The sequence below is a fragment of the Peromyscus californicus genome, unplaced genomic scaffold (assembly GCF_007827085.1).
Source record: "Peromyscus californicus insignis strain IS unplaced genomic scaffold, ASM782708v3 Scaffold_4__1_contigs__length_199733344, whole genome shotgun sequence".
NCBI lineage: Eukaryota > Metazoa > Chordata > Mammalia > Rodentia > Cricetidae > Peromyscus > Peromyscus californicus.
The window spans coordinates 49,075,150-49,147,238 of record NW_026294562.1 but is presented as its reverse complement, the minus strand read 5'-3'; the positions used below and the strand labels follow the sequence as shown (position 1 = coordinate 49,147,238).

The 72,089-nt window shown below is 37.7% G+C and overlaps 5 protein-coding genes across 5 annotated transcripts; 3 read left to right on the top strand and 2 right to left on the bottom strand.

Annotated features, from left to right (window-relative positions):
• The first annotated feature begins 1,536 nt into the window (after positions 1 to 1,536).
• Positions 1,537 to 2,481, top strand: LOC128093992 (olfactory receptor 5B12-like). Its single transcript, XM_052711976.1, has one exon. The coding sequence runs from the start codon at positions 1,537 to 1,539 to the stop codon at positions 2,479 to 2,481; it is 945 nt and encodes a 314-aa protein (XP_052567936.1).
• A 19,025-nt stretch (positions 2,482 to 21,506) lies between these two features.
• On the bottom strand, positions 21,507 to 22,430 carry LOC128123767 (olfactory receptor 5B2-like). Its single transcript, XM_052760077.1, has one exon. The coding sequence runs from the start codon at positions 22,428 to 22,430 to the stop codon at positions 21,507 to 21,509; it is 924 nt and encodes a 307-aa protein (XP_052616037.1).
• A 9,803-nt stretch (positions 22,431 to 32,233) lies between these two features.
• Positions 32,234 to 33,178, bottom strand: LOC128093963 (olfactory receptor 5B12-like). Its single transcript, XM_052711918.1, has one exon. The coding sequence runs from the start codon at positions 33,176 to 33,178 to the stop codon at positions 32,234 to 32,236; it is 945 nt and encodes a 314-aa protein (XP_052567878.1).
• A 14,097-nt stretch (positions 33,179 to 47,275) lies between these two features.
• Positions 47,276 to 48,223, top strand: LOC128094002 (olfactory receptor 5B2-like). The gene has a single exon (XM_052712005.1). It carries the CDS (start codon positions 47,276 to 47,278, stop codon positions 48,221 to 48,223), a length of 948 nt encoding a protein of 315 aa, XP_052567965.1.
• Positions 48,224 to 57,007: 8,784 nt separating this feature from the next.
• Positions 57,008 to 57,988, top strand: LOC128094100 (olfactory receptor 5B2-like). The gene has a single exon (XM_052712199.1). It carries the CDS (start codon positions 57,008 to 57,010, stop codon positions 57,986 to 57,988), a length of 981 nt encoding a protein of 326 aa, XP_052568159.1.
• Positions 57,989 to 72,089: the final 14,101 nt, after the last annotated feature.

Genomic DNA, 72,089 nt, shown 5'->3' with positions numbered 1-72,089 from the left:
GTTGAGCAGGCTTACATCCAATTAGAGAGCTGTTTGTTACATGGCTGGTATTTTGTTGTTGTTGTTACATAGTCTATGGTTCTTGGGAGAGGCACAAGTGGAGTAATTTCATTTAAACTTTACACCTATATGTAGATATATAGTTTATATGTATTTTATGTAATTTAGGTAAATAAATAATAATAATATAATTTCATATGGCTTTTACAGACATTCTTAGTGTTATTTTACCATCCTACCTCCCCCCTGTCCAAGTTGAAGTCCCTTCTTATTTTACTCATTTCTCCATTCAAATCATGTGTATTCTTCTAATCCCCCATTTTTTACAAAAGACTAAAATACTTTATTTTTATTGAGATATTTGTTTCAACTTGATTTCACATGTAGTAAATAAAGTTGGTAAAATATTTTGAGATAATTTCCAATATTTTGTTCAAAAATTGAAAAATATCTATCTGCAGTATTCATTCAAGTGAGTAATATTTAAGGAACAAAGAATATCTTAATCATCTGCTCTGGATAAATTTGCTCCAGATTAAAGACATCTGTATGTAAAAGCTAAAACCTCTGTTAATGCAGTAAAAGTTAAATACCGTTATTTTCTAGATGCCTTTACTCCTTATATGTGATTTTTCTCCCACATTTTCCTATTGTGATGAACTGCACATTGTGTGGACTAAATGAAACCAATATCATTTTAGGCAAATTATGCTGTAGTTAAGCATCTTTATTTATCATATGACAGTTCTTGACACAATGGGAATGCTAAAAAAGCTAGAATTAAAATTAATTAGTTTCACCTCATTTCTATGTAGTGCTATGGCCTGATTGATTCCATCACTAAACTCATATGTTGGATTCATTATGTCCAAACTGAGATTCAGGATGTGGAGTCTTAGAGAGGTGGTTATTACACAAGGAAAGAATTCTTATGAATGAAAGTAATGTCTAACGAAAGAAAGGCTGGAGAGATGGTAGCCTCTTTTACCTTGAACAGACGGCCAGACGATGTAATTTGTGAACTGGGAAACGCCATCAGCAGACAATAGATTGTCAATGCCTTTGTTCTTGGACTTTCTAGCTGTCCGAACAGTAGTACATGATGAATTTCTTTTACTTATACTATGTCAAATTTATTGTATTTTGTTACAACATACAGACGGCATCATGACGTTAGGCTATTCTGGTGTAGAATAAGGGATGCCTTTGTTTTACAAAGATAGAAGGATTTTGATATTTTCCAGTGAGTAATTTATCTGATAATTTCACGCCAGACTTTTTCTGGCCTCAATTCAGTCATCTGTAGAATTACTAGATTGAAATACATCATCTCTTCCAGAAAACATTATGATCTACCATTAATTTAAACTTAAATGTTGCTGCCATGACTTGCTTATTTCAGAATGCTGGAAAGGAACATTTATTTGCACAGTGAGAGAAGGCGTGTAGAGGCAAGCAGGGTGGATCACCAGTCTCCCCTCCATCTCTCATTCTGATCTCCTTTCTCTTTGCTGCAGGGAAGCCACATAATCCCCAATGGAGAACAGTACAGAGGTGACTGAGTTCGTTCTTGCAGGGTTAACAGATGACCCAAAGCTCCAGATCCCACTCTTCACTGTCTTCTTTCTCATCTATCTCAGCACTGTGCTTGGGAACCTGGGAATGATAGGGTTGATTCTGATGGACTCACGCCTCCACACTCCCATGTACCTTTTCCTCAGTCACCTATCTCTGGTGGACTTTGGTTATTCTTCAGCTGTCACACCCAAAGTAATGGCAGGTCTCCTTTCAACAGATAAACTCATATCCCACAATGCTTGTGGCACCCAGTTCTTCTTCTTTGTGGGCTTTATAACTACAGAAAGTTTCCTCCTGGCTGCCATGGCTTATGACCGCTATGCAGCAGTGTGCAAACCCCTGCATTACACCACCACCATGACTACAAACACATGTGCTTGTCTGACCATAAGCTCCTATGTCTGTGGCTTCCTGAATTCCTCCATCCACACTGGAAACATTTTCAGGCTCTCCTTCTGCAAGTCCAATGTGATAGATCACTTCTTCTGTGATGCCCCTCCTCTCCTGGCCCTCTCATGCTCAGACACCTCTGTCAGTGAGATGGTGATTTTCTTTGTGGTGGGCTTCAATGATCTCTCCTCTATTATAGTCATCTTGATCTCCTATCTGTTTATATTCATCACTATTCTGAGGATGCACTCATCTGAAGGACGCCAGAAGGCCTTTTCCACCTGTGCTTCCCACCTCACTGCAGTCTCCATCTTCTATGGGTCAGGCATCTTCATGTACCTACAGCCCAGCTCTAGTCACACTATGAACACTGACAAGGTGGCATCAGTGTTCTACACCATGGTCATCCCTATGCTGAACCCTCTGGTCTACAGCCTGAGGAACAAAGAGGTCAAGAGTGCACTACAAAAGGCGGTGGAGAAAGCAAAATTTTCTTTAGCACTCACATTTTAATTATATAAAATCTGCACAAAGACATTTTTTCTACCTATAGGTTAATCTTTGCTTACTTCAAGAAATGGCTTTACTTAGGTGCAATCTCTACTAACTACTTTTAAACCTGTGTTAGATTTCACTATTTTATCTTATTTTATCCTGGGAATAATGGTGATTGAATCTAGTGCCTGGCACATGAGAAGCAAGTTCCTTTCCACTGACCTAGACCAGATGCCCATATTTGGGCATTTTAATTAATAATATTTTCTGTGCTCTGGAAATACTGTCTTTCCTCCTAAACAGTTAATTGTTGCTGTTGGTGTCATTTAATGAGTTCCTGGGTTATTTATTTTGTATTCCTTATTGTGAGTAGCTAGCATTTTTTTTATTTTCTGAAATTATAATATAATTATATAATTTCTCTCTTTCCTTTCCTCCCTCCAAACCTACTATATACCTCTCTTTGCCTTTTCATTTTCATAGCCTCTTTTTTCATTAATTGTTGACACCCCCCATATATATATAACACACACACACACACACACACACACACACACACACACACACACATCCTGATTTGTCTGTGTTATGCTACTTACATGTATATTTTCAGACCTAATGGTTTGTTATTGGACAACCAGTTGGTGTTCCCTGTGGTGATATTTTGTTTGTGCTCTAACAAATAAAACTTGCCTGGAGAGCAGAAGGCAGGACCAGCCACTAGTTAACCACAGAGGCCAGGCAGTGGTGACACACACCTTTAATCCCAGCACTTGGGAGGAGGAAACAGGAAGGGATATGACTGGGCAGAGAGAGGAAGTGATAAGGCAGAGTGGAGACAGGAGCTCATAATCCCCCCGCCCCCCCCCCCCCCCCACCTTTTCAGGTTGAGGAGTTGGCTAGGTAGGAGATGACTGTGCCTTGCTCCTTTCTCTCTCTGATTTTTCAGCATTTATCCTGATATCAGGATCCAGGCTTTTGTTATTAAGACTAATTAAGATGCACGCCACATCTGGCATCCAACTTTTGGGACTCAAATTCATGAAAAAGCTGCTTGCCTGTGGTTTTGCAGCCACTGGCACAGACCGGAGTCACTACTCCACCGGCTAAGGCTTTTCTTTCTTTTCCTCAAGCATCTGAGCAAGTTGGGGCTTTTCCGTTGCAGCCTATCTGCAGCAAACTCCATAGGTTTTGGGCTCCTAAAACTGCAGGAGGTAGCTAGCCACTTTTGCACATTCCCCAGTGGGATGTGGGCTCTCCCTGGCCCCTCTCCTTGGGCTGCTGCCACACTAGGTAGCTGCCTTGAAAACTGCTTGGGCTTCTACTGTTCTACATAGAGCAGTGCGCTCCATACTTCACTGTCATCTGAATCGTCATTGTTGGCAGATTTGGTGAGACAATTGGGAATTCTTAAAGGGAGGAATTAGTTAAAAGAGAGAGTTTTTCCCACATTAAAAAGTGGCTGTGGACCCTGCATGAGACTGGACTAGGCCCTCTGCATGGAGATACAATTGCCTAGCTTGATTGCTTGGGGGGGGGCCCTGGGGGGAAGTATCAGAATCCATCCGTGGTGCATGAGGGGGCTTTTTGGAGCCTACTACCTATGGTGGGACACCTCCATGAAGCCTTGAGGCAGGGGGAAGGGCTTGGACTTGCCTCTACTGGATGTGCCCCCCCATGGGAATTCTTGCCTTTTTGTGGGAGGGAGTGGAGGGTGGTTTAGGGGGAGGCTAGAGGGGCAGGAGGAGGGAAGAGGGGAATCTTTGACTGGTGTGTAAAATGAATGAAAAAATTCTCTTAATAAAAAAATTAAAAAGAGGGAAACACTAGTATAATGGAGGGAGTTAGGTTTCTGTATGATAATATACTGGTTGGTTTGAAATGGGACAATTAAATGAGAGACTAATTAATATAGATGGGATTTATGTAATGTTAATTATAAATATTATCTGTTTGATCATTTTTGTTTTATCATTTAAAAAGTTGGTTAATATGAGTGCCAAAATAAAATTTTTAGAAAAACTTGTTAAAACAGATCATAGAGATACTCAGACCCAGACAGAGGAATTTAAAGGAGAACCAATCTCAGCATTGCATTATAAGGTTAGAGAGGAACAGCCTAAGGTTTTCAACAGCCAACCTTAATCTATCCAGTAACCTCATAGGAACTGCCAAATGATACATATCCCCAAGGCTGTGTAAGAGCTGAATGGACTTCTGTACAAATGTTAGATTTAGGAGACTCAAGGAAGTGATAGTCTCATATGGCATGCATTCACCTTTTGTGAAGCAGATGCTAAACTTGTCAACTTGTAATAGAATTATCCCTCAAGACTGGAGAGACTTGGTTACAACAGTCTTAGAGCCTGGTCCTCAATTACAGTGGAGGACCTGGTGGAAAGATGAGACTAAGACCATTGAACAATGAAGTAGGGCTAGAGGTAAATAGCCCATAAATCTCCCAAGACCAACTTCTTGGAGAGGGAGATTATGCTAATGTAGAAAGTCAATCTTTATATGATGACTGTATCCTGGTTTTATGCCGAATGGACAGCCTTGAATGCTTGGGACAAAACTGAAGAAGTAGGAAGAAAACTGAGTCATTTTCTAAAGTTATAGAGGGCCCAAAAGAAACCTTCACTGATTTCTTACAAAAATTGAATTCAGCATTAAATAGAATGATACCAAATTCAGAAACTAGACAGATAATAATTGAATCTTTGGCTTTTGAAAATGTGAATACACAATGCAAAAGGGTAATTAGGCCATTAAAGACAAGATCAGCAACTTTAGAGGAATGGATCTGAGATATTGAATCTCATAACTATGCTGATGCTTGGATAGGAGAGGTGATTTCCAGAGGTTTGAAGAAAAATCAAAATGTCAGGTGTTTCAATAGTGATAAACAAGGTCATGTAAAAAGGAGTTGTAAACAGGTCATTTCTAGAAACAATGCTTTTTCTAAGAATAATCCCAACAGAACATCCTTCCCTTCTGGAGTATGCAGAAGGTGTGGCAAAGGTGGATATTGGACTAATGAATATAGATCAATAAGGACAGTCAAGGTAATCCTTTGCCATCAGGAAATGCCTTGGGGGTCCTTTTGTGGGCCCCTATATCAAATTCGGTTCAGTTGTTTCCTGTCATCATGGAGGAAAGTCCTTCTTAGAGCAATTAAAGAACCTAATGCCTATCGTAAAAACCATACTGCTCTGGATGATAGAACAGCTATAGAAGAGAGAACAAAATTTTCAAGATAAGCCATAAATCAAAATTGATAATGATTATATTTTAACAAGAGAGACCTATTTATTAGAAGAGGTGATAGCTCATCAAACAGCATGACCATTCAAACTAAACTAACCTATAAAACTAACAAATGCTTTTCATTTGATCAAACATAATTTTCTATAAGGGAGCTTCCCCAAAATTAGGGTTGGGGAAGAGTTTTGTTTTTGTCTTTTCAGGAGAATGAAGGAATCCAGCTAAGGAATCTGAAGACCACTGGACAAAAGAAACATGTGAAGAAAAAGGACAAATTATCAAAAAAAGTCCCAAGAAAAAGAATAATTTGGCCTATTGATATATCATGTTTTCAACAGGATAAAATTTCATAAATCTTCCCAAATGTTTGTTTCTGCTGTTCTTTACAGACATATAATGCAAATAGTATTTTTGTAGTCCTAGTTCAATTAAAACTTCAAGTTGGCTTTGAAGTTGGAGGTGGCTTTCTCCTCTAAACCCAAGCATATTGTTAAAGTAAAATGGAAAATCTTTTTCTCATGTCAGAAGAGCCACCTGATATGGGACAGAAGAAAAAGCAAAATTAGGGACTATTTTGTTTCCACTAATTTCATGATCCTTTGGTTTTATTTTGACTCTTTAAAACTTTTCTTAAGGTATAAATTTTATCTAAAAATTTATAGGATTTATATATATATGTAAATATGTTAAACTTTTTGTCATGATATTAATGGTCGTATAGAGTACTAACTAATTTTAGAAAAAGCCTTCATCTAGCCTCCTGTACATGATTTCAGGTTTGAGTCTCTATCAGGTAACTAGGAATAAAGTTTTTGTACTCTGGATGTACATAAAAATTTTGATCCTTTAATTTCTTTGAGGTCATCTGCATATGACATTTAAAATGTTTAATTTTTCTGTAATGAACCATGACTATGCCTAACAGTGATCTCTGAAGTCTCCAAAAGGATAATGGGGACCCACAATAATGATTCCACCAGGACTATGAGAATACTAAGCTAAAAACTACCTAAAGATCAGATTTGGACTACAAACTGCTCAGAAAAATTTTGAGGTGGCTAGCTGAGATGATCCAGCCTCACAGACTTCTCTAGCCAGGACTTGAGACAAGCCCTGCACTTTCCCATTATGAAGAGAATGGACAACAAATGATACAGCTACCTCTCCCAGGACTTGACAATTAACTCAAATTTTTCTTTTCATGATCCCTTAAAGATACCATCACCCCCAGACAGCAGGAAGCAAACTTAAGAACACAACACCCACGTTCTCAAGAGGTGTGGTGGGTGGTTTTTGTCTTTTAATGGGTTATGGATATTTGTCATTGTTTAGGGTGGTTGGTTACAAGTTGTTATTGGTAACGGTCAGGAAAAAAACCTGAACATAGGAGATTAGATTAATGTTCTTGTTTGGAAAAGAGAAAAGGGGGATATAAAAATGATAGGATAAAAGGGTAGATTATTGGATCTACTCTGAAAAGTAAAAAGGGGGATATAGATATGATAGAATAAAGGGGTATATTATTGAATCTACTTTTACAAAGCAACTACTAGTTTTAAATATTTTACATTGGCTTTGATTTTGTATATTGGTACAAATTTGAGATCATTTTTGCTAGAACATACTCTATATACATTTCTCCTCTTGTTCAAGGTATTGTACCTATGTAACTCATTTAACAATGTAATGCAAATTTCTAGTCCTTGGAAGTTATTATTATAAACTATTTAGGATAATAAAGAAATACAGGTTAGTAGTCACCTATTACAATCGAATTTATAGTCATGTTAGGTATATTTTCAAGGTCAAACAGAGATATATTTTAGATAGACAAGTCATTTCATTTCAGAGATCTACAGAATACGGCATTTAAAATGTTTTAATAACATAGGTTTTTTTTTTTTTATGACAATGGGACATAGCTGCTCCTGGCAGCACCAATCTACTTCAAAGAAGATGGGTATCTAAGAAACTCAATATGGAGCTTACTTCTTTTGTGGCAAAAGTTAGCCATGGGTAAGAAAATGACCTTGCCTCAATGGCTGACAATATGCTGTCCAAATGGTTACAAGCAGGACACAAAAGAAAGGATTGCTGAACTTTGTCAAGACAAGGTAGGACAGCTCTTCAGAGAATCCTACTTCACAGAAAAGTCTGTCAGACATGCTATGCCTGTAGGCTGAAGATGGATGCCCCCAAATTTCAGAGGAACCTTGGGTGACTGTCCAGGCAGACAGCTGTTTCTGTCATTTCTCACATTTTTTAGAAGTCGCTTGTAATATTATTTCCTTCTCAGGTCTATGATGGAGTTGAAGACTTTATAGTTACAGTTATCATTATAGTTTTCCTTGTTACCAGATTCAGAAAAGAAATTCACTGAAGAGGTGTAAAGTGTTTAAGATTGAGAGACATTAAAAGACAGTTTTGGTAAATGCAAGTTAGAATAGAAAATGAATTAGGTCCAACCTATTGGACTCACCAGGATAGGACAGATATGGAGTATTTTCTCTGAATTGTCATTTGTTAATGGACTAGACATTGTTGATATATTTATTGTCTGTATATATTGTATATAGTTATTGTAGTTATTGTATATAGTTTTTCTTATATTAGTTACAACCATTTTTATTCTAGACAAAAAGGGGAAAATGTGATGATCTTTTGTTTGTGCTCTAACAAATAAAGCTTGCCTGGAGATCAAAGGGCGGAGTCAGCTACCAGTTAACCATAGAGGCCAGTGGTGGCATACCCTTTTAATCCCAGCACTTAAGAGGAGGAAACAGGCAGTGATATGACTGGGTAGAGATAGGAAATGATAAGGCAGGGTAGAGACAGGAGCTCACCCCCTTTTCAGGCTGAGGAGTTGGTGAGATAAGAGGTGGCTGTGGCTTACTCCTTTGTCTCTCTTATCTTTCAGCATTTACCCTGATATCTGGCTCCAGATTTTTATTATTAAGACCAACTAGTTTGTTTATATGGTGTATTACATTGACAGACTTTCATATGTTGAACCACCCTTGCATCCCTGGGATGAAGCCTACTTGATCATGGTGGATAACTGTTTTGATGTGTTTTTGGAGTCTGTTTGCCAATATTTTATTGAGTATTTTTGCATCAATGTTCATGAGGGAGATTGGTCTGTAGTTCTCTTTCTTTGTTGCATCTTTGTTTGGCTTGGGAATCACGGTAATTGTTGCTTCATAAAAGGAGTAGTGGAAACACATAAACTGTAAACCAATAGCTGAGGTGCCCCCATGGAACTGGACCAGGCCCTCTGGATAAGTGAGAGTTGATTAGCTTGAACTGTTTGGGAGGCCCCCAGGCAGTGGGACCAGGACCTGTCCTTGGTGTATGAGCTGGCTTTTTGGAATCTAGGGCCTATGCTGGGACACTTTGCTCAGCCTTGGTGTAGGGAGGAGGAGACTGGACCTGCCTCAATTGAATATACCAGGCTGGGCTGACTCCTCAGGGGAGACCTTGCATTGGAGGAGGTGGGAAAGAGGGTGGGTTTGTGGGGGGGAAGGCTGGGGGGTGGGAGGAGGGAGGACAGGGAAATCCTTGGCTGATATATAAAATTAAATTAATTATAAAATAAAAATATTAAAAAAAAGACTGATTAGGACTCATGCTACAGTTCCCTCTCTTAGGGAAGATTATTTCTTTCACTCTCAGCACTTCTTGGCTCTTTAAAAAATATTTCTTTTATTTTTTGATATTATAATATATAATACATCATTTATACTTCCATTTTCTTTCTTCATACCCTCATGTAGACTTTCTTGCTCTTTTTCAAATTCATTCTCTCTCTTTTGTTTATTATTATTCCATCTATCATCTATCTATCTGTCTGTCCATCTGTCTATCCACCCATCTACCTATCTAATCTATTATTATCTCATAGGATTTCTCATATCCACATTATATAAAATGTTTAAATTAATAATTTTCTCAATTTTTTTCTGTATGTATGTGTTTGCGTATCTTCAATGTGTCAGTGGTTTAAGGTCATCATTTTTATTTACAGCTGTATTTAGCCCCAATGTGGGCCTAAAATGACAGATGAAGATGTGTATGGTATTGGTGCATACCTGTAATTCTATCAATTGAGTGGTAGAGGAGGGAGGGTATAGAGCTAAAAGTCAACCTCAGCTACTTTGAGAGCTCAATGAGACATTGTCTAAAAAAAGGTTAAGTTCTTCCCAGACTTTCTGTAGACACACAAGCCTTGGACATATGTAGAATTTTCATGATCCAGGGCATGGTATGGAGATTTTTCAATTTTGCCATAAATTCCTTTAGAGTTTGGCTAGGGCACACAATCTCAACTTTAGATGTTCTGATTAAAGAACAATTCTGTTCATGTAGAGTCTGGTGTCTGCTTTCTTTAATTTCTAAATCACCTCTATCAATCCCAAACTAACATTTGGTGCCAAAACTTGGAAGATTTTTAGGTCATGTCCCCAAGCCTCTCTGGTAAATTTTTCCTAGCTCTCCTTAACTATTTCCTTTCTTTTTCAGATAACAATTCCCTCAAGAGTGTGTGTGGTTGCTTTCTGAGCTTAACGAAGGCTGAAGGGCTGCCGACTGTGCCCTGAAAGGCTCTAGCTTTTTGCAGCTTTTGTCTACATTAGCAGTGCAAGCCGCCTTCTTAGGTTTTATTGGTGTGTCATGTAAACTGAGTTTGGGTCTGTTTCCTCATCTCCTTTCTCTCTTGCTCCCTCACTATCTCACAGTCTCCAGAACAGAGGCCTTTCACTGTTCAACCACAGTACATTAAACACACAAACCAAGGTAAGAGCTGAGTTCAATCCACAGACGTCCTAGATTGACACCATTGTCCAGACACCAGGAGTCATCCATCTTTCTGACTTTGACTTTCAGCATTGAGCTTTACCTGAAGCCAAGTCACTAGAATTTGGACCTTAGGGGCTTATTCCAGCATCCAGATACTGGCTTTGCTTGGCAGGTCACTGGAATTGGGGATGTCCATTCTAGACTTTAGTCACTGGTTCTCAGCCATTTTACAGTTGTAGGTGATAAGTTATTACCAGAAACTAGCCCCATCCTTACTCTGCCTAAAATGGGGTTTACACACCATTAGTACACACTTTTGGATTGCCCTAAAACAAACCTCTAGGCATTAATTTTCCTGTTGATTAGGGTCCTAATTCCCCACAAACTTTCTCTCTCAGCTGTTAATCTGGCTAATAAGCCCCTCACTCTCTAAATTGAGCATATTAAGTTACATTAGCAAATTATCTTATACTGTTTCAGCCCATGAGATGTTATAAGATGGGATTTGGCTTTCTCATTCTAGATTCAAGCATCTTTATCTCAAAATATCCTCCAAACCACTGTCTTGGGTCAGACTGGCCCCTTGACTCTGTGACCGAGAAAAAGAGAACCAAACAGCCCATTCATTCCCATGTCTTGAAACAGGGCTGGTAACTTTCTTAGGAAACTCTCCAGAGCACCTTTATCTCTTGCTTCTCATCTTTTTCCCAACTCTGAGAGAAACTGAGTGCCATGATTTTAGCTATTCTAATAGCCACCTACAGACTCAGCTTCCATGAACTGAGAACATGAAATACCTTTCTGTGTTTTATTATTTTTCTATTTTGTGTCTACCTGCCTAGGCCAAAAGTATCTTTTCTTCCTATATCCATACCAACTCATCTAACAAAAATTTCTTTTTTTTTAAAGAGTGTAGTAATTCACATTTAATCCAAGAAATGGTGTATCCCTTAGGGACTCATGCCCAACTGGGACTGGGTTCACTTTCCCATGTGACTGAGTTCACCTTGAAACTATGTAGTTTGCTGCTGTCTTCTCTGGTGGCCACATTGAAATGGAACCAACAATGTAACTTGACTTCTACATTTATTAATAATGTCATAAAGAAGGCAAATGTCATGTGACCTCACCACCATCTTGGTTAATGTCACCACATGTCACAAGCAAGAATGCTGGTGTCCATAAAACTTTATGGTTCCACTGAGTCCTCTGGGGATCACTGCATCATTTTTGTATTGGACCAAGGAGAAAACACCAGACCTCCAAAGTGCTTACTTTGTAATTTTAATTTTTAATTTTGATACAGTTTTTATATGATACATTTACCTCCAACATTGATATACTAACAAAGGGAGCTAATATTTTGAGATCCATATGTCCCAAAAGAGACTCAAAAGATGAATTGTCAAGTGCTAGACAAATTGCTGCCAGTGAGGAGCTGTTACCACAGGCTCTGACAGATCTTAATTCCTACTATTTCTCCTTGGCATCTCCAGGCCCATTTTCCTCTAACTGGGGATAAAATGTTATCTCTCCTCAATACTCCTTTGTTCCACATATGTTTGCTTTGTTTCTGTCCAGTCTAACAATATATTTGCTAAAATATCTATCCTCAGGCTCTGAACGCAGGGTTAATGACCTAAACACCTTCGGTGGGCTGAGAAACTTCTGACAGGAAGAGTAACTTGACAGATAACACCTGTGGGCTGACAGGATCCCAGACACTTCTGATAAGGGTATCAACATACCATCTCCCCACTGCTATCTACCACTCTGAGACTGCAATTTCTGTCTTATGAAATCCCCAAGCACACTGTACCATGTGCCCACAGTTTCCACCACACCCTTTGGGGAGGTTGGGGTGGGGTGTAACACAGACTACCGGTGTCCTTCAGTTGTTCTGATTAAAGAATAATTCTCATGTTAAAAACAAAAAGTTTAGCTAGACTGTTATTTGTCCCTACTGATATTTATGCTTTAGAAAGCTGCAATGTTAAATAGTGCTGCTCTTTGAACATGTGCTCTAAGTACAAAGTTTTTCCTCACTCAGTTAACTGTGTTTAATGAAATAAAACCATAAACTGTAAATGGGCCCCTTCTAGGGAATTCTTAGAGGAATAGTGTAGCTAGAGTTTTCCTGCCTGGCCCACAGTCAGGACAAATCTCTCTCACCTGCCAGTCCCACAGCTGCTCAGACCCGACCAAGTAAACACAGAGACTTATACTGGTTACAAACTGTATGGCTGTGGCAGGCTTCTTGCTAACTGTTCTTACAGCTTAAATTAATCCATTTCTATACATCTATACCTTGCCATGTAGCTCGTGGCTTACCGGCATCTTCACATGCTGTTTCTCATCGAGGCGGCTGGCAGTGTCTCTCTCTGCTTTCCTCTTCTTTCTTTTCTCTCTGTTAGTCCTGCCTATACTTCCTGCCTAGCCACTGGCCAATTAGTGTTTTATTTATTGATCAATCAGAGCAACACATTTGCCATACAGAACATCCCACAGCACTCCCCCCCCCTTTTTTTTCCCAAAAGGAAGGTTTTAACCTTAACAAAGTAAAATTACATATAATTTGGGAAATTGGGCGTAGCTTCTCTTACTACTTCCTGCTGGAGGGGGGCACTGTATCTTATGGGGACACAAAGAAAATTTTAGGATTATGGAATAGTTCATGAGGCTGTATTGTCTGAGCCAGTTGCCTTCAAACCATTCTGGATGTTGGATCATCTGGGCCATGGTGTCATCGAGACCTTTCAGGGGGTCTTGGCTGGTCACACCTGATGTATCTTAATCTGGAACAAATCCATAGCCTTTGGCTTTCGGCATCTTCACATGCTGTTTGTCATCGTGGTGGCTGGCAGTGTCTCTCTCTGCCTTCCTGTTCTTTCTTTTCTCCTCTCTGTTAGTCCCACCTATACTTCCTGCCTAGCCACTGGCCAATCAGTGTTTTATTTATTGACCAATCAGAGCAACACATTTGCCATACAGAACATCCCACAGCAGAATAGTTGTATTTCTTTGGAAATGGCTCCTTTTATCATTGCAGTGGTTGTTAGGCTAGCATTTTCCTGAGCTATTACGGTTTTCACTCTAGTACCTTTCAAAGCACCTACAGAGCTAGGTTAAATGGCAAATTTAGCTATGTACAATAAGATGATGGTTAAGTCTAACCATGTTAGAATATCTCCCTATAAACATGTTAATCTGAATAGGTTTCAGAAAAAGATTTTCAGGAATGCTAAAAAATAAACAGGTTAAAAAAAACCTATGCCTTGTGTGGTGATATTTTATTTGTGCTGAAATGTGGTGATATTTTATTTGTATGTTAATAAATAAAGTTTGCCTGGAGATCAGAGGAAATAGCAAGCCATTAACACAAAAGTCAGGCAGTGGTAGCACATGCGGGTCTCTGTGTGTTCAACGCCACACTAGGGAACAGAGCCAAGCATGGTGACACATGCCTTTCATCCCAGTACCAACCATAGAGACCTGGAGGTCTGTACAGACAGGCAGTGACAAGGAAATGAGGAAGCTGGGTTAAGAGCCAATGAGAGGGCAGAACAGCAAGGCATAAAGGCATGGGTAGACAGGAAGTGACTCACTTTTGGGAGCTGCAGAGCCGGTGAGATAAGGTTTGTTTGTGGCTCTCACTATTCCTCTGATCTCTAAGGCTTTCACCCTTATATTTTTTTATTTAATATTTTTTATTTAATAAGACCATTTAGAAATTCATCTACAGCCCTGTTTTAAAATAACAACAACATGTAAGACACTATTTTCTCAGGAAAGAGAAATAATGGAGGCAAAGTCTTAGTCTTAAAATTAGTATTGGGATCACCACAGTAAAATTCATTGTTATACATAGTCTCATAGCCTCTGTTCCCATGTCAATCACAGTGAACCAACACACTGGATCACATTACCTAGGGAGTAGATGGATATCTTCAATCCCACTGCCCTAATATCAGCACTACATTTACCAAAACTTTATTTGCTGGACAATAAGATGGAGAAGTAGGCAAATGTTACCTTGAAAATTAGAGAAAGATTTGTGCTAATCTAATATTGAGTGAATATTGATGGTTCCAATGCCCAGAATACTGACAGTTCATGAACTGGCCACTAAATTCATTGTGCTATGAAGCTGGTGGCAGAATATGACTTGGCCCAAGTCAGACAGCCTTTTTTTTTTCTGGTCAGCATCATTTGTGTTTTGTAGAAAAACTATTAGGGAGAATCCTCTATCCATGCTGTCCAGGGAAGCAGGAAGGCTAACTGCAGATCTTTATCATCTCTCCCATCTCTTCTTCAAATACAACCCCCCAGTCTTACCACCAACTCTGTAGCAGACCACCTGGGGCCTCCCCCTCCTCTCTGCCACCATCTCCAACAGATCACACAACACTTCTCCTCCAGGCTTCCTTCCCATTCATCCTGTTATTCCAACCCCAAACTCCAAAAGCATTCCCCAGGAACCCACCAGCCAAGCCTGCCAGCAAAGCAGATAGGTGAGCTAAAGATCTTCATTCTGCCTCCTCTTCTCCACATCAGATTTCTCAGTCTCATTCCCAGTTCTGTAGCAGACAACCTGTTATGGCTTCTTCTCACCTTCTGTCCCAATTTCTAGTAGACTAAGCAGATCCTGGTGGAACACCCTGCCTTCCTTCCTCCAGTGGGCCCCTTAGCCCTCCCTCCTAGCCCATCCGCATACCTAAGTGTCAGATTCTAATACATAGTAACCACGTTTTATCCAGAACCTCCAGTGGCTACACCTGGGCAGGATCCTAGAAGAAGATCTACCAGGTACCACAAGATCCCTACCCGACAACACCCTCCCAAGAAGCAGAGAGGGCAACAGAAACCAATGAACAACACACACCCAACAAAGACAAGATCAGATATCAGCATCTAAAATTACAGTCATCCCCAACTCAGATGCCTAGATGCCAGCCATAAAAAATTCAATATGTCTTCACCAAAGCCTAGCAACCTACCACAATAGGCTCAATATAACATAGATTAAGGACAAGACAAAGACCTTGAAATAGCATTTATGACTATGATAGAAATCCTTAAAGAGTAATCAATAAATCCCTTAAAGAAACCTATAAAAACACACAGTAGCAGGAAATAAAAAAAATAGTTAAAGACCTGAAAGTGGAAATGGAATCAATAAAGCAAACAAAAACTGAAGGAAATCTGGAAATGAAAACTTTAGGAACTTAAACAAGAACCTCAGAGGCAAGCCTCATCACAATACAAGAGAAGGAAGAGAAAAATCTCAGGCACTGAAGATACATTAGAAGAACTGAGTACGTTGATCAAAGAAAATGTCAATTCTAAAAAACTCCTGGCACAAAACATTCAGGAAATCTGAGACACTATGGAAAGACCAAATCTACAAATAATAGGAATAGAGGAAGGAGATGAAATCTAGGTCAAAGGCCCAGAAAATATTTTCAACAAAATCATAGAAGAAAATTTCCCTATCCTAGAGAAGGAGATACTCACCAAGGTATAAGAAGCATACGAAACACCAAATAGACTGGATCAGAAAAGAAATTCTGTCAACACATAATAATCATAACATTAAATGTACAGAACACAAAAAGAATATCAAAAGCTGCAGGGGAAAAGATCAAATATCATATTAAGGCAGAATCATTAGAATAACATCTAACTTCTTCTTTTTTTTTTTGGTTTTTCGAGACAGGGTTTCTTTGTGTAGCTTTGTGCCTTTCCTGGAACTTGCTTTGTAGACCAGGCTGGCCTCGAACTCACAGAGATCCACCTGCCTCTGCCTCCCGAGTGCTGGGATTAAAGGCGTGCGCCACCACCGCCCGGCAACATCTAACTTCTAAATGGAGACTCTAAAGGTCAGAAAGACCTGGACAGATGTTCTGCAGACACTAAGATATCACAGATACAAACCCAGATTACTATAGCTAGCAAAACTTTAATTCACAATAGATGGAGAAAATAAGAGCTACATATTCATCCAGACCTACAGAAGGCACTAGAAGGAAAACTTTAATCTAAGGAGGTTAACACACCCCCAAAACAAAAGGAATTGATAATCTTGGATCAGCAAATAAAAAGAGGGGAAACATACACACACACACACACACACACACACACCACCACCATCACCACCACCACCACCACCACCACCACCACCACTACCACCACCACCAAAACAATGCTTACTGATAATTTTCAACAACAATGATCTCAATTCCCCAATAAAAAGACTAACAGAATGAGTTGAAAAAAGAATCCATCTTTCTGCTACATCCATGAAACACATCTTAACATCAAGGATAGACATCACCTCAGGCTAATAGAATGGAAAAAGATATTCTAATAATGAACCTAAGAGCAATCTGGTATGGCCATTTAGCATTTGAAAATATAAACTTCAAACCAAAACTAATCAGCATAGGCAGGGAAGGATACTCATCAAAGGAAAAATCTACCAAGAGGACATTTCCGTTCTTAACATCTATGCCCCAAACACAAGGGCACTCATGTCTGTAAAAGAAAGACTTCTACAGCTTAAATTACATATTAACCCTCACACACAGATAGTGATAGACTCTAATACTCCATTCTCATCAATGGACAGGTCATCCAGACAAAAACTAAACAGAGAAATACTGGAGCTAACAGATGTTATAAACCAAATAGATGATACCAGGGTCTGACATCATTGAAAGATACACACACACACACACACACACACACACACACACACACACACACACACACACTATATATATATATATATATCTTGGCTGTGGCTAGAGTGTCTGTGAGTACCTGAATGCATGGATAAACACTGCAAAACACTTCTCTGGGTAGCTTTGTGTAGCAGGGTGTAATGAGAGCCTCAATGGTCTATATATACCAATTTATTAAGGGGTTCTATGGGGAAAGCACACTCACTGATACAGGATAAGATAAATCCAGTTTCAGAGTTCTTGGAAAGATGGGGACCAATCACGTGCTGCTTCACACTGCCTGATCTGGTCTTCACCACCCAAGAGAGCTTGATCCCTTTTCTCCTCCTTTTTAAGAGGTCATGTAGTAGAAGCACTGCCTCTATCAAGCCAGATAGCCCAAGGTCATGGGCAGAGCAAACTCCCACTATAGCAGAGTGCTTCATGATGTCTTGTTAAATTTTAACTGCACTTACACCTTTATATCCTTGATCCTGTAGTAGATGATGACATGTAAATTACTGAGACACTCTAAAGACATCTTTCCTATTGTTCCAGGCCAGAACATCTAATCTAACTTGGTGTGTGTGTGTGTGTGTGTGTGTGTGTGTGTGTGTGTGTGTGTGTGTGTGTGTGTGTGATATGTTTGCCTGTGTGGAAGACTGATGATAACCTTGGGTGTTAGTATTCACTTTCCACCTTGTTTGTGACAGTGTCTCTTGTCTGCCATGCTATACACCAGGATACCTGGCCAGTGGCCTTCTAAGGATTTTCCTGTCTCCAAGTCCTATTTTGCTGTAGGAGTGATGGGATTACAGATACTTTGCAGTGGTTCTGGGAACCCCAATTCATGTCTCCATGCTTGTGCAGCAAGTATTTTACTGACGAAACTAGCTCCCTGGCCCCCAAATTCTACTTAATGGTACTAAATCTCTTCTTTTACTGCACTGTACTTGGGGCTAACTTTCCACACTCTTCTGGTCATATGAGAAGTTTTTCAAATCTTTCTGTTTTGCTTCTAGTTCTTACTGCAAATATGGTTTTTAAAAAAAGTAGCTGGTAATACCCATCTACATACTAAATGCTTCCCTGCTCTGAAATTTCCTCACCCAGGTTTATTAGTCTGTCACCTTTAAATTCAGCCTTACACTAAGTCTCAGAAGATGAACAAAATGTAGATTCACTCTTTGTCAGAGTATAACATAAATAATGACAAATCCAGTTCCAGATAGAGTCCTCTTTTCCACCTGAAACCTCATGATCACTGCCTTTATTGTTTGTGGTTCTATTGATGCTTTTATCTCAGCTCCCACTATAATTGTCCATTATGCTCTGTAACATTCTCAGGCACCTCTAGCTTTCCTCTCTAAGCCTTTCTAAACTATTCCTATAAATTAGTTGTTAATATTTCTGAACTACATTGTCAGAAATAGTCATAGCAATGATTCCCTTTTCTAATGTTTCTTGTGCTTGTCTCAAAACAACAGGAGGAAAAAACTACTAAGGCAGAGGAAATATTTCTTAGGCTTATGATCAGTGCTATAGTCCACACTATTTGTAATTCATTGCTTCTGTGGGTGTGGTGAGGCTGAATATCACACTGAAGGGAGTAATGGAGTAAAGGTGCTCACTCATGGTCATCCAGAAGCAACATCAGGCTTTGGAAATTATAGAGCTCTTTGAAGACAAAAAAATAAAAGCATGCACACTGTACTTTATATCAATATATTGAGTGCAACTTTTAGAATCACTTCAGTTAATTGTGCCATTTGTGGTTTTGTTATAATTTCTAAAGAACAACTGAATATGAATCCTTTAAATAATTTCATATTTAGCATTTCCTTACAAATTATAAGCTATCACTTATATTGGATCCATTCCTTGCCACTTAATGGTCTGTTGCTTCCTAGTAGAGTTATGGGGAGATTTGAAATGAACTACTTTATAATGTAATACCAGAAAATTACTTTAAAAGCGAGGAGAGTGAGAAGAGAGTGACAGCATAGGAAATGTGTTTCTGTATAGCAGAAATTTAGCAGTGTCTCTTTAAATGTACTAAATATCACATTATTCATAAATCAACATCACAACCAATGACCCAAATGTTTATCAAGTTGGACTAACTAAACTAAAGATCAATTATTTTATTCTTTCAATTTAAAATTATTTTTTGAGAATCTAAGAAATCTATTTCAAGTATGATAATCAAGTGAAAAACAGTTACATTTCTGCTCTTGTGAATTTTATATTCTATTTGGAAAGATAAATTAAAAACAAGAATAAAACAAGAAGCAAGAGAGTGATACAGGAGAATGGGACAGTGTAGGTAGCCTTTGGAGAATAGTTGGCTCATAAAAAGTGTCAAAGAGGATCTATGCGAGAGCAGCAAGTGAAGCAAAGATTTGGATGAAATGAGAACACTCCTTACAAAATGTAAAGGAAATGAACAAGATTGATTGATGTAAGAAAGAAGAAAATCAAAGAGGAAAAAGATTGGGAGAATGACAAAAGAACTTACTTAAAAACAAGTGGCCATCATGAAAGTTTTCAAAGCACTTTCTTAAAGAAAATTGTACCTCATAATTTCTCAGCTTGATTCAAATGCCATTTGCCAATGCCTAACAATATATGAATACATTACAATATTTCAATTGGCCCTTCATTTTCTTGTGCTTTTATTTTACCTTTTGAAATTTCAGGTTTAAATGTGCCATGGTTATAAAAAAAAATGACATAATCCAGCAGAAATGTTAATTCATAGGAAATTTCAGAATTCTTCATCTGTGAATGTTAAAGAAAATACATGTAATATCATTTAATTTTGATTATGTTTTTAACTCAAGACTCTATGCCAACATAGAGAGAAACAAATATTATTCAAATGTTACATTTTTATAAATCAATTGAGAGATTTGATTATAAACACTGTATTAGTTACTTTTCTATGATGTGATAAAATACAAATCAGCAAAATCAGCTTATGGAACAAAAAGTTTATTTGGGATTGTGGCTTCAGAGGGATAAGAGTCCATCATGACAGTGGGCATGCAACAAGAGGCAGGCATGGTGGAAGGAGCTGGGGGGGTGAAAGATCATATCTTCAATCACAAACATTAAGTAGAGAGAAAATTGGAAATGGGGCAAGGGTACGAACACTCAAGTTGCCAAGTCATGTACTTCATCTAGCAAGACTCTACTACCTAAACTTCCTCAAGCATGGACACCAACTGGGGACCAAGTGTTCAAATAGGTGAGTCCTTATGAGACATTTCTCATTCAGAACATCATACTTACTAAATGTCCTTGTAGTTTCCAGAGTTCTCCTGAGTCAATTGGATATAATATACATGAACAAATAAGAGGATATTTATTGTGACTATTGACTCATGTGATTTGGAGGTTAGGATGTATCTTGATATCATGTCTTCAAGTTTGAGAAGAATAGAAGCCGGTGATTAATGCAATCTTAGTTCAGAAGCCTGAGAAAAAGGGTACAACATGTGGCTGGTGTAAGTCTTGAAGGTCAAAGTCTAAACAGTCAGGACCAGATCATCAATTTTGATGTCTAAGTGTGAGAAGATATGAATTCTCAGTGCAAACGGGGAGCAGGGCAAGGACAGAGAAGAAGAAAGAGAGAGAAAGGCATAAAGGAAGAGGGAGAGAGAGGGGTTTATGTACTTCTTTGAGCTCTAAGACATGAGATCATGCCTAGCTACATAGATGAGAGGCTGTCTTGGTTTCTAAATTAACTGCTACTAACGCTAGAGTCTTGAACTCTTGGAAATATGATCACAGATACACCATTAATCCAGGCAGGTAAACACATAAAATTAAGCACCACAAATAGTCACATTATGTATATAATTCCATAAAATTTACCACATTCATGTGCATATCATGAACACTTTCATGTACTTCTTCTGTCTATAGTATTTATCTTTAAATTGCTTTATATGTTTTTGCAATGAGCTGTAGTAGGAAAAATACAAGTATTTAAGTGATATAACAGTATTATTAATGAGATTTTTGCAAATCTTAAGCTATCTTATATCATTCAAGTATACAATTTTGTTTAAACTACTTTTAAGAGTTTTGAAGAAGTAAGGATATTATTTCATCTACTTGAATTTGATGTAGACATCAACTCTAATTCCATACATGAAGGATATCTGAGAAGAATGAAGCTGGGAATTGTGTAATTCACAAAGTTAAATTAAAATCCTAAAATTTTTTCCCTTCAGCTAATGAATGAATTCTTCACCTTTATGAATATAGTATTGACTTTAAGAATGCATTCTTGACCTCCTTGTTCCTCAGGCTGTAGACCAGAGGGTTCAGCATAGGAATGACCATGGTGTAGAACACAGATGTAACTTTGTCTGTGTCCATGGTATGACTGGAGCTGGGCTGTAAATACATGAAGATGACAGTCCCATAGAAAATAGACACTGCAGTGAAGTGGGAGGCACAGGTGGATATAGCCTTTCGATGTCCTACAGCTGAGTGCATCTTTAAGATGGTGACAAAAATTAACATGTAAGATGTCCAGATAACTATGAGAGCAAAAAAGATATTGAAACTCTCAATGTAAAGAAGAACCAGTTCCCTAAATTGATTATCAAAACAAGTGAGAGCCATGACTGCTGGAACATCACAGAAAAAATGGTGGATCACATTGGACTTACAAAAGGAAAGAGTGAATATGTCCACAATATGGATGGAGGCATTCATGAAACTGATGACATAAGAGCCAATAATCAGCCATGTATACACATCTTTAGTCATGGTGCTAGCATAGTGTAGGGGCTTACATACTGCTGCATAGCGATCATAGGCCATTGAAGCCAACAGGTAATTCTCCACAGTAGCAAAGCCTGCAAAGAAGAACATCTGAGCAGCACAGTCATTGTAGGAAATGACTTTGTCTCCTACAAGAAGTTCAGTCATGACAGTGGGGGTGACAGCTGAAGAGTAACAAAAATCCACCAGAGAAAGATTACCAAGGAAAATATACATGGGCATGTGAAGCCGAGAGTCCAAGAGAATCAGTAGGATCATCCCCAGGTTCCCCAACAGGGTGATGGTGTAGATGAGGAGGAAGGTGATAAACAGGGGAAGCTGCAGGCCTGGGACATCAGTGAGTCCCAATAGGAGGAACTCTGTCACTTCGGTCCTGTTCTCCATCATTGTTGTCTTATAATCATTAGGTTCTCTGTAGCAGTGGGAAAAGAGGGTCATGATGATTTGAAGATTCCATTGAACTTGAAAAATGCAAACTATATTTAAAAAAGTTTAATATAGATTTTTACTCAATATATTTTGATCATATTCTTTCCCCTTGTCTCAGCTCCTACCAGATCCTTCCCACCCCTCTACCTACCCCAATTTGTACTTCTACATTCTATGAAACTAGCATAGACTTTAAAACTAGCTTGAGTGAATTAATTATACACATGTCATATTGAAGGACTCTTAATGGAATACAAAATTTAAAATTTTTATATATTTGTTGAGATGCAAATTAATAAATTCATGAGTATGAATTTTATGGATAATTCTGTCAGCTAATCCACTTTCCCTTATTTTAGCAAAACCTAACATTTCCTTGTCACTCACCTGTCAAGAACTACTATTGACTCTTTGAATATGTCACTTCTCTATTTTCTCTCAATAATATGTTTTATTTTGTTCTTCAAGTCATGATAATTATGAAATTAAATATGCTGACTAATTTATATTTATACAAACATTGAGTAGGACTCTCAGTTATAGACCATTCCAAGTTTTAACCCTTTGCTTCTGAGGATTTAGCTCTGAATTTTCTTAGGCAAAATTGAATTTAGCTCACCTCATTGACTTCTTTTGCTAAAACACAGCAAAATTTTTGAGTTTCACAATGAACTACAAGTTATTGACTACACAGTAATTTCATCTCATTTGCCACGTATTTCCTCATCTTTGGAGGTAAAATAAGAAAACAAACAAAATCTGGAAAATGAAATCATTCCCTTTTCAATATTAACAATGTCCAAAAAGAATCAACAAGTTCTGAACTGCCTTTTAATTTTTCCTCATAGCTTCATGCTTGTTTACATTTAGCACATATATATGCTAATGAAAAAATATATATTTCCATGAATATTATGAAAACCCTAAACATTCCAGAGGGTTGAAGATGGGTTTATGTGATACACCATAGTATATATACTCTGGGTAGCCAATGTAATGGTAAGTAGAGTGGGAGGATGCTCAGCCTGCATAGGCAGTTCTGAACAATATTACGCCATCAAATTTATCAGACTTAGAGATGAGGTTCCTGGGAGAGATAAAGACCTATCGTATCTGGTCCTAGCCTAACTTCCATGAACATCTTATTTAGTTCAACTTGAAGACAACAATGATGGCTACTTTCAGGTACTATTGGGAGAAATAAATATACATCAAAGACAATAAATTATGGCTGTTAACCACAGTCTATCAAGTAATAACTATCTTGTTATTGTCAGTGTGAGATGATGGTCTTTAAGTTTGATTAATGAAGGTGTATGCCACATTTAGGATTCTAACCACAAGAATTCTGTAAGCTTCACTCTCTTAACTTTCCTTTTGTTCAATACTGGGTCCACCAAGATGATCTTGGTTCTCCTGTGCTCCTTAGAGCATCCTTATTCTTTACCTACAACTGTCATCATATACCCAGTAATTCCAGGTCATTTTTCATTTCTAATTAAAAAAATTTATACTATTGTATTTATTTTAGTTTTTCTACAACAGCATGTCAAAGTACTTTTCAAATTAAAAACAAAGATAAGCATAATTGTATCTCTAGAAATAGTGCTTCTCAATTCCAGTGACAGCTCTCTTCTCTTACTTTACAAAATACAAGCATGACCATTACATTTTCTCCACATTATGATTCTGCTTGAAAAAAGAGACCACAAATTTGAAAGAGAGCAAGAGAGGTATATGGGAGGATTTGGAGGGAGGAAAGGGAAAGAGAAAATCATGTAATTATATTATAACCTCAAAAAAATGCCATAAGTAATAAAAAAAGAAAAATAGCCTGACTTGGGATGCTATTTTCCTTATGAATTTTTTATATAATACAAATGTCAATATATAACTTGTATTGGACCCTTTGTTGAAATGAGACCCTTTATTGAAGATTAGTCTCAACGTCCCAGAAGTAAGCCTGGCTTTAGGTGTGTCTGGACTGAGGATGCCGACCATGTTTCTGGGCTCCATTTCAGTGGTCAGCATTTCCCAAAAGTCTGCTTCATCTCAGACCTGCTGCCTCTTGCTGCAGAAGGTACTGAATAGTCAGGTCATTATAAAAACAAAAATTTCCTTAGAAACAATAGTTTAGTTGGGATAAAAGAGCCCATTTTTAAATTAAATCTCATGTTTTCTCATATTACTTTCCTGGCAAAATCCAATCATTGAGACCAAGTTTGATTATTTTCAGTTTATGTGCCACTTGTTGTGACTTCACAGATTTCTTTTGGTGGCAATTTCCATATTGGAAAATATTTTATTTGACTGTTTTTGTGAAATAACACTATTTATCTCTTTTTCTTTTTATTTATTCTTCTTCCATACTATATGTCCCAACTGCATCCCTCACAACCCTGCCCCCCTCAATCCACCTACTTAGCTCCCCTCTCCCTCAGATCCACTGCTCCTCTGCATCCACTCAGAAAAGAGCAGGCCTCCCAGGGATATCAACTGAACACAGTATAACAAGACACAATAAGACTAGGTGCAAACCCTCGTATCAAGGCTGGATGAGGCAACCTAATCTTAAAATAAATGATCACCTTAGCTACTTGAGGTGATAGACAAGACTTAGCAAATATCACAAGGGATTTATATATGAATGGGATGTCTGTGATTGTTCAAATATGGAAGAGAATTGTTACACTTTATCAACAAGAAAGCTGAATATTTGAGAAATGTGATGTTCTAAAATTACACAAACTGCTTGAGGAAAAAAAGTTCTTGAGAATCAGCATGAGATAGAGAGAATAAGGATTGAATTGTAGGTTAAAGCATAATTCATTTTTAGGAAACTTTTCATATTTCAAGACAGATAATTTCACTCTTTGGGCATTTGTGTTTGTAACTTTCACTGAGATGCAATTATACACAGATGTGATAAAGTCACCACTTAACCAATTGAAGTGTTATCTATCTTATTATTTGTTTATCATTTTTGGGATAGAATCATCTTGTCTAACAAATCACCAAGTCTCTGTAGTGAACATTTACAAATACTTCAGACTCACATTTGTTGGGTCATCCACTTAGAGCAGTTTTGAAAACATCTTTTTATTTTCAAGGAACTCAGAGCAGGTACATACAGCCCTCTGCTTCTACATGGGTTAAACTTCTCACTTTAATGTTTTTGCAACATAGATACTTACGATATTTCTATAAAAGAAAGAACATTCATCATACAGTAGTCAGTACAGAATCATGAAACCATGTGTGGAATGTTGCATAAGTAGTCTGAGGTGCTCTCTCTCAGCTAGTGGTCAAAGGTTCCAACCTCAGTAAGGGGGGAAAAATGAGTAAAATCATATTTACACGAACCAAGTTCCAAATCTGTCATTCATTTTTTTCTGTGCCCTTGCAAGAGTCACCTACTTCTTTCATATTTATAAAATCAACATAATAAAATCACATCTCAGATCTAATTTCCTAGTTGTTTCTATAAATGACAAATCACAGAGATAGATCTCTTGGAGAGGTTATCATTTGAAGATCATTAAATGTGACTTTTATCTTTGGCTATTTACCTTAATTATGATTGAAGGCTTTTAGCAAATCCTCAGGTAAAAGTGACTACCATTCAAAGGACTAAATGACATTCAATGTGTGTCCTTTTTACAATGAGATTCTGTGGAGTCTGGCTGGTGGTTCTGGAACAGAGGTTTGGAGGGAGTTTTGTTGACTTGGAGATCTCTGGAGACGTTCCTTCTGAGAATATCTGAAGTTCTTCATCCTGCCTTCTTAGGAAAGAAACAATTATTAGTCTGTGGGGATCAAGCTGGTTATGACTTTTTATAAAGTGAATTCATTTTCACTGACAAATGTTAAAAACAGGAATTGAGCATATTATTGTGGTGTGGTACTATGAGATGTTTCTGTACACACATACATTGTGTTAGGTCAAAACTCATGTTAAACATGTGTATTTTCTGAAATATTTATAATTTCTTCATGGTGAAGACTTTGGAAATCCTTCTTTTAAAAGTCCTAGCTTTTAAAAACACACAGCATTTTTTTATATATAGTCTCTTTACTGTTCAATGTCCTCTTGCTCCTATCTGGTTGTAAATTAGTACCAATTGCCATTTTAGGTTTCCAAATATAAATAAAGCTTAAACAAAAATCAAACTTTTTTTATTTTATTTTACAATACAATTCGGCTCTACACACCAGCCACGGATTCACTTGTTCTCCCCCCTCCCGCCTTTCTCCCTTTGTCCCCAGCCCACCCCCCATTCCCATCTCCTCCAGGGCAATTGACTAGACACACATTTAAGCCGGCACCTATAACTAAGCAGGTTAATATCATATGAAAACTACATCAGTTTAAGTTAAGGTTTGGCATTATGTTTCTAGGGACTGGGGAGATGGATCAGGCAGGAAAGTGCTTGCATCACAAGTATTAGGGCCTAAGTTTGTATCCTCAGTATCTCCATAAAAAGTGATGCATGCACGGTGACCCACAACTGGACAATATGCAGAGACTGAGAACCTTCAGAGCACTCTATCCTAAATGAGATGGCTTCACCAAACCTCTCACCTCGGGGCTCAGGGATGTAAGTGGAAGAAGAGGTAGAAAGATTGTGAGAGCCAGAGGTGGAAACAGTGTCTTCCACACACAACAGGACTCACGCACATACGGAGACTGGCAGCACCCACAGGGTCTGCACAGGTTCAAGCCAGATGGAGTCTCAGCTCCCAGCACTGAAGGGGAGAAGTGGACAGAGGGTTCTACTCCTAAACAAGAAGCTATTCATAATTGATATCCACAGGCAAAGGAAAAATTAGTTTCCCCCATGGATTCTCATTGGTATATCAACTATACTCCAGGGCAGGCCCCATGTTCAAGAGTAGTTTGCCAACACAAAATGAACTCAATTATTACTTTTGTGTGTGGCCTTTCTGTTTAATTTTTTGACATGTTTTGTTTTTATTGTTTTTATATTTTCATTTTTTTCTGAGAGGAGAGAGGGAGAGAGAGAGAGAGAAAGAGCGAGAGAAGAAAATGAGAGAGAGAGAGAGAGAGAGAGAGAGAGAGAGAGAGAGAGAACACAAAGTTGGATCAGTAGGGAGAAGAGTAAGATCTGGGAGGAGTAGGAGAAATAAAAAAATAAACGAAATACATTGTATGAAAAAAATTTAGAAAAAGATTAAATTGCTGCTTTAAAGCATTCCAAAACTGAGATTAAAATAATACTTATTACAAATTTTAAACATGTGACCCAAAGATTTTGAGTATTTGTATATTTATTAACTTACAACATTAATACATTATTGATAACAATAAAATTCTTGGTAATTGATAATTATAATAAATGTAATGTTTTGATGTGTATTACTCAAATATAACTAATTTTTCTTATCTCCATGGGTTTTTTTTGTTGTTTTTTGAGACAGGGTTTCTCTGTGTAGTTTTGGTGCCTGTCCTGGGTCTTACTCTGTAGTCCAGGATGGCCTCAAACTCACAGAGATCTGCTTGGCTCTGCCTCCCGCCCCCCCCCCCCCCCAGGGCTGGGATTAAAGGCATGTGTCACCATTGCCCTGCCATCCATATTTTTTTCTATTAAAATTATCTTATAAGCATATTAGTTTTATGTAATGCCTCAGCAATAATGGGCGTCTACCTTCCAAAGCAAGGGCTTCTACAAAGACATTTACTTAAAAATCTTAAAGATTTTTATTGAGAATTCCACACATGCAGAATATTATTTGATCCAATCCACTCTGATTCCCTTCTTTCCAATTCTTCCCCTATCCTCCTATCACCTTCTCTCTAAATTCATAAGCCCTCCCTTTTAAACCAATTGAGTTTGCTTAATACTGACTGGTATATGCATGAGTGTAGGGCTATCTACTTGAACTAGAAGGGTAGTCGTTTAAGGTTACATTCCTGAAAGAAACTCAAACAGTCATATTGCCAAAAGCTACTTAGCTATGGGTGGGTTTAAATGATCACCTCCTCCATTCAAGCTGGGGTTTGGTTGGTTTGATCTTGTATATGCAGTCACATTGCTATGAGATTATATGTATACCAGCTCTGTCATATTCAGTAAATACTATTTTGCTACAGACTTCCCCTACTTCTGGCTTTTATAGTTTTTCTACTCCTTTTCTGTTATGACCTTGGGGCTTTGGGGGTAGTGCCTATGACACAGATCTTCCACCTATAGCTAAGCATTCCATAGACTCTTATTATTGGCATGTTGTTCAATTTTTTTATCCCTGAATTAATCATCATCTACTGTCATAAGAGGCTTTAATGAGGGTTGAGCTATGCACCAATTTGTGGCTATAAAAATAAGACCTTAGTGGGAAGATCAATAGTATGTTCATTAAGCACAATAATAGAATTGAGTTTCCCCCTAGGGCTTATGACCTAGCCAGTCATGTTTCCTTGACCCAGTTAATGGTACAAGGCACAAATTTTGTCTTGTGAAGTGTGATTTAGAATCACCCAAAAAGGTGACTGGTTACTTTAACAACAATCATATCATTGTTGTCCCAGTGGACCTGTCTTTTCTGTCCAGTTACTATTGTTGCTTGGGGTCACAACTTGGCAAGACTATTGAATACTTTTCTCCCCCAGTAGCATAAAAACATCTTCCAGACCTATGAAAGCTAGTGAGTAGAGATGAAGCTTCTAGTTTGACACCAGCTTGATTTCTCTATGTCATATGCTTTAAGTATCGAGTATCTACAGTAATAGGATCTTAGCACAAAGTTATAAAAAGTAACCAAGAGTAATTGAAACAGCCTGATAATGTTTAGGGTACCTGTATGATCCCAGTGACCAACCACTGGGAACTAAAATAATCTTTACCATGGTGACAGACATGGATCTATTTGTAATCTTTTACATATTGACATCCAGTTATGCCAGCACCATTTGTTGAAGACACTTTCTTTTTTCCACTGTATAGTTTTGGCTTCTTTGTCAAAAATCAGGTGTTCATATGTATGTAGATTAATGTCAGGGTCTTCAATTCGATTCCATTGGTCTTTATGTCGGTTTTTATACCAGTACCAAGCTGTCTTTATTACTATAGCTTTATAGTAGAGTTTGAGGTCAGGGATGGTGATGCCTCCAGAGGCTGCTTTATTATTCAGGATTCTTTCAGCTATCCTGGGTCGATATCTGTCACCATGCACAAAACTCAAGTCCAAGTGGATCAAAGACCTCAACATAAATCCAGTTACACTAAACTTAATAGAAGAGAAATTAGGAAGTACACTTGAACGCATTGGCACAAGAGATCACTTCTTAAATATAACACCAGCAGCACAGACACTGAGCACAACAATTAATAAATGGGACCTCTTGAAACTGAGAAACTTTTGTAGGGCAAAAGACACAGTCAATAAGACAAAAAGACAGACTACAGAATGGGAAAAGACCTTTACCAACCCCACATCTGACAGAGGACTGATCTCAACAGTATATAAAGAACTCAAGAAACTAGACATCAAAATACTGAACAATCCAATTAAAAAATGGGCTACAGAGCTAAACAGAGAATTCTCAAAAGAAGAATCACAAATGGCTGAAAGACATTTAAAGAAATGCTCAACAAACTTAATCATCAGAGAAATGCAAATCAAAACGACTCTGAGATACCACCTTACACCTGTCAGAATGGCAATAATCAAAAACACTAATGACAGTCAATGTTGGAGAGGATGCAAAGTAAAGGGAACACTCCTCCACTGTTGGTGGGAATGCAAACTTGTACAACCACTGTGGAAATCAGTATGGCAGTTTCTCAGAAAACTGGGAATCGATCTACCTTAAGACCCAGCCATACCACTCTTGGGCATATGCCCAAGGAATGCTCAATCATACCACAAAGATACATGCTCAACTATGTTAATAGCAGCACTATTTGTAATAGCCAGAACCTGGAAACAACCTAGATGCCCTTCAACTGAAGAATGGATTAAGAAAATGTGGTACATATACACAATGGAGTACTACTCAGCAGAGAAAAACAATGACATCATGAGGTTTGCAGGCAAATGGATGGAACTAGAAAATATCATCCTGAGTGAGGTAACCCAAACCCAGAAGGACAAACATGGTATGTACTCACTCATAAGTAGATTCTAGATGTAAAGCAAAGAACAATCAGACTGCAACCCACAGAACCAGGGAGGCTATATAGCAGGGGGGATCCTAGGATGACTGTTGCTTATAATAAATTTTAGTTTTACTCAGTTACTGGGCAAGCCTCAATGAAACATTTCACTTTTAGGATAAGAATTTATACTGTATCAAGCTGATAATAGAAAAATAAATAAATTAATTAAAAATAATCTATACCTAGTGTTGGGGTTTCTATTTGTTAACTTATGATATCTGGGAGAGGGATTTTTTCTTGTTACAGAGTAACTGCATTAAAACTCTTTATGTATATCTGTATATTTTAAGAGACTTTTATACTAATTTTATAGTAGTGGATTTCATATAGTATTTTCAAAAATCTTTAGTGTTATTCCTTCTGAGACTTTCTTTTTTACCCCGCTCTCCCATCTCTGATCCAGTTTAATTCTTCCTCATCCATTATTATCCTTTCCTCCTTCAGACTATGTATATTACATTTTCTTTCTCCCGAAATCATCTCTCATTACCATCATGGTCCCGTACTAGTTTCTAGGTACTTTAATATAAGCATACATATGTAAGTATTCAAATACATAATCCATATATGAAAGTAAACAATCATTGTTTATCTTTCTGTATCTGGGTTACCTAACTTATAATGATCATTTACAGCCCTATCATTTGCCTGTGAAATTAATACTTTTATTTTTCTTTGCAGGTGAATAATATTCTATTATATTTATGTGTGTGTTTCACACTTGCATTATACATTCATCTATTATGTGTGTCTAAGCTTTCTCCATTTCTTAATATTGAACAGAGTAGCATCTAACATGGATGAGCAGGTATCTCTGTGATAGATTACAGAGTCCTTTGGGACTATGTCAGGACAGCTATAACTGGATCACACTATAGATCTATTTCTAGCTTTTGGAGGAATTTTATATTGATTTCCATAGTGGCTACACCAGTTTTTACTTCCATCAACAGCAAAAAAGTATTCTCTTTTCCCCTCATTGATGTCAGCATTTGTTATCTTTTGCTTTTGTTTTTTTCTTAGCCTTTCTTACAGGAGAAAGATGAAATCTCAAAGTAGTGTTAATTTGAACTTTCCTCATGATTCAGAATTTGAATATTTGAAGAACATCTGATAGGTAATTGTGTTTCTTCTTTTGAGAATTCTCTGTTTAGTTCCATGCCCAGATTTTAAGTTGGGTTATTTACTTTCTTGGTGTTCATTATTATTTTTTTTTGATCTTTGTATGTTCTAGATGCTAGGCATAGCCATTTGTATAGTTGGTAAATATTATCCCCATAGGTTTCCAAAAAGAAGAGATGTGTGTATAGTGCATACATGCATACATGAACGTATATGTGTATATGAGCATGAGATAGTGGATATGACCATATTCATTTAAAGAAATCTCTAAATCTGCTATTCCTTCTTGATGGGTGATTGCTTCTAATTCATTGGTTCTAGTCCACTTATTTTTAAAGTAGTTTCATTTTAAACTTCACAACTAGCTGACAATTATTTTAATTAGAATTAAATGGACTGGATAGTCAATGTTTTCCATATACTTAGAAAGTGAAGATTTTTCATTATAGATTTGATGTGAAATTAAAATCTGAATGTTACTGAAGATTTTGCACTTGCCACAACTTTTTCGAATGCACTTTTGACCTCTTTGTTCCTCAGGCTGTAGACCAGAGGGTTCAGCATAGGGATGACCATGGTGTAGAACACTGATGCCATCTTGTCAGTGCCCATGGTGTGACTGGAGCTGGGCTGTAAGTACATGAAAATGACTGTCCCATAGAAGATGGAGACTGCAGTGAGGTGGGAAGCACAGGTGGAAAAAGCCTTCTGGCGTCCTTCAGATGAGTGCATCCTCAGAATTGTGATTAATATAAACAGGTAGGAAATCAAGATAACTACTATAGAGAAAAGAGCATTAAAACCTACCACAAAGAAAATCACCATTTCACTGACAGAGGTGTCTGAGCATGAGAGGGCCAGGAGAGGAGGGGCATCACAGAAGAAGTGGTCTATCACATTGGACTTGCAGAAGGAGAGTCTGAAAATGTTCCCAGTGTGGATGGAGGAATTCAGGAAGCCACAGACATAGGAGCTTATGGTCAGACAAGCACATGTGTTTGTAGTCATGGTGGTGGTGTAATGCAGGGGCTTGCACACTGCTGCATAGCGGTCATAAGCCATGGCAGCCAGGAGGAAACTTTCTGTAGTTATAAAGCCCACAAAGAAGAAGAATTGGGTGCCACAAGCATTGTGGGATATGAGTTTATCTGTTGAAAGGAGACCTGCCATTACTTTGGGTGTGACAGCTGAAGAATAACCAAAGTCCACCAGAGATAGGTGACTGAGGAAAAGGTACATGGGAGTGTGGAGGCGTGAGTCCATCAGAATCAACCCTATCATTCCCAGGTTCCCAAGCACAGTGCTGAGATAGATGAGAAAGAAGACAGTGAAGAGTGGGATCTGGAGCTTTGGGTCATCTGTTAACCCTGCAAGAACGAACTCAGTCACCTCTGTATTGTTCTCCATTGGGGATTATGTGACTTTCCTGCAGCAAAGAGAAAGGAGATCAGAATGAGAGATGGAGGGGAGACTGGTGATCCACTCTGCTTGTCTCTACATGCCTTCTCTCATTGTGCAAATAAATGTTCCTTTCCAACATTTTGATATAAGCAAGTCATGGCAGCAACATTTAAGTTTAAACTAAATTAAGTAAAATAAGGTCATGCTGTGTTCTAAAAGGGATGATGTATCTCAATCTGGCATCGGATGACTAAATTGAGCCCAGGGGTTGGGGCATTTTTTTTTTTTATAAGTACATCACATTAATTGCTATCTGGAACAATCTCCAAGTATGTATTTGAACTTTCAAAAACAAGCACAAATTATTTTATTCATGGAACTAGAATCATTTAAGGTATAATTTAGTCAGTGTATTATATTATAATACCATGGAGTACACACCTTTTATTCATTTTCTGAGTTTTTGTTGTGTTTTGTTCAGCTTTCAGCTTTGTTATGGTGTGGCTAATCAGACTGTGGGCTTTGAAAATGCTAGGCTAATGTTATTCACTGTAGTTAGAGGCTAAACATCACAAACTTACATGTGGACCAAGGGAATCAAATTGAAGACCCTGACATTAATCCGCACACCTATGAACATATAATTTTTGACAAAGAAGCCAAAAGTGCACAATGGAAAAAAGAAAACATCTTCAACAAATGGTGCTGGCATAACTGGATATCAACATGTAGAAGGCTGCAAATAGATCCATATCTATCACTGTGCACAAAACTTAAGTCCACGTGGATCAAGGACCTCAACATAAATCTAGCTACTCTGAATCTGCTAGAAGAGAAAGTAGGAAGTAGTCTTGAACGCATTGGCATAGGAGATCACTTCCTAAATAGAACACCAGTAGCACAGACACTGAGAGAAACAATCAATCAATGGGACCTCTTGAAACTGAGAAGCTTTTGTAGAGCAAAGGATATGGTCAACAAGGCAAAGCGACAGCCTACAGAATGGGAAAAGGTCTTCACCAACCCCACATCTGACAGAGGACTGCTATTCAGAATATATAAAGAACTCAAGAAATTAGATATCAAAATGCCCAGCAGTCCAAGTAAGAAATGGGCTATAGAATTAAACAGAGAATTCTCAACAGAGGAAACTCAAATGGCTGAAAGACATTTAAGGAATTGCTCAACATCCCTAGTCATCAGGGAAATGCAAATCAAAGCAACTCTGAGATACCACCTTACGCCTGTCAGAATGGCAATAATAAAAAACACTGAAGACACCTTATGCTGGAGAGGATGTGGAGCTAGGGGAACTCTCCTCCACTGCTGGTGGGAATGCAAACTTGTACAACCACTGTGGGAATCAGTATGGCAGTTTCTCAGAAAACTGGGAATCGATCTACCTCAAGACCGAGCCATACCACTCTTGGGCATATACCCAAGGAATGCTCAATCATACCACAAGAGCACTTGTTCAGCTATGTTCATATCAGCATTGTTTGTAATAGCCAGAACATGGAAACAACCCTTCTTAATTTTTTATGCAAGCTTTATCTCTTTATATGTGGATAGCCATTCCACCTGAGCAAAGTACAAGAGTCCCTTTATGTTTTAGTCATCATGGATATAAACTTACATATCTACATCTTAGTAGACTCATAAAATATGGATAATATATGCATCTAATAAATGCCTCTATTTTTGTAAGATTTAAAGTATAGGAGAAGATTCCTATTGTATCATTATCTTTCTATTCTTAGAATACAAGAAACTTTGGATAAGATAAAACACAAAATAAAGAAAATTATAAAATTTGCAGGTAGGTGGGTGGAGCTGCAAACAATTATCCCAAGTGAGGTAACCCGCACCTTGAAAGATAAATATCACATTTTTTTTTGGCATAGTAGATGTTAGTTTTGAATCTTAGTAAATGTGCAATTTTAAAAACCTTTTGTCATTGATGTTATGAGTTGCATAAGACAATTAATTATGCTTAAGTCATCATGCCTCTTGTGAAATCTCCACCTATCTGTGAATCAAGAATGTTTACAAGTAAAGTCTGAGTTTGCTTTTTATTGAAAATGTCTTTTACACAAATATTTTAGAATTTTGAAGTGAGGCCTGGAGAATTGATTTGGTGGTTAAGAACTCTATCTGCTCTTGTGGAGAATGTAGGTTCACTTCCCAGCACTCACATGATAGCTTACAACGACACATAACTGCAGTAGTTAGGAGTTTGAGACAACTATTCATTCTATTTAATAAATTTTATTGTATCTTCTGTGAGCAACAACATCTATTTGAACATTACTTGAATTTTATAAAGAGACTCTGATATAAAATAAAATGATTCAAGAAAATATATGTAAGTCATGGAAATGCAACTCAGAGCAAATGATCTGTCCTTCTGAGTCTCAGCTGTATAAAAACAGCTGGATCTTCAAATGTTTAGAGTTCCATGATCTATAACCTTTAGATATACTTTTAAAAAATCAAAACAAGCCGGGCGGTGGTGGCGCACGCCTTTAATCCCAGCACTCGGGAGGCAGAGGCAGGCGGATCTCTGTGAGTTCGAGGCCAGCCTGGTCTACAGCGCGAGATCCAGGAAAGGCGCAAAGCTACACAGAGAAACCCTGTCTCGAAAAACCAAAAAAAAAAAAAAAAAAATCAAAACAAATAAGCCATATAAAGCACCAGTTATTGTCCCTTCCCTCATTCTCTTAATAAGTGCAGTGTCTGTCTTAGGCCCAAGAATTTGGTTGATTTCTGGGTCCCCAGCAGGACACACACACATTTCCTAATGTTGGAAGTCTTCTGACTGAAGGAAACATCCAGGCTAATAGATATTGAGCTTTATTCTTATTTTCCATTCCTCAAGAAGAGCACAGTGATTTATTGTTTTCTTGCAATTGTGAAACAGTGATTTAGCATTGCTCAGTCCATGTAATGGTTAATAAGCCTTGTTTCTCATATTAGTAAGTCTCTATGGATAGAAATAGAGCATGTGTTTACGTTTTTTATATCATAGTTATATAATATAATTTTGTAACTCTTTTTGAGTATTTTGTAACTTGTTCTTAAGTTTGATATTTTCTCATTTATTAATTTCCATTTCTCCTTCAAAAATATTACTATGATTTTCCTGATTGCAGTAACATTTTACAGATGATACCCTCATTTAGTCTTTTCACCAACTCTGGTATTAGTTAAGATAACACATATTATCACATTCCCCAAAAGGGCCAACCAAGAGTATAATAGTTGAAATAACTATTTTAAAATCAACCAAGTTAATTTAGCAATGCAGGGTCCCATACCCTATTAACTGCCTTATATCATATGATAAACACACACACACACACACACACACACACACACACACACACACACACACACACACACACTACAATATTACCACTGTATTTGGGCATGCAGCCTCTGATTATCTCTGGTAAAAAGTATAACAATATACAAAACGTTGCAGCCTAAGCTCTCAGTGAACCAAAGGAAAGATGGCTGAACTCACAGGTTACTTCTGTCCTCAAATTCATGAGAGTTATGCGTCTGACCCAGAGGCTCACCTTCTTACCTGGGCAACACAGCATGCAAATATAGCACCTCCATACATAATTAGGGCTCAAATCATAATTCGACCCTTGAAAGTTAGAAAATGTCTTTATTTGGAGACTGTTACTTAGTATTTGGCATGAATGTTAAAGATCCCCAAATGGCTTTGGAGCCCTCTAATACAAGCACCATTCCTAGGTCTCCTGGTCTTCCTTCTTAGATGAATTATCTGACCTCTTTAAATTTCATAATATACTTATCTATAAAAAAGGAATAGTAGACAGGTAACCCCAAGGACACCTGCCCTGAAGGATGCCCAGTGTGACAAAAAAGTAATATTCATCATTTCTTGTACTTGGTAAGGTGTGATTACTGTTTTATCTAAATAAATAATACCACTATTATTTTTCCCCAGGGAACATGCTCTTGCTAACATGCCATTTGGGAAGAAATTAATTGTTGGTTCTAGACAATGATTAATAGTCAGCTCAACAACAAATATAAAAGAGGCTCTTATTTTGGGCTACTGCATTTAGTAATAGGCCAATGGAGACTTCACATGCTCAAAAGTGGTAACCAGGAGAGAGTTCTATAGTCATGGAGCTCTCATGGGAAAATATCCCAAGAGGATTACAACGAGCCCTTATCTCACACATCTGGGGACCAAGTGATTAAAGATTTTATGGAAATCCAGCACTGCTTATCAATGTAGATCATGGGATTATTTTCATTAATTTTTTTAAATAATTCTTTTGGTAATGAAAGAACTACAGGATTTCAATTTGACAGTCAGGTTAAGGGATAGAAATTTTTATTTTTTGTGTCCATAGTACATGTATGCTTCCCTTAATATGCATTATTTAGTTTTAGAGAAGGAATGTCAATATGTTCAATTGTTTTTGACCCCTGCTGAGTTTGAACTACAGTGCTGAGACTTGCTAACAAGCCCATGCAAAATAAGAAACATTCTTTGCATTTGTGGTGCTTAAGTACAGTGATTATAATAAGTACAAAACAACACAAGAAGCACACAATTGTGTGTACAGAGACATACACAGCATACAGAATAAGAACAGAAATAGTACATAGGACATTGAAAGGGAAAAGAGAGTTTTACTTGATATTAGCTTGTCAGAATACTTTCTGAGGAAAGTGAACATTTCTTTAAGTCCTAAACATGAGAGAGGACCAGTATGAGTATGCCTGTGTCAAACATGGAGATTGCATGGTAAAAGTCCAGAGTTTCAAGGCAATCCAAACTCTTAAACAAACGAGATAGCTACAGCATCAACAAAAGGTCATTGGTTGTAAGTAATTTCCATGGCAGTATTCTCCTCAAAACTACAAACAGCTATGAATTTTGTTTGGCTGTGGTTTTCTATAGTGGTCACTGCCTGTTTCAAAGAGAAGTTCTTTGATGAGGGGTGAAGACTACATCACCCGTTGGTATATGGTACACGTTCAGATTGTTGTTAGGAATCATGATAGTTTAGTAAAGTGCTGCTGTACGTTCTTCTCCAATATACATGATTTCACTATTACTGAGTAGTTAGGTAACTTTCCAACACCAGGCATGCTTTCTATCTTGTTAAGTCGTCTATAAGTCTAGTTAGAGAACTGTTGGTTACCACCAGTGTATGTGAGCTACTACTGCACCCTTAGAGTGCTATGCTATGCTTCTTGTTACAGAGACATCTACAAAATATTCCAACACCTAAGGCTCGGGAAACATTGTGGAAGAGGGGGCAGAAAGGTTGTAAGGGCCAGAAGAGCCGTGATTTTGATATGAGTGTCTCTTAGTAATGTCAGAAGTTACACTTATAAAGTATCATCAATGTGACTGACTATAAATGACCTGAACAAGGACAACAACAGACATGCTAAAGTGGACCAGGGCAAGCCTCACCCCTATACAAAGAACTAAAGGAAGCAAAAGATAACATGGAGAGGGAGAAATAATTTTCTTTAGGGAAGGGCACAGAAATTGGTCATTTCTTTAGTATCCATTGCTAGTGATGTCACCCTAAACACCCTAAATATTTGTCCTTTTAGCCACTAAGTTAATAAAACATAGGTTATTCCTTTTGGCTGTAAATAGTTCAAATAATCAATTATAAAGATCACTGCCTCTTGGAGCTTCTGATGTCTAATCTAGATTGGAGGATAAAAATAAGTTACTAATATTGGCGCACGCCTTTAATCCCAGCACTCGGGAGGCAGAGCCAGGTGGATCTCTGTGAGTTCGAGGCCAGCCTGGGCTACCAAGCGAGTCCCAGGAAAGGCACAAAGCTACACAGAGAAACCCTGTCTCGAAAAACGGAAAAAAAAAATAAGTTACTAATAAACAGGATTGTGATATAATGACGGAAAGGACAAGAAGGCTGAGTGTTGAGAAGTATGTAAACTGATCTTAGCTTATTTGTAAATCCTTATAGCTGAAAGAAGTGGACACATGTCCCTGTTCCTAACTAAGAAGTAATCTTTAATTGATCATCACTTGTAAATGAAAATTTAGTTTCCTCTAGGGAGTCCACTGGGGTAAGATACTACTCTAAAGGGCAGGATGCCTTCCCAACATTAGATGGTCAACAGAAAATGTACTTAATGGCATACTTGGAGGTCCATTGTCTCATAATGCATCAGGGCTTTCCTTTTTATTTTTTATTATTTTTTAAAATTTTATCTTATTTTCTATTTTAAATTTTACTTTAATACTATTTATATATATTTTCATTTCTCTTTTTACTCTACAGGTCCTTTGGGTACACATTATGGCTTCTGGTTTAGTATTTTTGTGGAATTTCTGTGTGTGGGTATCTGTTTCCTGGGCCTTCTCTTGGGCTCTTTTCTTTTTGTTTGTCTGTTTTCTCCAATTCCTGTGTGTTAGTTTTTGTTTTATCTTATTATATTATATTTTATTATCACCCCTTAGAAGCCTGTTTTCTAATAAGAGACCCAAAAGGAATGGGTATGGATTGGAGAAGGGAGATGGGGAGGAACTGAGAAGAGTAGAGGGAGGTGGGGAAACTGCAATCAGTATATACTTTGTGAGGAAAAGAAATCTATTTTCAATGGAAGAAATAAATCAAGTGCAAAGAATTTCTCATGGGTAAGAAATTTAGCATATAACATAATAAAACACATTTGGGACTTATACCAAATATATAGAAATAGCCAGCTGGTCCTTGGTCTCTAGTATGTTATGTGACATCATAATTTATAGTTTCATTTATTTGTGTATGTTTGTTTGTAGGTAGGTAAGCTGATGCATGTGGGTCACTTGTGTGTAAAGCCCAGAAGTCATTCTTGGCACTTTCCTCAGTCACTCTCTACTCCAGAGTCCTCATTCTATTCTACTGCTTTACATATCTGCTTTTATGCCAATACCATGTTGTTTTTCTTACTCTGGTTCTGCAATGTATTTGGAAACCAGGCACTGTTATATCTCCAGTATTAATCTGTTTATTCATTTTTACATTTTCAATAAATGTATATAGTGTTTCTTGGTCATGTCCACCTCTGACTCCCTCTTCCAACTCCTCCTAGGCCTATCCAACACAATCTATTATCATTACTTGTGGTTGTACACGATAACTGGATGGTAAGACAGTATTGCTGAAGATGCCACACATTTTGGTTGGAGGATACAGTAAACTCAATATCAAACTTATCAGAAAACTCTCCCAATGAGGGCTTCTTTCCTAGGGCTGGAAGATCCTATTCAGGCTGCTAGTGGAGAAAAGAGAGCAATGTTCTTACTCAGAATCCTGAACGCTACAGTGTAGACCTGTCAGGAAAATTACGTCCACCATTGCAACAGTGGGAGTGCCATTATTGGGGATTATAAATCTTTCTCTGATTGGATTTGAGGCCAGCATTTGATCTTTTGGCCCAGGATAGGTTTGGATATTCATGGTCTTTTGTGGTTCCATATGAAATTTTCCATTTATTTTTTTAGTTCTATGAAGACCATCATTAAATGTGCATATTGCTTTTAGTAGTATAGTCAGTACTTGTAGATTATATTTGAATACCCATATTATGAATAATTCATTATTCATAATAGCTACAATGTGCAATCAGTCTAGGTGTCCACCAACAAGTGAATGGATAAAGAAAATACAGTAGACTTGCACAAAGGAGTTATTATTTGGCTATAAAGACAGAAATCATGTCATATTCAGAACTGGAATCCATGTGAAAGTGAAATAAGTCAGACTCAGAAAGAAAAGCATCCCATTTTCTTTCATGCCAGAAGAGTAAGTAAAAGATATTTTAAAAGGTCAACTTGAAAGTAGTAAGTAAATTGACAACTAGGAAAGACTGAGGGGATTGGGGAAAGGGAGAAAGAAAATAAAAGATGGTAGATGGTAATCAATTGTATTGAAGCATGCTATGTGTATGAGAGAGAATATTACTATAAAACTCACAAATATATATATATTGTAATGCATTAATATTACAATAATAATATGTAAATTATGAATATTGAATACATGTGATATGTATTCAAAAGAGAAATAATTTTCTTAAGGATTTTTTTTACTATTGTATACTAATTGTGCAACTTAATGAGCTTATGATATTTCATTTAGCCATATTATGCCATTTGATCACATGTTCCTTCCTTTGTTACATTCTTTTTATACTCCATTTCCTGTTATGTTATAGCTTTCCTTTTCTCTTATTTCCACATATTAAAAAAACATGAAACATTAGCTTTTGTAATAGCTGGCTTATTTTATTCAATTAACATGATGATGTCTAGTTCCATCTAGTTTTCTGCAGAAAACATGATCTCATTCTTCAAGACTGGAAAGAGACATTTCCTTTACCCTTCATCTGCTGATGGGCAAGCAGACTGATTTTATAATCTCACGGATTTTATAATCTGACTGCTGTGAATAGTGCTGCGGTAGTCAAGGGTGTGCAAGTGTGTCTCCATAGTAAGTTGACTTTGATTTTTTTGAGTATCATCTGCTCAGAACTCCTATATTTAGATTATAAAATATTTTTAATTTTAATTGTTTGAAGAATCTTCCATAATGATTTCCACAGTGTGTAAATTATTTTAGATTATTTCCATGAGGCTATAAGTGTTACTTTTTCATAGTTGATACTGACAGCAAGCAGGTTAAAGAAGAAATCTTTAAAAAATAAACTGTTTTCAGCTAAAAAGACGAAAAGTACACTGTGTAGAAAGTAAAGAACTCACCACAAATAATATTAACACATCATTTTTATTCATAAGAAGCTGAGCTAGGTCTCCAAAGACAGTTTAATTGTTGCTCCTTTAGGCAACTGGAGTGAGAGATATGGCTGTCCTCCTGGGCATGCAGTCTCTGAAGGACTTCATGCCTGTATAAATTCCCTAGATCCCATGTATTGTTTTCTAGAATCCCAACTTGGCTCTATTTGACACTGTTTTTGTTGGAGCAGTCAAAGTCCTTTTGGTGGTCATTTACTGGATTTAATGTAAAGGTTGTTATTTTGCTCAGTAGTTTTTTTTTAGAGATTTATTATTGCTACTTTTAAATTGTATGAATGTGTGCACATGCGCACATGTGAACATGGATGCCTACAAATATAGAGGCATCAGATTAACTGGAGCTATAACTAAAGGTGGTTGGGAAACTCCCAAGGTAGGTGTTTGAACCCACACTCAGGTCCTGTGCAAGAGCAGTACATGCTCTTAACCAATAAGTAATCTTTTCATTCCTATGATAAGTGGTTTTTAACACACATTTGCATATTATTATAAGCCTATAGCATTAAAAAATTATATCCCACATCTAAGAATGAGGTCTGTGTTCAGAGTGATTACCTTCTCTTACAGTTGCTCATAACTTCACTTAGTGTTCAGACTTTCTTCTATTTGCCTAAATAGCAGTACTGTGTGACATGTTGAGCATTCTCTAATCTCTTTGTAGTCATCTGCGGCTATTGAACTTCCATCTTTGGGAATGGTCACCAAGAATAACTTCTTCAGCTGGAGCCTTTCATTCTTTGGATAAGACTTACAGTTGGATCCCAAGTGACACTGTGTCACCTTCTTTGAAGAGCAAGGTGAGTTTCTAGCTCAATCCTGTCTGCGGTTTATTTAGACTGCAAAAATAGAGTGTGTGCTGTGTAATAGTCCAACAGTAATCATTTATGAAGGATTCGGGTTCATCCCCTATGTTTCTAATATGTATGTGAGTTCATGCCACTTATATAAAATCCAGATAAAATCTCAATGACTTAAATAATAAGAGATAATATTATTGTAGTCATTTGAAGTTCTGTGATTAGGATAGTAGTTGTGCAAAGAAAAATATGTATCACATTTCTCTCACACTAAGAATATAGGAGATGAAAAAAAGAGGACATAAAGATGAAAGGGGTGTTATTAGGAATGGGAAGAAGAAGAAATAGTAACACATGGGTGAATGTGATTAAAATTCATAAATGGAGAAATGTCACAATGACACATTATTGTGTAATTAGTTATGAAAAAAGGGAGAAAAGGGATTAGTAGGCAGTCAATAAATGCTTGTTGAGACAACAAACAAATCAATGAATAAATGGAGGCAGTAAATGGACAATGATCCCATTTACTGAGCATTTTGTGGTTGTGGTGATTTGAATGAGAAACGCCTCACATAGGCTCAGGCATTTGAATACTTGGTTCCTAATTGGTGGTGCTATGTTGGGGAGGTTTAGGAGCTGCAGCAGTTCTGGAGGAAGTATGCTACCAAGGGCATGTTTTGAGATTATATTATCTCTCCCTATTTCCAGTTTTTTCTCTCTGCTTCATGTTTGCAATTGAGGATTCAATCTTTCAAGTTCCTGCTCCAGCCAACATGCCTGCCTGGAACCATACATTCAAATAAATCTTGCCTTCAGTAAGTCATTTTTGGTCATGGTATTTTATCACAGCAACAGAAAAGTAACTAATACAATGGTCCTACATGTCTAAAATCAAATTTCATGATTAACTTTATGAGACTCTTAATAGTAGTGGTCTTCAACTTTCCTAATGCTATAACCTTTCAATACAGTTCCTCATCTCATGGTGACCCTGAACCATAAAATAATATTGTTGCTACTTCATAACCATAATTTTGCTATGGTTATGAATTATAATGTAAATATCTGGTATTCAGGATATCTGACATGCGACCCCCCAAAGGGCTCAGGATCCACAGGTTGGGAATCATTGCTTTATAGGCTCTTGCTTAAAAGGTGTTAGAATTTTGGAATAAAGAATCCATACCAAGACATACCATTTTTGTATGGTGATTTAGTCTTGCTTAAAAGGTGTTAGAATTTTGGAATAAAGAATCCATACCAAGACATACCATTTTTGTATGGTGATTTAACATGGCCAAGTACACACACACACACACACACACATACACACATATACACACACATTACTTCATACTCATGGCAAAGCAAAAAAATAACTCATGGAACCTTGCTTCTTCTTCATTTGAACTTGACTTGTACTGTCTTTCTTTTCTTTCTCCAATATATGTATGCAAAAACATAGAAAAATCAGCTGTACATGATACCTGTGACATTCTGAAAGTTATTACTAATAATAGTGATATTAAACTTATTCAACAAAATTATAGCTTGATCTACTATTCAATTTTACCATATGTTATTAAATCATAATCTTCCATGAGTAACACACTTTTCTGTAATGATCTGTGGTAAATTTAATTTCCAAAATCTCACCTGTGGCAAACTTATAGAGGGTTTTAATGCTGAAGATTTGAAGAATATAAAAATTTATATTGATAGTTTATGTATAGTATAGTTTATCAATGTTTAATTATGTTTCATGAAATTAGTGTTCATTAATCCCAGTAAATGAGTCAACATATGATCTCAATATCTCTTATTCTTTAATAATTTAAAGAATATTATTATTATATTGAATGCAATATGAGATCTATTGAATGAAATCTTATTGATGAGGAATATAGTTTCATAAAAATATCAGTGAAACGCATATGAATTATTTTGTTCATCTAGGAGTCTTCACTTCTGTAGTATCTCAGAGTGCCTATTACTGGTGATGTTTGATTTCTCCATGAGGATTGTTCTTTTAGGCCTGGGGGAGAGGGAAGAAGGGACTGTGTGGGAGGAGTGGAGGGGAGGGAAACTGGTAGAGATGTAATGTATAAGAGAAGAATAAAAGTTATAAAAAGTTGTTTTTCTTGGGCAATAATCCTTTCTTCATGAGCTGATTCACACAACAAACACATCTGGATTACATGATAGACCCTGAGTGTTGCAGTAGATATGTAGACAGAAATAAAAGTCAACAGGTTTCTTTAAGTTTTTATCAGACATTCAAACATATGAGTATACTATGGATTTCCCAATAACTACAAAGTAGCAATTATTTCTATTTGAAAAGAATTTATAAATCATGTTCAAATTATTACATGAAAATGCAAATCTCAACACAATTTACTGGTTCTAAAATTCAGACAGTTTTTACAATGTCAGACTGACTTATATTTATAAAATTGCACCATTGTTCTAATTATTGCCCTTTCTATGTTTACTGATATGCTAAGTGCATTGTATAATAGAGAAACAAAATTTAAATCAGAATAACTTATACTACAGGCGTATTAAGAAGACCGAGGACAATAGAGCATCTGGCACAGAGGAGAATGGTGCTCACTTTATCTTTAGAGAAAAAAAGCAGTCTCTACATACATCTCTCTGCATTTGAAAAGACAAAGTTCTAATGTTTGCAAGATCTCCAGTCCTTAGGCCTTCTGTCTCCAGGTGTCCATGTTTGTACATCACCTCAGGTTTCTCAGTTGTAACTTTCCTAGTGACCGAATTGAGATCATTTCTTTCCAGTTGTGCCCTAAATGTCAGTGTAGGTTGGTGTGGCTCACCATTAGGGAATGGCGGTGACTAAGAAATGAATTTTGGGGGTATTTTAGAGATAGGATTAACAGCATGTGTTCATAGATTATATGTGGAATGGGGAGGAAAGAGTCCAAATGGAGTAATCTTTGTATTCTATTATTTTTAGAGTTTATTTAGTTTAGATAGATATCCAAAGGATATTTTGAAAATTGATACCAGTTAGCATAGGTAGACTATGATAAGGAGGCTGAGGAAACACAATCATGAAAATTGTGATGATATTTCATGATGTGATTATACTGTTGAAAAATTTTGAATCTTCAAAGATTGTCATGCAATAAAAGCCTAGTGCCTCATAATTTGTGTCTCAGAATAAAATTTTGTATTGTTTATATTTGTGAAAGTCATATATGCTTAAACAAGCTTGGATTTAAATTAAAAAATTACTGACATAATGCTTTTTTAGACATATGGTTAAAATATTTGTGTTGCGTTTCCTTTGATATTTTGTTTTTTCTTCCATGATACTGTATATATTATTATTACTTCATTAACAGTATTGTTTGTTTAATGATAGTATGCTTATGGTTTATTGTGTCCTAACAATGAGGCAGAATTCTTAGTGATTTAAACATATCAACTTAATACATTTTCCAAACATCCTGGTAAAAAACAATTTTCATTATTATTTTAAACTGAGACACAGTAAGATGGCTACTTATCCAATGTTACCTGATCTGTACGTGGATAAATCAGGTATAAAGTGCCACAGGTCAGTGGCAGAGACTATGTCCTGTACAATCACAGCATGCTATCTCTCAGGGTGCTTGTATGATCTCAAAGCACTTTAAAAAATACAAGAATTATGCAACCTAGGAAAAGTAGGAAGCACAATGATCATTTTTCCAATTAATTGAATTCTTGGGTTGTTCATGTTTGTTGAAGGGAATAATTAAGAATGAGCATCTCTCTTATTCTTTGTTGCTTCCCTAAGGGAGGTGAAGTAGGTGTAGGTTGCTCAGTGTAGTTTTCATTTGAATGGTAAATAAGTGTTGAGTTTTATACACTTTGGGGGCATGTCTTTTAAAGAAGACTTTTCTTTGAAGAGTTAAAGTATGAATAGGTTTCTTTAGATCTCAAATGGATTTCAGCTGTATGTATGAATATCTCGTATCTCACCATGGTATATCCAGAAAGGTAGTGATGCACCACTGTTCTCATGCAATTATACAATAAGACAGTAAGATTAAACTTATTAATATCCATTATTTTGTAGTCACATAGCACATGGTACTTGGTTATTTTGTATCTGATTCTGAAATGACAGTTATGAAAGAGTAGTTTATTGTTGAAACAAACTTTCAACTCAAATTAGAATTTGTGAGTGAAACTTGGGAGACAACCGAGTGGTCATTTGGAATATCTGAGTGCTGTTGGGAACTAACAGATACCATACAAAAGGCTCTAGTGATTACATTGTAAGAAAATGGTAAGATTACAGCAGTCTCATGGTTATTGGGAATCCTGTATTAGTACTGAGATCATGCAGATAATGTCATTTGAGTGACAGGAGTTCTCTGGCATCTATTCCTGAGTATTAGTGATGTATTTACTTTCCTTTATTTGTTTGGACAGGTGATACACAATTTCAAAATGTCATACTTGGAGAATAGCACTAAGGTGACTAAGTTTACACTTTTGGGATTGACTGACAACCCGGAGCTGGAAGTCCCCCTGTTCATAACATTTACCCTCATCTATCTCATCACACTGATTGGGAACTTGGGCATGATTGTGTTGATCTGGCTGGACTCCCGTCTCCACACTCCCATGTATCTTTTCCTCAGTAATCTCTCTCTGGCAGACTGTGTTTACTCCTCAGCTGTGACTCCAAAGGTGATGGCTGGGCTCCTCACAGGGGATAAAGTTATCTCCTATGGGGGATGTGTTACTCAAATGTTCTTCTTTGTGTCTTTTGCCAGTGTTGACTGTTTCCTACTTGCTGTCATGGCTTTTGACAGGCATGCTGCAGTTTGCAAGCCCTTACATTATACCACCACAATGACTGCTAGTGTGTGTGCTCACATGGTGATTGGCTGCTATGCCTGGGGCTTGTTTGAGTCTGCTATACACACTGGATTCACCTTTTCCCTCTCCTTCTGCCATTCTAATGTGGTCCATCACTTTTTCTGTGATATCCCTCCAATCCTGTCTCTTTCTTGCTCTGATATATACGTGAATGAGATCGTGCTCTTTATATTAGCCTCATTCAATGTCTTTTTTGCTCTGATAGTTATCTTGACCTCCTATGCATTCATATTCATTGCTATCCTGAGGATGTGTTCAGCAGAAGGACGGAAGAAAGCCTTCTCTACTTGTGCATCCCACCTCACCGCTGTGACCATATTCTATGGAACTGTAATCTTCATGTACCTACAGCCCAGTTCTAGTCATTCCATGGACAACGACCAAATGGCATCTGTGTTCTACACCATAGTCATTCCTATGTTGAACCCAGTTGTCTATAGCTTAAGGAATAAAGAAGTTCATAATGCTTTCAAGAAAGCTGTTGAGAAAATGAAGACTTTTTTCAGTTCCTAATTTTTTAAATTTTAGATTATAAATTTTATTGAAAATAAGTAATATTTTTGAAAAAATACTGATAAAAATTTAAATTTTTCATGTATTATTTTTGCCTTCTCCCATTTTGCTAAAGGATTATCTCCTTTTGTTGATGACCATTTTTATTTAAGAGCAAGCATTGTACTGATCATTGGTGGTGGTTATTTGGTACTTGATAACAATACAAAGTTACAAAGCTGATTTACTGGAAATCTGACTGTATATGTATCTTTTTTACTAAGAATTTTTTTTATTCATTTTACATACCAATCACAGATCTCCCTCTTCCATCCACCCATTCCTTCAGCCTCCCCCTGCCAAAACCCAGTCTCCATTCCCTCCTACAAGAAGGTAAGCCCTTCCATGGGAGTCAGCAGAGCCTGGAACATTCAGCAGAGGCAGGTCTGAGCCCCTCCCTCCTCCTCAAGGCTGTGTGAGGTGTCCCACCACAGGTAGTGGGCTCCAAAAAGCCAGGATCCTGATCCTCATGAATGGATCCTGATCCTACTGCCAGGGGGCCCCTTGAGCAGATCAAGCTACACAACTGTCTCACTATGCAGAGGGCCTAGTTCAGTCCCATGCAGGCTCCACAGCTATTGTTCTAAATTTCACGAGTTCCCACTAGTTTGGTTTGGTTATCTCTGTAGGTTTTTCCATCATGATTTTGATGCTACTTGCTCATAGAATCCCTCCTCTTTCTCCTTGACTGGACTCCTGGAGCTCGGCCTGTTGTTTGGCTGTGGATCTCTGCATCTGCTTCCATCAGTTACCGGAGAAAGGCTTTATGATGAGAGTTAGGAGTAAGCCAGTTCAGGCACCCTCTCCACTATTGCTAGTAGTCTAAGCTGGAGTCATCCTTGTGGGTTTCTGGGAACTTCCGTAGCACCTGGTTTCTCCCTATCCTCATGATGTCTTCGTCTATTATGGTATCTCTTTCATTGCTCTCCCACTCTATTCCTGTTCTAGCTCAACCATCTTATTCCCTTATATTCTCATCCCCCACCCTCTACACTCCATTGCCCTCCCTCTCATCCCCAGTTTACTCATGAAGATCTCATGTATTTTGCTACTTCCTTCCCTCCCTGTCAAGAAGGACTGACACTTCAACAAACACCTTTAAACTTGCTTTTCCACTGACACTCAGCCATGCTCAGCACAAAATATCTCTTCCTCAGTTTTCTATCATCTTTTTTATCATTTATCATTTTTTTAGACATGGTATCCTGTAGTCCAGATTAGCCTTAAATTCACCATATAGCCAACATTAATCTTGAATTCCTGATCCTCCTACCTCTGCCTATCTCCAGTGCTGATTGTAGATGTGAGCCACTAAGCCTGGATTTATGTGGTGCTGGGGATAGAACCCAGAGCTTTCTGCCTGTTAGAAATGCCCTTCACCAGCTTTGCTAAATCCTCATCACTGTCTTTGTAAAGACAAAAAAGTCTATCAATATATATATAAAAGAAACATAGGAAAGTCTCAAAGTAATTCAGACTATAAGCCAGATACCCAGGCTAGGTTAACAGAAAGTGAAAATAGCAAATCTAGTTAGTTTGTATGCAAAGGCAGCTTTTCAGTGGCCTGATTTGTTACTTTCCCCCTTTTCTTTTTTTGTTGTGATGTATTTTGTTTTTGGAGACAAGAGTCTCATTATGTAGTCTTGGTTGACCTGTAACCAAGATGTAGAGCAGGCTGGCCTTGAACTCACAGAGATCCTCTTGCCTCTCTCTCCCATGTACTGGGATTAAAGGATTGTCAGCACTTAATTTTAATTCAGGAGATTTAAAAATCTGTATGGTTAATCAGCTATCCATTGTTGTGTAAGAAGCTTCCTTAAAATTTAATGTCTTAAGAGAATGCTTTAGTATTTTACATAATCACATGAGCAACACAATTCTTGTATTTTCATCTATGTTCACCTGTGACATTCTTTATATTAAATAAGGTCATCTGAGCTTGAAGGCCTGAGATAGGTTCACTCTTTTATTGGTATTAAACATGGATATTGTCTGGGTCTGTTTTCTATCCTCAAATGGCTGTGGCAGCTTGTTTGCAGGATGCTCTTAAGAGAGTGTTTTCAAAAATCTGAAAGCAAAAGTAAAACACTTCCACTCTAAGCCCCCAAATTCTTCTTTTTAACAATATCACCCTACATCGGGTAATGCAAGGCCTACTCTAACTTATAATTTATGTATGAAGAAAGAATTACCAACTCTTGGGAAAAGGAGAAGCAAAGAATTTTTGGCCATAAGATGATGACTCCAATCTGGTGACATTAGAATAATTTGACTGAGCTAAAATGCTAAAATAAAGAAAGCAAAAAATAGCGGCACAAAACAATCTACTTCTCAAACATCATAAACTAGTGTAGCAGTGTGAAAATGCACTATTTTGCATGCTATGACATTCTTTCCATTTTGTAATGAAGGCTCTGTTAAAATCAGAGATAGATTTATAGAAAGAAAAATAAAGCATTTCACAGAAACCCACTACTCCTTTCTCTTGGAAGTCAAGTTTACTTTGTGTTTCCTTTACCGGAATTTCTATGAAGAAGTCTACAGAATGTGTAGATTGTTTTCAGTAGGATGCTAAGCATATATAAGCAACACCTGCACACCCATTTTATTCTTTTGCTGCACTCTTCTCAGAAGCCAATCTATAGACTCAGTCTAGGTGTCCTACAACAGATGGATGGGTAAAGAAAACATGACAATGTGCACAGCAGACTTCTAGTCAGCCCCAAATAAGGAAGATATTATGATATTATAAGGAAAAAGCATGGCACTATAAATCATCAGGTTGAGAGAATTAAGGCATATTCAGAAAAAATTATCACATGCCTTCTTTCATATGGTTAAAATTAGTATAAAATCAATAACAGAAATAATTGAAGTAGTAGATTTACTTCCTTTGAAGGGTATGTGGTGAGGCAAGGACTAGCTCAGGAGGACTTGTAGGTGTAAGAAAAGTGGACACAACTAGAGCAAAATACATTCTTGAATGGAAATGTCATAATAATATCCAGTATAGTAAGTAATATTTAAATCAATTAAAGAAATATAGAAGAAACAAATTATAATGTATATGGGAAAATCTTTTTCTTTAGCAATTTCATTAGCATCTACTAATTGTATACAATGCTGGATATAATTATGACATTTCTGTATATGCCTTGAATGTAGTTTGATCATATTTACTCCCACTATTATTTGTTATTAGCTACTTTACCACTTGTTTATATATAATTCTCCCCCTTTCATTTTTATGTATTTTTCTCTAAATATCACTTATGAGAGAAATGTGTTGGTGAGAACGGTTTATTTCACTTACATGACTGATCATTTTAAGTTAGAAATGATGTGAATTACTCTTGCTTAAAGGTTGAATAATCCACTATCCTATCTATCTTTCTGTCTGTCATCTATCTATCTATCTATCTATCTATCTATCTATCTATCTATCTATCTATCTATCATCCAACTACTTATTGTCTATCATCATCATCTACCTATCATAGTTTATTAATTTGTTGACCTGTACTTCATCTAATTATACGACAGTTATTTTGAACAGATCATCAATAAACGTGGTTATGAAAATACCTTTTTAGCAGACTGACTTTGGGGGCAATTTAAACCCAGGAGTAGTGTATCAAGATCATAAGTTAACTTTACTTTCAATGTTTTTTAGAGGTTACATATAGCAGCGAATTATGAAAGACACAAAGGCAGCTGCATGACTGGAATTCTACCGTGTCATAGAGGAAGACACAAAAGCTGAATACAACTTTCAGAGAGTTACGAGTCTCCCTTCCCCATGCCATTGCTACCTGCATATATATCCCAGGGTTAGGGACTCATGATTTGGTAACTTTATAAGCTTTGAGAATCATGTAAACTCACACATTTGTAAGTTTTGTTAGCTCCCAAATCTTACGAACTTCCCTCTGACCTCTAAGAGGGAATATTTCATTTGTATGATGTAGCTACACAATAATGCACAGCACACAGACACACAGACACACACACACACACACACACACACACACACACACACACACACACACACACACACACACACAGTTCCAGGAAATGTGCAATGTGCATGACTGTTCTTTCTCAACAAGCTGCTGTAGGTAGGTCTCTATAGACAATTTAATTACTGCTTCTCTTGGTGAATAGAATGAAGGCCTCTGGATGTCCTCCTGGGCAGCAATTTCTTGTGGACTTTGTGCATGTCCAAATCCTTTGAATTCAAGACAATGGTGTCTAACATCAAACATGAATCTATAAGACACAATTATTTTATTTTATTTTATTTTCGTTTTTCTTTATTAAGAAATTTTCTACTCACTCCACATGCTATCTACAGACCCCCCTCCTCCCTCCTCCCACCCCCCAGCCCTCTTTTCCAAGCCACCCCGCATCCCCACATCCCCCAAATCAAGGTCTCCCATGGGGAGTCAGCAGAGCCTGGCACACTGAGCCTAGGCAGGTCCAAGCCTTTTTCCACTGCACCAAGGCTGTGCAAGGCGTCACACGTCAGACACCAGATTCCCAGAAACCTCTCCATAGACCAGGGACAGATCCTGATCCCCCTGCCTTAGTGTACCCCAAACAGTTTGAGCCAAACAACCATATAAGACACAATTTTAGAAGGAACAGTCTATGTATCAAAGGCATTTTGGTATTTATTGAATATAGAAAGTTATTATTTTGTGAAGTTTTATTTCAAGATTGCATATTTATTATGGGTAAGCAACAACATCCAGCTCAAACAAATGCCCAGTTAAAATTAACATTTGAGTTCACAAAAGTGTGCTCCTTCCTCTTAGAGTTGCTGGCCACTTCACAGAGAGCAAACAGACTTCCTTTTGTTTTTTTCTCACAGCATCCCCGTGTGGCAGGTTGGAGACTATTTTGTAACCCCCACATAGTAATCACCTTTTCCTTGTATTTGTCTGTCTCTGGAGAACTTTGGTGTTCAACTAGTCATTAGTAAATAACTTCTTCATCAAAAGTTTTCCTTCTTTGAGAAGGACTTCCAACTGGATCCCAAGTGACACAGTGCCACCTTCCTTAAAGAGCAAGGACGGTTTCTAGCTTAATCTGTTTTGTTCAGACTGCAGAAACAGAAGATCTGCTGTGTAAAGGTAACTGTTTTCCTATAGAGTAATCAGAGTTTAACATTCTGGTATCCAATATCCTCCTGAATTCATACCTCTCTACCAGGAGTCTAGATATCACAACTCCTTTCTCTAAAGGAGACAATGGGGATATTTCCAAATAGAAGATGACATCATCATCACACTTTGAAATCTGTTTTTGAGATAGTGCTTATAACATGGATAAGTCAGTTTTGACACTCTAAGCAAACAAATGAAGGACTGAATGAAGTCTGTCTATGAACAACCACTTTCTTGTTTGTTGAGCTATGTAGTATGTGTTTCTAAAGCAACGTTCTCACAGAACTTTACATTGACTTTTTATAGGCTCATGATCAAGTGTTCTGCTAATATGGAATTTATAGATAGAAGTACAATTTATATTAGAATACAGAAAACACACATTTACACACACACACACACACACACACACACACACACACACACACACAAACACACACACACACCCCAACATGGATATATTCATAGAATAAAACTTCCATGCAGTCCCACTTTCCTTTACTTTTGAGATTCATCTTTATGCTCCTTAATATTTGCAATCATTAAGCAGAGCAGTGGCATAAAATACCTGTTTTAGAAACCATTACTAGCCAGGTAGTGGTGGTGCATGCCTTTAATCCCAGCACTCAAGAGACAGAGGCAGGTGGATTTCTATGAGTTTGAGGCTAGCCTGGTCTCCAAAATGAGTTCCAGGACAGCCAGGGCTGTTACACAGAGAAATCCTGTCTTGAAAAACAACAACAACAAAAACAAAACAAACAAACAAAAAGGAAACCATTACTAATAATACCAATGGTATTTAACAATTTTTTTTAAATTGCTGGTTTAGTCAATTATTTAATTTTACCATCCACTAATGGATTGTGACTTTTCATCTATAAAATACTGTGAATAACCTGTCATAGCTTAATTCTCAAAGATTCACATTAGGCAAATTCATGGAGAGTACAGTGCATTTTAATAACACGTGTATCACAATAAACATATTTCAATTATATTTAAAAGTCATTCTGTTGGCTATTATTCTCAGTTGTGTTTCAAAAAGTATAATTTCAAAAAATATTAGAATCTATTTTGAGAGAATTCTTAAAGAAGGACACTGACATTGCCTCTATGGAACATAATATAAGATACAAATTACAAGAATATAGTCTCATGACAATATCAATAAAAAGTGTGAGAGGTATTCTCTGGTTCTTCATGTACAGTCTCAGAGCAGGCATCACTAGGGATTTTTCAATTCTTCGTGGGAGCTGCTCTTCAAAACTATTTTCTTTTAAATATTTATCTTTATTTTATGTGCATCAGTGTTTTGCCTGCATGTATGTCTATAAGGGTTTTGGAGTCCCTGGAACTGGAGTTACAGACAGTTGTGAGCTGCCATGTGGGTGCTGGAAACTGAACCCCGGTCATCTGGAAGATCAGTCAGTGCTCTTAACCACTGAGCCATCTCTCCAGCCCTGTCAAAACTGTTTTTGAGAAGGAATTACAAGTATTTCTTATGTAGTTTATTCACCTAAAAGTGGACTGCCTGTGTGGAGTGTGTTATATGATATGATAGGCACTTGAACACGAGGAAAAACCAAAAGAAACATTTCTGTGTTTTAATCCAGTATACAACAGATACTCAAGTGTATGGGAATATGTTTCTTCAATAACTATGAAGCATCTCATGTCTTCATTTTTTTTCCCCAGAGGAAAATAGGATATTTGGAGAATTCAGAAGTTTTTAAGTAAAAAAGGAATTAAGTAAAATTATTAAGTTAAAAAAACTAAGTTTCAAAATGAGGTATATATCCTGAAGCTCAGGAACTTTCTGTTACCTCACATTGGTTTACATTTACAAAATTCTTGGATCATTCTATACCTTTATTTGTTTCTCTGTCATTTCTCCATCTGTACACTTTTCAGTCTCTATTTATTATTTTGTGGTTCTGGGCAATGAACCCAGGGTCCTGTTCATGGCAGACAAACTCCTTATTAGCATGCTCTGCTCCCACTCATTATTCTTACTTATTTATTTTTCGACAGAGTCTTTCTGAGTTACTCAGGTTGGCCTTGAACTCACTCTGTCACCCCATTAGGACTGAACTCATGATCTTCCTGTTACTGATTTCAGATAGAATGAGGTTCTCTTATGTGTTCAGCTCTAGTCTAAGTATAATGAGTCACAGAGAATTAACTTTGTAACAGCAAAATTTATTGTTTAGTTCTCGGGCTCAAATTTAGAATGTTTAAAAGAGTGTGAATCCATAAGGCTTAGGACAACAGTGTCTGGCACAAAGAAAAATGTTGCTAGTGTTATGTTTAGAGTTACAAGAATGGAACCATTTATAGCCAGTCATGGATGGAAGAAAGGTTTATGGGGCCTTATCTGTCACTGTTGAACTACTACTGCTAGATTCAGAAAAAGGGATAAACATTACCTTCAATGTGCATCCCCGGTAACTCCAGTATGTTACAATGGATAGTCCTAATCCAATGGTCATTCAGATGGCCCTGGGTCACAAAACAGAATTAAAGGTCATGAATCTGAGAGAGGAATCTGTTAGAAGGAAGGGTCGAACACTGTTGAAAGAATATAAGAAATGATGAGAGGAGAGAGTAACAGGAATGACTTATATATATATACACATGTGAAATTGTAAGAGAAATAATAAAAGTTGAAAAAAATGCAGTGTGTGTACCAATGTGCTCTCTATTTGAAAACACAAAACTTCAATACTTACTTGTCAGCCCCATCATCTTTAAGATCAGATATTTGAATATCACATGAGGTTTCTTTGTCCCAACTTTCCCAGGGACTAATTTGAAGTGTCTGTTCTTTCCAGCTATGACCCAAATGGTAGTGTCTCCAGGAGGTAGTGACTGAGAAATGCATTGAGGGTATATGTTGAAGAGAGCATTAACTGTGTATGCTCATGGATTACATGTGGAGCAAGAGATTAAGAGACCCAAAGCTGAATTATTCTGGTATTAAATTATTGTTTGCTGAAGGATTTTCCACATTTTTATCAGATATTTACCATGGATTTTGTAAACTAAGGAAGCTATTTTATAATGAGATTATGTAGTCAAATAAGGTAAGTAGTCAAACCTGAACTTCAATAGGTTATGGTGTAGCATAATGGTATTTTAAAATTCCTGTTTATTATTCCTTCTGAAATACCATCCTTGTTAATATTTAATAATGATGAAAGTTTCATTTTGCCTAAGCAAATTTGAATTAAATTTAGACAATTATCTACATAAACTGCTTGAGTAATATGGTTCAAATAATTTTTTCTCTTTCTCATTTTTTCTCTTCAAATAACATCTTTGTTTATATTAATAACATCATGTATATTTAGAATGGTATAATGGTTGTTCATTGTGTGTTAACTATACATTAAGCAGTATTCTGAACAATTTCAACCTACAGCTCATTACACTGTTTTCTTCCCTATTTTATAATGTGTTTACTTGTGGGAGTTACTGAGAATTGAACTCAGGACCAGAGTTATACTCTGGGAAAGGCATACTTCAGCAATCTATCCATGTCTTTTCTTAATTTTGACAGGTAAAATACAATATCAAAATGTTATATGTGACTAACAGCAGTAGAATGAGAACATTTATACTTTTGGGACTAACTGACAACCCAGAGCTGGAAGTCCCCCTGTTCATAACATTCACCTTCATCTATCTCATCACACTGATTGGGAACTTGGGCATGATTGTGTTGATCTGGCTGGACTCCCGTCTCCACACTCCCATGTATCTTTTCCTCAGTAATCTCTCTCTGGCAGACTGTGTTTACTCCTCAGCTGTGACTCCAAAGGTGATGGCTGGGCTCCTCACAGGGGATAAAGTTATCTCCTATGGGGGATGTGTTACTCAAATGTTCTTCTTTGTGTCTTTTGCCAGTGTTGACTGTTTCTTACTTGCTGTTATGGCTTTTGACAGGCATGCTGCAGTTTGTAAGCCCTTACATTATACCTCTACAATGACTGCTAGTGTGTGTGCTCATATGGTGATTGGCTGCTATGTGTTCAGCTTAGCTGAATCTTCTATCTATACTGGGTTTATCTTTGATCTCTCCTTCTGCCATTCTAATGTGATTCATCACTTTTTCTGTGATATCCCTCCAATCCTGGATCTTTCCTGCTCTGATACATATGTGAATGAGATTGTGCTCTTTATCATAACATCCTTCAATGTCTTTTTTGCTCTCATAGTTATCTTGACCTCCTATGTATTCATATTCATTGCTATCCTGAGGATGCATTCAGCAGAAGGACGGAAGAAAGCCTTCTCTACTTGTGCATCCCACCTCACCGCTGTGACCATATTCTATGGAACTATAATCTTTATGTACCTACAGCCCAGTTCTAGTCATTCCATGGACAATGACCAAGTGGCATCTGTGTTCTACACCATAGTCGTTCCCATGTTGAACCCAGTTGTCTATAGCTTAAGGAATAAAGAAGTTCATAATGCCTTAAAGAAAGCCATTGAAAAGATGAATTCTGTTCAACACCTAGTTTTAATTAGAAAGTTATACAATTTGTACAATTAATTATTTGTCTATTGTGTAGCAAAAAAATTCCCTCATTTAGTGGCTCAAGGAAATGGTTTACTATCATGTACATATTTACTATCATATGAGAAGCCCCTTTGTTTTGAGTCTGGGCTCATTCATGGGATTTTGTATGTTTTTTAACTTTGGCTGAGCTGGATGTTCCAAGATAGTCTCATTTTCTTTTATTGTTAATGGTTCTGGGCATTTTCTAGGCAATCTTTGCTCATCTGTACTGGATCTCTTATCCTTTAGAGCATAATTCAGCTGGCTTACTTGATATTTTCAGGCAATATTCTTTTCTTTTCTTTTATTTCACAATACAATTCGGTTTACATATCTGCCACGGATTCCCTTGTTCTCCCCCTTCCTGCCCCTCTCCCCTTCCCCCCAGCCCACCCCCATTCCCACCTTCTCCAGGGCAAAGCCTCCCCCGAGGACTGAGATCAACCTGGTAGACTCAGTCCTCCCAGGCCGAGCCAAGCGTCCCTGCATAGGCCCCAGGTTTCAAACAGCCAACTCATGCAATGAGCACAGGACCCAGTCCCACTGCCTGGATGCCTCCCAAACAGATCAAGCCAATCAACTGTCTCACCCATTCAGAGGGCCTGATCCAGTTGGTGACCCCTCAGCCATTGGTTCATAGCTCATGTGTTTCCATTCATTTGGCTATTTGTCCCCGTGCTTTATCCAACCTTGGTCTCAACAATTCTCGCGCATATAAACCCTCCTTTTTCTCACTAATTAGACTCCCGGAGCTCCACCGGGGCCTAGCCATGGATCTCTGCATCCAGATCCCTCAGTTGTTGGATGGGGTTTCTAGAATGACAATTAGGGTGTTTGGCCATCCCATCACCAGAGTAGGTCAGTTCGGGCTGTCTCTTGACCATTACCAGCAGTCTATTGTGGGGGTATCTTTGTGGATTTCTGTGGACCTCTTCTTATGGACTATTATGTAACTCACAGGCTTATTCAAATGTTAAGTAAAACAAGTATGAATTTCTTCCACCACTCTACACCAGGAGATGGCAGTTATGCCTCACCAAGATTCAAACTGAAGAGGGAGATACTAGTTTTTGAGGAAGAATATAAGAACAATTAGTCATTTTGGGATAACATTAGATCAGAGCTGATGTGGAACAATAATGCTAGTCTGCTAAAGAATACAAAATACATTCAATGTGTAGAGAATAAGAGATTGTGGACTTCTCAGTCTTATCTGGGATATACATATCAGACTCCCTTTCCCAGGCCTCTAGAATCTTTGTGAAAGAGAGGGCTAGGAGATTGTAAGACACAGGGATGATAGACAAAATCAGGGAAACAGTGTTTTCCAGACACAGCATGGCAGTTAAACATATGCACTCCCAATGATTGTGACAGTATGCTCAAGATCTGCACAAGCTCAAGCCAGACAGAATCCCAGCATAGAGGGAGGAGGTCAACATGAAATCCCATCACTAGCCAAGGAACAATTGGTATTTAACAACTACTGGGAGAAGGAAAATCAGTTTTCTTTAGTGATGTGACCATGAGCAGATCAACTACACATGAGCCCTACCCCCAAGACTATTTGGGGGCCACACATTTGACTTTGTGTTGGGAGGCAGAATGATAAAACCCAAAATTTGGTGGGAAAGGATGAGAGGGTGGTTATAAGTGGAGTTGGGGGAGGGGTGGCTATGTTCAAACATATCATGTGAAAATATCAAAGAATTGATAAAAATATTATTTAAAAGGAAACAAAACATGAAGCCACAAATAGATATTATTTCTCAAAAAAGAAGTAGCTCAGGAAGAAGTGTAAAAAACCTGTCTGGACTGTTATGTTTTAGATGCTGTGATAGGATTAATGTCTGTTTCCATTGTCTCTTTCTGCCATTAAAAGAGTATTAAATGTCTTGGAGTATTAAAAATCTCTCTTCTTCATTTCTATTTTTCATCCAGGGAAAGAAAATGAAAAGAGATGGGCAATGTTTTCTTTAACAATTAAGATACTGGCTATACACCCTACTACTGAGCATATTCTATTCAGAATTTGGTCTCATAGCCATAATCAATTGCTGTTGGTACTGGCTGTGTTGCTGAATGACAAAGTACCTACCTGAAATCCAAATATTCTGGAATAGAAAAAAGGTAGAGTTTGGGAGTAAACAGTCTTACAAGTAGTATCCGAATCTAAACTACCAAACTTGCTTAAAAATAAATGAATAAATGTAAAATAAATTACCTTGTATTTTCCATTCCTGAAACTTCTTTTACTAGACTCTGAGTAACTTCTTTAACACAGTCATTCTTCATCATTCCCATCATTCCCTGTTGCTAGTAACCACTTAAGGTCTTTTACCTTTGTCATTTAATTTACATAAATCTCAGAAATATTATGTGTTTTATTAAATAAATATAATAATGTAATTTATGTTTGAATCTCTTGAATCATATCTGGATTTCAAGCTTCATGTCAAAACTAATCAGAAGTGATAAAGAAGGTCACTTCATTTTGATGAAAGGAATAATTCATGAAGAGGAAATTATGATTCTGAACACATATGCTCCAAACTAGCGAACATCCAATACCAGTCATTAGTCCAGAGATTAACCCCAACACAGTAATAGCAAGAAACTTCAATACCCTACTTTCACTAGCAGACAGGCCATGTAGACAAAAATAAACAGAGAAATAGTGGACATAAAAGAAGTCATAGATGAAATGGACCTAATATTTTATATTACCATTATAGGTTATTTAAATGTGTTTGGAAGGTAAATATTATATTGGATGCAAGTATGAGAAAAATAGTAATCCAGTTGCTTAAGTAAATTTAACAGTAAATGGCTACTGTGTGGAATGAGAAAGATCATAATTGTGTAAGGTTAGCAACAGAAGGAGGCAATGAGCTTTGTTTTGGGCATTTAAACATGAATGTTCTCTTGGCTATCCCAGAACCAATTTAGAACTAAAATGAAAAAATATGTTTGAGAGTTATCAACATGAAAATAGTATTTGATTCCTGGAGAACTCTATCAATAAGAGGTTAGGTTTAGTACTGGGTAACTCAACAGAAGTGTGAAGACTGATGTTCATGAGCCATGCAAATGCCAGGTGGGCATAGCAAACCTCTTGTATTCCCAAAGCATGGTATATGGGGACAGAAAATCCCTGGAGCAAACAGGTTAACCAGACTAGGTGTATTTGTTAACTCTGGGTTCAGTGGAGGGTCGCTGAGGAAGCTGTCGATGTCAACATTGGGTCTCTTTGTATGTGTGTGCCTACACACATGCAAATTTACATACACATAGGCATGCACAGGTTCTAGTATATTATTGTTTAGTTATGCTTTTTTCCGTTACAGAAAAATGACTTAATTCAGCTAAGTTCTTCACCATTATATAACAAGACGACCTTTCTTCTAGTCCCTACCAAGATATTCCTTACTTCTTTTTCTGATCCCACCAGAACAGCCTTTGGTTTTCTGTCCATGTGCAGCTACAAGCACTCTGACCATAAACACTTAAGTAGTCCCTAAGAAGACTGATATTCTACTACGATTGTCTCCTAAATGCTCCCCAGAATTACCCAGAAAATTCCATTCACAAGATTAAGGCAGTTGCTGCCATTCAGATCAAACCTGTTCCACCACATGCACAGGACCTGGGACAGACCCATGTAGGCTGTGTACTTGGTGCTTCAGTCTCTATGAGTTCATATGACCCTTAATCAGTTGATTTAGAGGAGTTATTCTGGTATCCTCCATCCCCTCTGGCTTTTAGACTCTCCACCTCGTCTTCCCCAAGGCTTCCTAAGCACTGAAGGGAGGGATTTGGTGGAGACATCTCATTTAAGAACTGTGTGTTCAATCCTGCCCTGGACCTCCCATCTGGACAAGCAGTGAGTGCCTGGGCTCAGCCTAGATCCCATCCCTGGGTACCAGCCATTCTGGGGAAGACCTGCCCAACTTGGCCCCAGGTTCTGGCCATTGGGAAGGATCTCCTCCACCCCCACTGGGAAGGATCCCCTTCTCCAAAACCCCTGGCAGACCCTGCAATCTCCACGCGCTGCCCCCACACCCATCTGCCCAAGACCCCAGCCACTTCCTGAGACTTAGAGACTGGCCCCCAGCTCCCATCCTGCCCTGGACCTCCCATCTGGACAAGAGCTCCCATCCTGCCCCAGAGCTCCCATCTGGACAAGAGAGAGAGTCTTCCTGAATCTGTCAGCTCTGTCTGGACCAAATGCGCTGATAAGACCAAGAATGAATCCACAAGGAGATGGGCAGACATCAAGGCAGAAGTACATACAACAAAATGAAGAGCAATACAGCATCACCAGAACCTAGCCCTCCTCCAACAGCTAGACCTGAACATCAAAAAATGGAAGAAGCAGAAGAAACCAGCCTTATGAATAACATCATGAAGAAAGTAGAGGCTTATATAGAAGGAATCACAAATGAAATTGAGGAAAAGGCAAACAAAAAATGGGAAGAACGCTATAAAAAACTAGAGGAAAGGACAAATAAAGCAGAAGAAAACAATAAAGTCCTGGAAGAAAACAATAAAGCCCTGAAAGAAAATCATGAAAAAGCAATGAAACAGATGAAGGAAACAGTACAAGACCTGAAAAGGGAAATAGAAAAAATGAAGAAGACACAAACAGAGGGAATGCTGGAAATAGAAAATCTGAGTAAACGAACAGGAACTTCAGATGCAAGTATAACCAACAGAATGCAAGAGATGGAAGAGAGGATCTCTGGCATTGAAGATATGGTAGAAGAAATAGATTCATCAGTCCAAGAAAACACTAAAGCCAACAAAGCCATGAACCAAAATGTTCAAGAAATTTGGGACACCATGAAAAGACCAAACCTACAAATAATTGGGGGTAGAAGAAGCAGAAGAATACCAAGTCAAAGGCACAGAAAATATATTCAACAAGATCATAGAAGAAAACTTTCCCAACTTAAAGAAGGAAATGCCTATGAAGAAACAAGAAGCCTATAGAATACCAAACAGACTAGACCCCCCAAAAAAGTCCCCTTGCCACATAATAATTAAACAACTAAATGTACAGAATAAAGAAAGAATATTAAGAGCAGCAAAGGAAAAAGGCCACGTGACTTATAAAGGCAAACCCATCAGAATAACACCTGATTTCTCAATGGAGACTTTGAAAGCCAGAAGAACCTGGACAGATGTAATGCAGACACTAAGAGACCATGGATGCCAGCCTAGACTAATATACCCAGCAAAGCTTTCAATCATCATAGATGGAGTGAACAAGACATTCCAAGACAAAGCCAGATTTAAACAATACGTATCCACAAACCCAGCCCTACAGAAAGCACTAGAAGGAAAATTCCAACCTAAGGAAGTCAGATACACCCTCAAAAACACAGGCAATAGATAATGCCACAGTAGTAAACCCCAAAGAAGAGAAGTACACACACACTACCACCAAAAAATAACAGGAATTAACAATCACTGGTCATTAATATCCCTTAATATCAATGGACTTAATTCACCTATAAAAAGGCACATGCTTATAGAATGGATACGAAAGCAGGACCCATCTTTCTGCTGCATACAAGAAACACACCTCAAATTCAAAGATAGACACTACCTAAGAATAAAAGGCTGGGAAAAGACTTTCCAATCAAACTGTTTTAAGAAACAAGCGGGTGTAGCCATCCTGATATCCAGCAAAACAGACTTCAAACTAAAATCAATCAAAAGAGATCAAGAAGGGCATTACATACTCATCACAGGAAAGATCTTCCAAGATGAAATTTCAATTCTGAAATTTATGCCCCAAACACAAGGGCACCCACATATGTAAAAGAAACATTACTAAAGCTTAAACCACATATAACCCCCCCCCCCATTAATAGTGCAAGACTTCAACACCCCACTTTCACCACTGGACAGATCTCCCAAATCGAAACTTAACAGAGAAATAAAGGACTTAACTGATGTTATGACTCAAATGGACTTAATCGATATATACAGAACACGCCATCCTAACAAAAAAGAATATACCTTTTTCTCAACACCCCATAGAACCTTCTCTAAAATCGACCACATACTTGGCCACAAAGCAAATCTTAACAGATACAAAACAATTGGAATAACCTCCTGCATTCTATCAGATCACCATTGTTTAAAGTTAGATTTCAACAACAACAAAAACTACAGAAAACCTACAATCTCATGGAAACTGAATAATGCTCAACTGAATCACCAATGGGTTAAGGAAGAAATAAAGAAAGAAATTAAAGACTTCCTAGAGATCAACAAAAATGAAGACACCACATATCCAAATTTATGGGACACTATGAAAACAGTGCTAAGAGGGAAATTCATAGCACTAAATGCCCACATAAAGAAGTTGGAGAAATCTCACACTAGTGACTTAACAGCACACCTGAAAGCTCTAGAACAAGAAGAAGCAACGTCTCCCAGGAAGAATAGACGCCAGGAAATTATCAAAGTGAGAGCTGAAGTCAATAAATTAGAAACAAAGAGAACAATACAAAAAATTAATGAAACAGAGAGTTGGTTCTTTGAGAAAATCAACAAGATAGACAAGCCCTTATCCAAACTAACCAAAAGACAGAGAGAGCATCCAAATTAACAAAATCAGAAATGAAAAGGGAGACATAACAACAGACATTGAGGAAATCCAGAGAATCATCAGGTCATACTTCAAAAACCTCTACTCCACAAAACTGGAAAATCTAAAAGAAATGGATAATTTTCTGGATAGGTACCACATACTTAAGTTAAATCAAGACCAGATAAACTATTTAAATAGTCCAATAACCCCTAAGGAAATAGAAACAGTCATTAAAAGTCTCCCAACCAAAATAAGCCCAGGACCAGATGGTTTCAGTGTAGAATTCTACCAGATCTTCAAAGAAGAGTTAATACCAATACTCTCTAAATTGTTCCACACAATAAAAACTGAAGGAACAATACCAAACTCCTTCTATGAGGCTACAATTACCCTGATTCCTAAACCAAACAAGGATACAAGAAAGAAAGGGAACTACAGACCAATCTCCCTCATGAACATTGATGCAAAAATACTCAATAAAACACTGGCAAACAGACTCCAAGAACACATCAAAACAATTATCCACCATGATCAAGTAGGCTTCATCCCAGGGATGCAAGGGTGGTTCAACATATGAAAGCTTGTCAATGTAATATACCATGAAAACAATCTCAAAGAAAAAACCACATGATCATCTCAGTAGATGCAGAAAAGGAATTTGACAAAATCCAACACCCCTTCATGATAAAGGTCTTGGAGCAATCAGGAATACAGGGAACATACCTAAACATAATAAAGGCAATTTACAGCAAGCCAACAGCCAACATCAAATTAAATGGAGAGAAACGCAAAGTGATTCCACTATAATCAGGAACAAGGCAAGGCTGTCTGCTCTCCCCATACTTATTCAATATAGTACTTGAAGTTCTAGCCAGAGCAATAAGACAACATAAGGAGATTAAGGGGATACAAATTGGAAAGGAAGAAGTCAAGCTTTCCCTATTTGCAGATGACATGATAGTATACTTGAGTAACCCCAAAGATTCAACCAAGGAACTGATACAGCTTATAAACACCTTCAGCAACATAGCAGGATACAAGATCAACTCAATAAAATCAGTAGCCCTCCTATATACAATGGACAAAGAAGTTGAGAAGGAAATCAGAGATACATCACCCTTTACAATAGCCACAAATGACATAAAATACCTTGGGGTAACACTAACCAAGCAAGTGAAGGACCTATATGACAAGAACTTTAAGTCCCTGAAAAAAGAAATTGAATAAGATGTCAGAAAATGGAAAGATCTCCCATGCTCATGGATAGGCAGGACTAACATAGTAAAAATGGCAATCTTACCAAAAGCAATCTACAGATTCAATGCAATCCCCATCAAAATACCAACACAATTCTTCACAGACCTGGAAAGAACAATACTCAACTTCATATGGAAAAACAAAAAAACCCAGGATAGCCAAAAGAATCCTGTACAATAAAACAACCTCTGGAGGCATCACGATCCCTGACCTCAAGCTCTACTATAGAGCTACAGTAATAAAAACAGCTTGGTACTGGCATAAAAACCGACATGTGGACCAATGGAATTGAATTGAAGACCCTGACATTAATCCACACACCTATGAACGTATAATTTTTGACAAAGAAGCCAAAACTGTACAATGGAAAAAAAGAAAGCATCTTCAACAAATGGTGCTGGCATAACTGGATATCAACATGTAGAAGGCTGCAAATAGATCCATATCTGTCACCGTGCACAAAACTTAAGTCCAAGTGGATCAAAGACCTCAACATAAATCCAGCTACTCTGAACCTGCTAGAAGAGAAAGTGGGAAGTAGTCTTGAATGCATTGGCATAGGAGATCACTTCCTAAATAGAACACCAGTAGCACAGACACTGAGAGAAACAATCAATCAATGGGACCTCTTTAAACTGAGAAGCTTTTGTAGAGCAAAGGATACAGTCAATAAGGGAAAGCGACAGCCTACAGAATGGGAAAAGGTCTTCACGGAACCAACATCTGACAGAGGACTGCTATCCAGAATATATAAAGAACTCAAGAAATTAGACATCAAAATGCCCAACGGTCCAATTAAGAAATGGGCTATAGAACTAAACAGAGAATTCTCAACAGAGGAAATTCAAATGACTGTAAGACATTTAAGAAATTGTTCAACATCCCTAATTATCAGGGAAATGCAAATCAAAACGACTCTGAGATACCACCTTACACCTGTTAGAATGGCTAAGATCAAAAACACTGAAGACACCTTATGCTGGAGAGGATGTGGGGCTAGGGGAACTCTCCTCCACTGCTGGTGGGAATTCAAGCTTGTACAACCACTTTGGAAATCAATATGGCACTTTCTTAGAAAATTGGGAATCCATCTCCCCCAAGATCCAGCTATACCACTCTTGGGCATATACCCAAGGAATGCTCAATCACACCACAAGGACACATGCTCAGCTGTGTTCATATCAGCATTGTTTGTAATAGCCAGAACCTGGAAACAACCTAGGTGCCCTTCAACTGAAGAATGGATAAACAAAATGTGGTACATATACACAATGGAATACTACTCAGCAGAGAAAAATAATGACATCATGAGGTTTGCAGGCAAATGGATGGATCTAGAAAAAAAATCATCCTGAGTGAGGTTACCCAGACTCAGAAAGACAAACATAGTATGTACTCACTCTTAGGAGGATACTAGATGTAAAAACAAAGATGACTAGACTGCTACTCACAACTCCAGGGGGGCTACCTAGAAAACAGGACCCCAAGAAAGACACAGGGATCGCACAATGACAGAGAAATGGATGAGATCTACATGAACAACATGGAGGTGAGTGGGGGTAATGAAGCGCAAGGATCAAGGAAAAGAGAGCTTAGGGGAGTGGGAGATCCCAGCTGGATCAAGAACAGAGAGGGCGAACAAGGAATAAAAGACCATGATAAATGAAGACCACATGAGAATAGGAAGAAGCAAAGTGCTAGAGAGGGCCACAGAAATCCACAAAGATACCCCCACAATAGTCTACTGGCAATGGTCAAGAGACAGCTCGAACTGACCTACTATGGTGATGGGATGGTCAAACACCCTAATTGTCGTGCTAGAAACCCCATTCAATGACTGAGGGAACTGGATGCAGAGATTCACAGCCAGGCCCCAGGTGGAGCTCCAGGAGTCCAATTGGCAAGAAAGAGGAGGGTTTGTATGAGCAAGAACTGTTGAGACCAAGGTTGGATAAAGCACAGGGACAAATAGCCAAACGAATGGAAACACACGAACTGTGAACCAATGGCTGAGGAGCCCCCAACTATTTCAGGCCCTCTGGATAAGTGAGACAGTTGATTAGCTTGATCTGTTTGGGAGGCATCCAGGCAGTGGGAACGGGTCCTGTACTCAGTGCATGAGTTGGCTGTTTGAAACCTGGGGCCTATACAGGGACCCTTGGCTCTGCCTGGGAGGAGGGGACTGGACCTGCCTGGACTGAATCTACCAGGTTGAACTCAATCCTCAGGGTAGTCTTTGCCCTGGAGGAGATGGGAATGGGGGGTAGGCTGGGGAGAAGGCGGGGGTAGGTGGGAGGGGGAAGAACAAGGGAATCCGTGGTTGATATGTAAAATTAAATTAAATTATAAAATAAAATAAAAAGAACTGTGTGTTCCAGGGTTTGGCTCTCTGCATATTGTCTGCTGTGGGTCTCTGTGTCTGTTCCTATCTGCTGTAGGAGGAAACTTCTGTCATGATGACTGAATAAGGCATTGATCTATGAGTATAGCAGAATATCATTAGGAGTCATTTTATTGTTTCTTGGATTTTTTAAGTCCAGTAGTGCTGGGTTTTACTTTAGGTCTCTGGGCTATCTAGTCTATGATTCTTGGTCATCCAAGCAGTGTCAGGTATACACTCCTTTGTGATGATATATTGTGTACCCTAATAAAATACGCCTGAAGATCAGAGAACAGAACAAGCCGCTAGATTAAACATAGAGGCCAGGCAGTGGTGGCACACACCTTTAACCCCAGTACTTGGGAGTCACACACCTTTAATCTCAGCACTTGGGATTTCATGCCATTGCTCCCAGGACTTGGGAGGCACACAGGGTTTCAACCCCAATACTGAGAAGGACGTGATATGACAGGGTGGAGAAAGGCGTGTAAGGCATGAGGAGACAGGAACTAAAGGTTTTTCAGCTGGAGAGCTCTTTGGCCGAAGACTCAGAGGCGTTCTGTCAGAGAATTCATGGAGTTGGCAAGGTGATACGTGTCAGTGGCTTGTTCCTTTGTCTCTCTGATCTTTCAGCATTTATCCCAATATCTGGCACCAGGTTTTTTATTAAAATACCGTTTACCAATTCATGTTACACTACTTCATGTTGAGTGGGCATTAAGTCGAAGCAGACATTGGGTAGTCACTCCAGTAAGTTTTGTGCCACTGTTGCCCTAACATAATCTGAAGGCAGGACAGAGTGTAGATCCAAGGTTTCACGGCTGGGTTGGTGATTATGTCTCTCTTTTCGTAGCCTTCATAGTACCTTCCTGTACAAAACACACTAGCACATAGGAATGAGGGCTCCGTGTAGGTGGCAGTTTGATCTCTCCATGTTCCTTGAGTTCTGTGGGTGTTGTCCTCAGCAGTGAGTCCTTGCTGTCAGTTTGAGGAGAACAACTTATTATCTTGAAACCACCTGAGTTGTTTGAAGATTTTCACGGGACTCCTTTGGACAGAGCTCAATTAGATGTAACCAGTACTGAAAGCATTGTTTGGTGACAAGAGATGGCCAGTTGGGACTCCATCTATACCATTGTAATGAGACTTCATTAGGATTGTGTTCATAGCTTTTAGGAAGTTTCCACTGCACTAGGTTTCCATACCACTCCTCAGATGTCCCTCAGTTCTAGCTATCTCTTATTCTTGTACCTACTCTTGGATCTCTTTTACTTCTGTTGGTTTTCCTTTCCCAACTTTGATGTGATGGTTTTTGTCTATCTCATTATGTTTTATTTGGTTATGTTTGGTTCTTATCTAGAAAATAATTTGAAAATATCATACTTATGCAAATGACAAAAAATCCATATACTCCTCAAAGCCTTTACTGAAGGCCTTACTTCTGCCATCAATACATCTTTTCTAGCCTTTAATATAATGGGATGAATTAGCAATGATAGGAGAAAATTTCAATTATCATGTATTACGAGGGAAACACAATCTGATATAACACTTTAAAAACATCATTTGATAATGTTTTATAGTGCTAAAGAAAAACCTATCAAGTCTGCTGGTGATCCCTGCTTCTGTGTATGTATTCAAGCCAAATACAAGTCAATATTTATGTAAAAATATTGGTAACTCCCATAGCATACTTAGTATTATAAACCAGCTTGGATACTGGAGGAGGGTTATCAGTGTCTTCAGTTGTTTAACTGCTGGTTAACTCACCATGCTCCAATTGATGCTCCAAACCCATTGTTACACAGATGGTCCTGGTTAAAATCAGTGTGTCATAAAACAAACCAAAAATACGTAAGTATGGGATAGTGACTTGGTGGGAGGATGGGGCTTGATATAGGGAGAAAGAAGAAAGGGTTAGGGGATGAGAGTAATCAAAATGTATTATATATGTGTATCCTAGTTCCAATGAATAATTTTAATTAACAAAAGTTATATACATACTCATTCATCAGTAAGTAACCTGGGTAAATTCACATATTAGATATCATTTAATAATAAAAAGGAACAAAGTACTCATGCATGAAACATATGCATTAGGGTAGAAAAAATAAGGCATACTTAGGATGAAAGATATTGTAAGATGCCATTTAAATGTTTTATTTTTTGTGAAAGAAAACTTATAAGGATAAAGCCAGTATATTTTAGGAGCTGATTGTGGGCAGACAATTATTTTATTAAAAATAAAAAGTGCTTTTTGAACTGATGTGAATTTGAATTTGAATTTGGTTTTGGCTCTGCAATCATATACATTTATCTAAAGTAAGAATTGAGCCCCCATATTAGTACATTTGACTAAGCATATGCCGTACCTTAATATGAAACATATATGACAGAAAAATATAGATGCATCTGTATGTTTGTGCAGCCATAAAGTTTGGTCCCAAAGGCAGTTTAATTACTTTTGCTTAAAGTAAATAGAGTAAGGCCCCATGGTTGCCTCATAGGGAGCCTATTTCCCTTGGGTCTTCATGTTCCTAGAACTCCCTCTTGGTCCACTTTATTGGCCTGTAAAATCCCAGTACGATGTCTGTCTGACATACTTTTTAGCAGAGATGTGCTATAGACACATCGGTACTTTATTTACTCTTCTGAATGGGAGAGTTAGTACAGGATAACCTCCCTCAAACTGAGGATTTTGTTAGTCAGTGAATATGGACAGAAAACATTACAAATCATAATTATACAAAATGAGTTTAAAGTTCTGATAAGACTGATTTTATTTGCTCTTCAGAGACACACATCTTTGTTTATAATATACTTGGTTCATGAATAAAGAAACTAAAGTTGGAGTAAGGTAAGTGACATTTGTAAGATGTTTCCAAAAGAGAACATCTCCAAAATAATTTCCTCCTCTTTTTTTTGTAAAACCTTTTATTTTTTTTATTTCATGTGTATGAATGCTTTAGCCTGCATATGTATCTGTGCATCACATGCATGTAGTGCCAAGGAGATGAGAAGCGGGCACTGAAACCTTTAGAATTGGAGTTACAGATGGTTGTGATCCACCATGTGGGTTTTGGGATTTGAACCTGCATCTGCTGGACCAGCCAGTGTTCTTAGCCACTGAAGCATCTCTTCAGCCCCAAATTTATACATTCTTCCATGTCAAAGTTTCAGACTTTTCAGCACCTTTATTCAAGGAAGTAGGTAAAAATTTCTATTTACTGGTATGATTCTGTAAATTCTGTTGGAGAGGTTATTTTGTTTAGTTTTCAAATAAATAGTAAGTGACCAGTTTACGGAACAGTAAGAATATGTGCTTAATTCAAGACCTGGACCCAGGTATGTGGTCACAGGTTAATATTTTTTCCCTCCACTTTTCCTTATCTTAGAGATACTGGATCTTTTAACTACTCTGTGAGCAGTTGTGCATTATATGGTTGAATTTCTGATTTCAGACTATTTAGGATTAAATATCTTTTCTTATCTAAAGGCAAGGTAAACTTTTATCTGCTGTATACACAACTAGCAGAAGTACTTTTTATTTGTGTGTGTGTAAGAGTGCCAGTAAGCTTGTGTAGAGGGAAGACTACAGTCTTGGATGTTATTCCTCAGGCACTATCTGCCTTGTCCATCCATCCATCCATCCATCCATCCATCCATCCATCCATCCATCCATCCATCCATTCATCCATCCATCCTTCCATTCTTGAGACAGAGTCTCTCATTTCCCTGGCCTGGAACTTCCCAAGCAGGCAAATCTGGCTTCCCAGGAAGCTGTAGTGATCTGTCTCCAATCCTAACATTGTAATCATAAGGGTGTGCTCCATTATTTATATTCTTTAATGTGC

Bases quoted from the DNA above. Each gene is read 5' to 3' on its own strand.
- LOC128093992 (XM_052711976.1), top strand. From the start codon at position 1,537: ATGGAGAACAGTACAGAGGTGACTGAGTTCGTTCTTGCAGGGTTAACA.
- LOC128123767 (XM_052760077.1), bottom strand. From the start codon at position 22,430: ATGATGGAGAACAGGACCGAAGTGACAGAGTTCCTCCTATTGGGACTC.
- LOC128094100 (XM_052712199.1), top strand. From the start codon at position 57,008: ATGTTATATGTGACTAACAGCAGTAGAATGAGAACATTTATACTTTTG.
- LOC128093963 (XM_052711918.1), bottom strand. From the start codon at position 33,178: ATGGAGAACAATACAGAGGTGACTGAGTTCGTTCTTGCAGGGTTAACA.
- LOC128094002 (XM_052712005.1), top strand. From the start codon at position 47,276: ATGTCATACTTGGAGAATAGCACTAAGGTGACTAAGTTTACACTTTTG.